The sequence below is a fragment of the Nomascus leucogenys genome, chromosome 1a, assembly GCF_006542625.1.
Source record: "Nomascus leucogenys isolate Asia chromosome 1a, Asia_NLE_v1, whole genome shotgun sequence".
NCBI lineage: Eukaryota > Metazoa > Chordata > Mammalia > Primates > Hylobatidae > Nomascus > Nomascus leucogenys.
Genome location: NC_044381.1, coordinates 43,578,235 through 43,650,323, shown reverse-complemented (window position 1 = coordinate 43,650,323; position 72,089 = coordinate 43,578,235). Strand labels below are relative to the sequence as shown.

The 72,089-nt window shown below is 41.6% G+C and overlaps 1 protein-coding gene across 3 annotated transcripts; it reads right to left on the bottom strand.

The window, feature by feature from the left end:
* Positions 1-31,308: 31,308 nt before the first annotated feature.
* Positions 31,309-64,438, bottom strand: DIRAS2 (DIRAS family GTPase 2). 3 transcript variants are annotated; one of them, XM_004087017.2, is made up of 3 exons: positions 64,085-64,405; positions 47,493-47,610; positions 31,309-35,339 (listed from the first exon to the last, which is right to left on the bottom strand). In XM_004087017.2, the coding sequence occupies exon 3, from the start codon at positions 35,301-35,303 to the stop codon at positions 34,704-34,706; it is 600 nt and encodes a 199-aa protein (XP_004087065.1). In that variant the 5' UTR covers positions 35,304-35,339; positions 47,493-47,610; positions 64,085-64,405; the 3' UTR covers positions 31,309-34,703. The 3 variants fall into 3 exon arrangements, with proteins under 3 accessions (XP_004087065.1, XP_003279559.1, XP_030662373.1); XM_003279511.2 differs by lacking the exon at positions 47,493-47,610 and having other exon boundaries at positions 64,085-64,438; XM_030806513.1 differs by lacking the exons at positions 47,493-47,610; positions 64,085-64,405 and adding an exon at positions 47,312-47,330.
* Between the last annotated feature and the right edge of the window lie 7,651 nt (positions 64,439-72,089).

Below are 72,089 nucleotides of genomic sequence, written 5' to 3'. Positions count from 1 at the left end.
CATAATTTTTTTGTATTCCCGGAAGGAACATACACTCTGTAGGAACCAAATTGAATAGTAAGTAATAAAGTTGTAACTAAATTGATAGTTGGTTATACCCCACTGTAAGCATTGGACATGATGCTTAGGTTTTCTACAATATTTTCTGTAGAGCCCTCATGGGGTCCAGGGGACATTTTGCAATATACAAGGTAGTTATTATCATGAAAAGCAAATCACTTAAGATTCCTAAACATTCTCACATAATGTCCCCTTTTGTTTGTAATTGGACTTTTGCTGTCAGAAGCAATTGTGTGTTTTAAGGGAAAGGCTCACTTAGCACTGCTAAGCTTATTCAAGGAGCTGGTCTTGGATTCTGAAGCTCAAGACCCCAGCACAAAATGAAAAATCATTTTGTCTAGACACACAGCTAAGGTGATCCCCTAAACAATAGCCCTGCCAAACCCAGCAGCCCAAGCCTGAGACAATTTTGAAGAGCAGCCGGTTTTCATTAAGGCGATTTCTTTACTCAACTCTCCTGCCCTTCTTTTCTGCCTCTTTTTCTAGAATCTAGAGCATCCACAGAGTCTCCTTCTACCACATTCATTCTCACAAATTTTCCGCTATCAATCATTTTTAGCTTGGAGTAATTTAAATTACTTGTTCTAGGGATAGTGGTTTTAGGCTCTATTTTTAAAGCCAGAGGGTACAGGGCCTTTCCTGCCACTTTTGTGACTACCGCACATGGCCTTTAACTACATTAATCTGACTAGGGCAACCAGAACTAAAAGTTCTCAGAATCACAGAGATAAACCACAGGCCTGTCTTTTCAAAGCTAATAATTGTATACAGAGCATCTCAAGTAGTAAAGCGCAAAGAGATGCTTTTGCATCTGTACCATTTTCCCCATGTCAAAAATACTGTCAGACCCAAATTGGACTTTCTTTTTTGACAAGAAAGAAAAAAAAAAGAAAAGAAAACAACTCTACTGTTTGGAAAAAGCACATGTGAACTAAAGAGAGATCTACACATTGTAGAATATGCAATCAGTGGACAATTAGCCAGTATTTAATTATCTGTTGCTACATAACCACGTTCTCCAAAATTGAGTGGATTATAATATTTATTATCTCCCAGTTTCTATGGGTCAAAAACCCAATCATGACTTGCTCTGTCTCAGGGCTCCTTGGGGAGCTGCAGCCAAGGTGTTGGTTGGGGCTGTGGCCATCTCAGGTTCTGTTTCTAAAATCTCTGGCCCAGTTGTTCACAGGATTCATGCCTTTCAGGCTGTTGGATTAATGGCCTTGGTTTCTCACTTGCTGTTGGCTAGAAGCATCCCTCAGTTCCTTGCCACATGGGCCTCTCTTTAGGACAGTCACACCAGCAGCCTGGGGCTCATCAGTGTGGGCAAGAGAAAAGAGCCATGGAGAGCATCTGAGCAAGACAGAGGTTAGAGTCTCCTGCTGCTGCTGTCAGAAGTGGCTTCCTATCATTTTGGCCATATTCTATGAGTCAGAAGCAAGTCACATGATCCAGTCCTCACTCGGGGTGAGGATCACACAGAGTGTGAGTACTGGGAAGTGGAGATCACTGGGAGCCATTCTAGAGGCTGCCAACTAGAGCTTAACATAATGAAAAACAGGCACATTATGAAGAAATAAAATTCTTAGGCTGGGTGTGGTGGCTCACACCTTTAATCCCAGTGCTTTGGGCAGCAAAGGTGAGAGGATCACATGAGGCCAGGAATTTGAGACCATCCTGGGCTACATAGTGGGACCCTATCTCCACAAAAAAAATTTAAAAATTAGCCAGGCATGGTGGCACATGCCTGGGAGGCTGAGGTGGGGGGATCCCTTGACCCCAGGAGTATGAGGCTGCAGTGAGCTATAGTGCGCTACTATCATACCACCACACTCCAGTCTGGGTGACAGAGCAACACTCTGTCTCTATAAAAGAAGAAAGAAAAGAAATAAAATTCTCAAATTGGGTGCCTTAGTTTGTTTTTGCTGCAATAACAAAATGCCTGTGACTGGGTAATTTATAATAAATAGAAATGTATTGACTCATAGTTTTGGAAGCTGGGAAGTTCAAGATTGAGGGGCTGGCATCTGGCAAGGACCTTTATGCTATGTCATCTCATGGCTGAGGCAAGAAAGGCCTGAATGCACCCTTTTACAATGGAATTAATTCCACCTGTGGGACTGCACCCCTCTTGACCTAATCACCTTTTAGGGGCATCATCTCTTAATACTATTAAAATGGCAATTAAATTTCAACATGAGTTTTGGAGGGAACAAACACTCAAGCCATAGCATTTAGTAAAAACTTCTTGAGGTTCCTTATACCAGTGTCCTCCTTACAGACCATCATCATCCTCACACTCAATCAAATACAGCAAAACTGACTTCTTTCTTTTCTGTTCCTGATGGAAAATAACAGTGAAGTACTGTTTAAAATAAGTCACTCAATGACAAAAGTCAATCATAAACATAGAGAGAACATCTCAATATTATGACTCAAAATAGCAATATTGATAAAATACTTTTCAGAATAACAACTTACATCATAAAATGAAATATACCAGCTGACCAAAGATCTCATTAAATTAGAGAAAGGCAATTTAAGATTTTAATGAATTACTGTTTTTTCTTTATCTCTTGTAAGACTGAAGAAAAATAGAGGCCGCAGGCCGTCTGCCCGCCTCAGGCCAGTAGGCTGCGGTTCCCCTCCCTGGGCCCTGTCCCCTGCAGGGCCAGAGAGGCCGCCGCCTCTGCCCGGTGGTACTTGGGGGGAAGGGAAGCCGCGAAGCGGGTCCTGGGGAAGAGCTCGCCTGCTCCTGAGCGAAGCGGCGACAAGATGGCGCTTTCAGGTGGAGCCGGAGGCCGACTCACTCTGCTTGCTGGGTCTCCGCCTTTCTAAGGCCACCTCCTGCTGGCACCACTCCGGGCCTACTGCCCACACAGACTGCGGGTCAGAGGGAGCGGGATGCTGGCCGGCCACGCCTGGCTTTTTGGAAAGAGCAGGAAGGAGCGTGATTCCCAGGCAGCCGCTCATCCCAACAGCTTTAGGCTTTGGTTGTGATTGTTTTTACACCTGTGACAAATGACATGGCCAGACACACCACAATGTCTGAACAAATTAGAGAGGAGCAGGACCCTGCGGACAGGCTGTGGTCCAAACAGTGGCTGCCAAGCAGACAGAGCCTGCACCAATGAAAATATGACCAGGCAAGGAAGTGAGTGCTCCCTCAGGCACTGACCGAACTCATAAGCACCCTCTCCATTTGGCCAAAGAAGCCCCCATACTCTCCGTGAAACAGATTTCCAGAAGCTGGTGTGCCAATAACGAAGTCTCAAAAACAAATAAACAAAAATAACACACAAAACCCACACAAAACCACCAATACTGAAGATCATTCTTGAGTCTGATTTGCAAACTATGGGTTTGCAATGGGTTTGCAAACTGTGTGTTGCAAGGGTCCGAGTCTGCAGAGGCATTCCAGTGACAAGATACTGCCTTCATAGCCAGATCCGTAGGTCCCATCCATCATGCCAGGCAAAATGCTCCATTCACCACGCCTCAGCTTCTGGTTCTGGTTTCAGAGTTCTCTCTGTATTGCAGGGGTTTTAAAGCTAGAGGGGCCTTTACCCACTTACTCCTATTCACGGATCTGAATATGGAGGTCAAGAGGGGAAAGTGACAAGTCCCAAGTCAGAGTAGATGAAGAAAACAGCCCCTTCTTCGAGGAGCTCCATCTAGCAGGGAGACAAACTCTTTGCAGGCAGGACCAGGCTTCCCTGCTGCAGAAGGAAACTTAAAATTGGGGTAATGAGCCCTACCAGGGATGGGCCACCACGCTGCCCTGAGAGGATCGTGTGTGGACTTAGGGCTAGATATGGCGCTGCTTTGATCCCTCAGCTGTGCTGTAGAGCCAGGTGGGGCCTGGAGTGGTCTGAGCTAGGGGCTGCCAGGAGCTCTTTTCACCCCCCTAAGGCCCTGCAAAAGTAATGCCACTTTCAATTTGCACACCGAAATCAGGGACACACTTTTCTAACACACGGGATGCCTCCCCTTTCCCCAGCCCAACTGAGGATCTGCCCTGTTGGTGGGCCGTTGTTTCTGTTAGGCACGGAATACTCCGCAGGGTTCCATGTGGTCAGTTGTGGCCCACAGGCCACTAGCAAGTGGAGGCAGTGCTGCGGAGCCCTTGGGAGCCACAGAGGGCCTGCTGCCCACCACACAATGCCTGTTCAGCTGCTGCTGGCCCCCCTGTGGGCGGCAGTGATAGTGTTGTACAGAATCCTGGGACTAGTGCCAGTGACCCTGTGGATACCCTGGGTGGTCCAGGCATGCACTGCTCTGGTGGCCTTTGTGGTCAGGAGAGGACACTCAGTGAGAATAAGGTAGGAGCCAGCACAAAGGGATTCAGCCCAGGGTGAGGTCCATGAAAAGACCAGAGCCAAGATGCAGCCAGCACCCGAGGCCAGCACTGGCCTCATGTCACCCGGGCTAGAAGCCAGTCGTTGATCACCCCAAACCCTCTGCTTGAGGGTTCTAAGGGAAATAAGCAGGTCTTCCCATCCCAATAAGATGATCTTCCCATCTAGGAGAGCTTCTGAAGAGAGCATGAAAAAGCAGGCCTCCTGAACTCCCATGCGCGACTGATGCAAGGCACATCCTACACCCTTCACCACACGGTGGAGATCTTTAGGAGCAAAGAACAAATGATCTGAATGACCACACTGACTGTCAGTAACCTGCAGAGCTGCTCAACCAAGAAATAGCGACACTGAAGCAACGCTTGCAGTCAAAGAAGGAGAAGGCGGAAAGGCCAGAGCAGGGCAAAGCAGGAATCAAACAGGCCACAAATGTTGCAGTAAGGTAACTGACTTCCCCAGCCCACACCCCGATGAGCGTCCTGCATCTGCTCCAGAGCAGAAGAGACCACATGGAGGATGAGGACTTAGCAGTGGAGGGGAACAGGAAAACAGGTTCCCCAGCATCCCGGCCACAAGTCCCTCTGAAGAGTGTGGATGACAATGGTGACTTAGGTGACTTAGGTGCATCCTTCAAATGTCCTGAAGGGGAGATTGGAACAGCAGACATGCAATTGTGGGAAGAATCTCCAAGGAGTAAAGAACGCCTAACACAAGCCCAAAGTCTGACCGGAGCAGGCCTCTCTACAGGACAAGGGCACAGCCACGGAGGGAGCTCCCGAAGCTGCAGCTGAGGCTTCCCGCTCTGCCTGAACTGCACTGAGAATGCATGATGGGGCCTCAGTGGGAGGACGCCTACTGCCTGGACCTCAAGCAAAGACTTCCCAAGGTGCGCGGGTACTTGAACTGCATATGTCAAGACTCACAACTGCTACAAGAAGATGGCCCAAAACCTGGCCCAGGTAATCAAAGAAAGACACTTGTAGTTTTCAGAAGGTGATCCTCTTCCAAGAGAAAAGGGCCCAGGAAGGATGGATGGTGCCCACATCCCCTGAAAGATCACTCCAGGTGCTCTAGAAAGAAAATTACCCCAACAGGCTGAAGCCAGCTGACTGTGAGGCCAAGTTCCAACCTTTCCTGAAAGGTCCTTTGGCTCCCAAGGTTCTGTCCACAGCCCGCAGGGGCCCAGAAGTGCCAGGGGGACTGTGGGCTGCCAGGAGCCCCAGGAACGAGGCAGGTCATGGTGGGAGGGCTTGGGTCCAGAGCACCTGTCTGTTTGATTCTCTTTTCCCTGCAGCCAGGTCCTGAACGCCCACAGACACTGCAGAACATCAGCTGGTGCTGCCCCCTTTAAAGCACTTTTGATTGACCTATTGTTAGTTTAGCTACTGTTCATTAGTTGACGCTGAAATTGCTCTTATTGAAGTTTGATAGATAGTGTTAGAATTGTACTATTTTAGGTACTATTTTTCAAATAAAGTTTATTGAATATAAAAAAATAAAGTAAAGCGAAAGGACCCTTGTGGTGCTGGAAACCTGATTCCTAAATGTCAAAGTTATTCACAAGTCCTCATTTGTTGCCTCATCATCATGTCCATTTCCCTTTCATTTTTTACCTTTTTTCTCTTTTCACTGTCTTTCTGGTCTACAAAGATAGTTTTGTCTACTTTCCACAATCAATATGGCTCAGCATTTACTAAAATGGGTTTCTGAAGGACTAGAGTATTTGTTAAGTGTTAAAAGTACTCAGTGGTCACACATTTGAGCATCACTAGCAAGCAAAGGTCACCAGTGGCTCCATAAGAGAACCTTTAGAAGCAAGATGCTGAGTAGCACTAAGGATCTTAAGTAGCAAAGCACAGATGAGAGAGGACAGAGGATAGCATTGAGAGGGACGCCCCTGTTTGGCCTGGCATCCACACACCCGTGACAGATGTACATGTGTACATCTCAGCAGGATGGCAGAACATGAGTAGTGTCCCATCACTCTCAGATCTTAGATGACTGCAGAGGCCCAGGACTGCCCCATACTGATCCAGGATGCAAGAGGTTGCTTGCTAGTATTGAAACCAACAACTTTCCTCTTCATGTTCCTGTATAATTTTGGATCAAACATATTTTCTTGTTTTTGTGCTAAACATTTCTAGCACAAAGATACTTTCTCATTTCTGTGCTAAATAATACGGGGTCTGGCAAAAATAACATGGCTACTTGCTGTACAAAATAGTTGCTTGACTGATGAAATAGTTAACTATCAATACCAGCCTCTTATAATATCAATACTTTCTTCTGGACCCTTACCTGGCTATGCACACCAATCCAAGTTATTGGTCATAACCTCTGTTCAACCCCAACCAGTTCCTCTTCTGAAATACTGCCTTTAAGTCACCCATCCCAGTCTGTAAAACTCGATAAACCTCTTTCCCCTACTTCCCCCTTCGGAGACACTGTGACTCTCGGGGTGGTGGTTTCCCATACTGCAATAAATCTGACAAAATTAGCTTTGCTTGATCAACAGGAATTTTGAGAGTGGTCTGTTCTGGGGACTGGACAGCTGACATTTGAGGACTGTGAACCCTACCATTAATATGACAGCACACAAATACGTGAATACTCACTTTGGTTTAATGGACTGACATATTAAAATGATCTTGAAATTGGTCATTAATATGACATTAGAGGGGTCGGTCGCGGTGGCTCACACCTGTAATCCCAGCACTTTGGGAGGCCGAGGCGGGTGGATCACGAGGTCAGGAGATTGAGACCATCCTGGTTAACACGGTGAAACCCCGTCTCTACTAAAAATACAAAAAATTAGCCGGGCGCAGTGGTGGGCGGGCGCCTGTAGTTCCAGCTACTCGGGGGGGCTGAGGCAGGAGAATGGCGTGAACCTGGGAGGCGGAGCTTGCCGTGAGCCAAGATTGCGCCACTGCACTCCGGGCTGGGCGAAAGAGCGAGACCCCGTCTCAAAAAAAAAAAAAAAAATGACATTAGAGGGACCATGAATCCTATATGCCCTACGTTTTTCAAGGCCCTCTCAAGACATGGAAGTCTTAGTCCCTAATTGAGCAAGATTTAGGAAAGAGTAAGTCAAGTACACTGGGCTCTAAATGAGTATGCAAAGACTAGTGACATGAACCATGACCTAGTCCTGTCCAGCCCACCCTCAGCAGGCCATTTTTGCACCATCCTTTTAAAATCACCTACAGGAGAAGTAATGATGGGTAGAGGACCCAGGACATTCCACGCAGCCTCCTCAGTTTCAGCAGAATGCTCTTCTCAGTAAAAGGCTCAAGTGGAGAATTAAGTTTTACAGCAGCATCTTCCATAAGGAAAAGCTAAAGGCTATTTCTAGTAACCTTAGTTAAGGTGTGAATGTCTGCGTGTGTGCATGGGTTTGTGGGTCTAGTGCACAACCACATGCACATAGGGAGCAGGTGTCAACAATCTCAACTCATGAAAGTTTTCTGAAGTTACCACAGTGGAGAGGAGACAATTTAATGACCACTAAAGTGATATAGTACTGTGATTACAGCAAGACTATGCCTGGCTTTGACCACAGTGTAATTTTCTTTATTGAAACCATAAATTTGTTGATTTTTCTCACATAATGGAACATGAATGTATGAGCTTGGAAGGCTTCTAATCATAAAAGAGAATAATTTAAAATAGCCATAATTAATGGATAGTCTGCTATATGCCATGAAACTTGCAAACATTATCTCAGGTCCTCTAAACTAGTGCTTCTTAGACTTGTTGTGCTTGAGAATCCCCTAGGGATCCTGTTAAGGCGCAGATTCTGGCAAAGTAGGTCCAGAGTGGGGCCTGGGAGATTTTGTGGGGATGGAACTATTCTGTGTCTCAATTGTTATGGGGATTACAGGAATCTATGCATGTGTTCAAATTCATAGAACTATATGCCAAAAAAGTCACTACATGATACATTTTGAAAAATAAAATGTAAAGTCACATACATAAAAAAGTATCAATGTCTCCTGAAGTAAGACCCTGAAAAGTTCATAATATCATTATGTAATAAACCTTCCAAAAAATGTTGAGCACAAATCTAGTCATGAGGAAACAGCCCAAATTGCAAGACATTCTACAAAACAACCAGTCCAGATTCTGCAAAATCATCAATACCATTGGAGGGAAATAAACAAATAGGCTGAGAACTATCCGATTTAGGAGACTAAATATGGAGACATGACACTGCATGCAATGTGAGATGCTTGATGGGTCTTGTATTTGGGGAAAAGCCTGGCAGTAAGAGACATTGTTGGCATAAAAAGGGAAATGTGGACATGAACTCTGTGTTAGGTAAAGTATACAGCAACTTTAAATCACCTGAATGTCATCAGTTTACTGTTTATAAAGGAGAGGTGATTGTTCTTCAATTCATGCTGAAATAGGGTCAACATGATGATGTCTACAACTCATGTCCAAATGATCCAGCAGAACGCACGTGTATGGAGGGGTTCAAACCCAGCAGGACGTTAATGCAGGGGAAGGGCCCATGGGTGTGCATTATACTATTCTTGCAGCTAATCAGGAGACTTGACATTTTTCAAAATAAAAGTTGGTATATTCACTTCCTATGACTACTGTAACACACTACCACAAACGAAGTGGCTTAAAACAACACATTCATTGTCTTACAGTTCTGGAGATCAGAAGTTCAAATGGGTTTTACGGGCTAAGACTAAGGTGTTGGCAGAGCTGCCCTCCTTCTGGAGGCTCAAGGAGAGATCCATCTTCTCGCAGTTTCCTGCTTCTCCTTGCTTGTCACCCCTTCCTCATCACAACTCCTGTTTGTCTGTCTCTTCCAACAACCCTGTGTTTACCCTGGGCCCGACTGGATAATCCAGGATAACCTCCGCATCTTAAGCACAACTGCAAAGTCCCTTTTACAATGTAAACTAACATTCACAGATTCCAGGGATTAGGATGTGGACCTCTTTGGGGGCCATTATTCAGCCTACCATGGTTGCCAAGTGAGTTTTCCAATCCTTATGAAAATGTTTAAAGGGAGAAATAAGATAATATTTTGAATAAAATGAATGTGAAAATACAACATCAAAATTTGTGAGATGTAGCAAGAGCAGTGTTTAGAAAGACATTTATAAACATAAGGCTTACGTTACAAAAGAAGAAACGCATCAAGTCAATAATAAGCTTCCACCTTATGAAACAGAAAAGCAAGAGAGAAATAAACCCAAATACCCCAGTGAAGAAGAAGGAAGAAATTAATGAAGATCAAAGCAGAAATCATTGAAAATCAAAATCAGATATAGGGAAAATTAATTGAACCAAACAGTGATCTTCGCAACTATAAAACTGGTAAATCTCTGGAAGAGCTGATGAGAAAGAGAGAGAGAAGACACAAATTACCAGCACAAGAAGGAACGAGTGGATATCACTACAGACCCCACAGACATTGAAAGAATAATAAACGAACACCATAACAACCCTACAGATGTAAATTAAACTTAGTCCAAATTGAACAGTTCCTCAAAAACACAACTACCAAAGACTTACCCAATATGAAATAAAGTTTTGCCCACTGTGATGTGCAAAGTAGAATGAAGGAAGGAAAATGTTTGGTACAAAGAGGCACTGGTAGCAAGAGAATAATGACGTGGCAGGAGGCTGAGTTACAGTGGGAAGGGAATGATGGTGCAGAAACTCATGTGCACAGTGTGGCACATCAAGATATCAACGAATAAATATTCATGAACATGGATTCAAAGCGTGGTCCTTAGACAAAAAGAAAATTTTTATCTAAAATAACATAGAGTCTCTTGTGCCTTTTCCTGATTTGTTACAGCTTTCTAAATTGCCTATATCATGCTAGAGGCATAATTCTTAATTTAGTGAATTCCACCAAAGTAACAGTTTTTAATGCTAAAATAGAGTAGGTCATTTGGGAACCAGTTCAGAATACAGAACAAATTTTAACTTCTTTCTGAGACAAGCATATCAATAAAATTCTGTTATATGATGAAAGCATATCCTTTTAATTAGTAAAATATAGTAATTTCCATTAAAGATGTCAAATATGAAAGACTATAAAAATAGAATGTAAAAAAAGAATTTGCCATTTTCCAAAGTCAAATGTAAATTTTTATATTTCTTCCTTTCTGTTCAACACTAAAGATAAATAGTCATGTTTTATATTTGCAGGAATAATACTTTTATTCTCATTTTTCTTTTGTATCTGGGATATATGGTGGTTCTTGAGAAATTTTGCTTCTGTCTCTAGCATTCTTAAAAAGTTATTGAATTCATTTCTCTCTCTTCAGTAGATTAACACCCAGAATATTTCGTGGACGTACACTGTGCTCTGGTATTGAAAGAGATGGCACCAACATCCTCAGAAAAACCTTAAACATGAAACTGCACCTGCTCCCCATTGCCCCCTGCAACACAGTCTGCACTTTTGGACCAAGCTGTATTGTCAAGTTCACTGGAGTGTTATGACTACTGTTCTTAAAGAATTAAGGTAAGAAACATTTCAGAAGGTTTACAATACATCACATCATGTCCTAAAGTCTTTATAATTATTTGAATCATAGATGTTCTTATTTTAATGTATACTGGGCACAATTTTTATTTCATTTTGAAGCTGAGTCTGTTGGACAAGGGCTAGTGGTTCACCAATAGTTTCAATAATAGTGATTGTTTAATATTTGAATATCTGTTAAATTTTCTATTGTAAATTTTAATGTTATTTATTCACATGGTGTTCTAAAATATTATCCCTATTACATTTTAAAATGACAGGAATTTGAGGCTCCTCAGATATCTTCATGGAAAAATAGCACCAAATGAGCAGCAGCAATTCGATTAGTTAGCTTCACACTGCCTTTAACATTTTTTAAAAACATAATTATAGTTACAAGGGAAGTTGCAAAGAAATATGCCAAGGCATTCTGAACACTCTTCACCCAGGCTCCCCCATCTTTTGCAATTATAATACAATACTAAAGCTGAGAAGTTGACATTGGTACAATCCTCGGCATTTATTCAGATTTCACAAAGTATACATGCACCACCACATGAGTCTGGGTGTGTGTGTAGCTTTGTGCAATGTTATCAACACATGTAGATTAACGTAACTACCACCACAAACAATATACTCAATCTGATAGCCACACCAACCCCTCCTCTCCATCTCTAATATCGGGCTGCCACCAATCTATTCTCAATGTCCAGGGTTATGTGATGAATGTTATCTAAAAGGAATCACCTCTGTATATCCTTTTGAGGTTGGCTTTCATCACTTAGCAGAATTTCCTCGAGGTCCATCTCAGCTGTTGTATCATTTACCTGTTTCTTTCTATTGCTGGGTAGTATTTATTGGTGTAGATATATTAGGTTGGTGCAAAAGTAATTGCAATTTTTGCCATTGCAAGTCATGAAAACAGCAATTACTTTTGCAGCAACTCAGTAGCACATTTTGTTTAACCATTTATCCCCTGAAGGACATTTGAGTAATTTTCGGTGTGGGGCTATTACAAATAGAGCTGTTTTGTATATTTGTGTACACGTGTCTGCATAAAAGTAAGTTTTCAATTCTCTGGGATAAATTCCCAAAAGTGCAATTGCTGGGTCTTAGGGGAAGTCTATTTCATATTCTTTAGCTATAAAAAATTTCATATATGTTGCTGGCACCAGGTCTTCACAAGGTAAACTTAAAAAGATGCAATAAAGAAATATCTTTGTTTTAGGATGCAAGTTGGCACCTCTGCATAAGGTATGAGGTTTTTATCCACATCCATAGACTTTACAGAGAGGGTCTTTCCCTCCCTTCTTTTTTTTTTTTTTTTTTTTTTTTTTTTGAGACGGAGTCTCCCTCTGCCGCCCAGGCTGGGGTGCAGTGGTGCAATCTTGGCTCACTGCAAGCTCCGCCTCCCGGGTTCACGCCATTCTCCTGCCTCAGCCTCTCTGAGTAGCTGGGATTACAGGCGCCCGCCACCATGCCCGGCTAATTTTTTTGTATTTTTAGTAGAGACGGGGTTTCACCATGGTCTTGATTTCCTGACCTCGTGATCCGCCCACCTCGGCCTCCCAAAGTGCTGGGATTACAAGCGTGAGCCACCACGCCCGGCCTCCCCTCCCTTCTAACAAGGTGTTTGGTGTTGGTGGGAGGTCAGGGAAAGAAAGAGAGGAAGGAGTCTTCTCCTTGTTGAAATAAGGATTGCTGCATATGTGCTTTCAGAAATAAGGCTGAAAAGCCCATCAGTCTCAGCTTGACACAAAGAAGATGCTCTCATATTTTGTGAGACTGTAAGCCTTCTTTCCTGCAGGTAACCTCAGGTCTGTGGAGGGTCCCATTACTCAATGCATCCTGACTCCATCAGGTTCAATCTGATGGATTTCCCCTGGGGAAATAAATGAGACTCATCTTTTTGCTCTTGTTTTTTAAAAATGGCTGGAAACAAAGTCTGGATGGCACCTATCTTTTTAAGCTGGGCTTCACCAGTGCTCATGGGGGAACCCTGTTTATAGGACCAGAAACTATGGTAATTCTTAGCCTTTACACCCTGGTTATGCCTCAGTGCCACCATCTCACCCAGCACCCTCTTTCATCCCCTCTAACCACAGGAGCCCAGACTCAGTCTTCTATTTTTTATTTTTATTTTTATTTTTTTTGAGACAGGGTCTCACTTTGTCACCCAGACTGTAGTGCAGTGGCATGAACACGGCTCACTGCAGCCTCAACCTCCCTGGCTCAAGCGATCCTCCCATCTCGGCCTCCTGAGTAGCTGGGACTACAGGCATGCATCAACACGCCCAGCTAAGTTTTGCATTTTTTGTAGAGATGGAGCGTCACTATGTTGCCCAGACTTATCTCAAACTCCTGAGCTCAAGCTATCCACCTGCCTCTGCCTCTCATAGTGTTGGCATTACACGGATGAGTCTCCATGCCCAACCAAGACTCAATCTTCTTGCCTTTCATTCATAACACAGGCATCATCCACTTTAACCCTGGGGGTTCCTCCATGTAAACTGTGCATAGAATGGGACAGATGCCCATAAGCTTCCCATTTCTTAACTAGTTCCACAGAATTTGGAGAGGCAAAGATTCAAAGTTCACAAACAACTCCTATTTTCTCTAGGTTCCTCTGTTGCTTACCTGTTATTGTTCCTTTATTATTATTATTATTTGTATTTACTAGTAACTTCTTAGAAACAGAAAGTGAAGAGACTCATTTTGAGTGATGTAAAAAGAAAAATTCATTTTCTATAAAACTCAAAGGTGGTTTTCACATGCCATTGAAACTTCCTAACTACTATAGCTGAAGCTTGCTTTTCACCTTTGCAGCCGTATCATATTTCTCAAGGAGCTCACCAACTCCTATCACATTTATTGACTACATTCTATAAGAAACTAATATTAATAGGGAATTTCCAGTCAGATAGTCCTGGTACTATCAGTCCACCATGTTAATATCTTTCAAACTGGGTGGATTATTTTGGTATTTTGGTGCACCTATCTACCTGTTTTTTCCACATAGGTGGAACTTGCGTTTATGAAGAAGTGTGAGTACTATCGCCATGGTTGAGCGTGTTTTTGCAGCTTGCAGAGCATGGCTGTATGCGATACAATGTATCACTAGTACCTTTCTCTTTTTAAATCAAGTTTCTTTTTCCCTGTACTTGATTTCTGACTGGTTTCCAGTTCCCACTTTTTATTTTTTTGTTTCCTTGTTTCGGAGGTTGCAAGAGGTAGAAATACAAGTATTGTCAAATTTTGCCAGGGTTTCCATGGCTGCTAACTGCATTCATGTCTTTTTCTTGATACTACATAATAAGGTATATGTGATGTACATAATTTCAAATGCCATCTAGTTATATTTCCCCATAGAATTAGACAATGTGGAGGCTAAGTGCATCTCTTTTCATTCAGATGATCTAGAATTCCTTTTCTTAAAAATGGTCCCACCTTTCACCAACCAATCACCATGGCAACAAGTTCCAATATCTAGAATTCACTCTCCGCCTGGATGCTGCTCCAGCCTTGGATGCACCCTGGGACCTCATTAAAACCACCTACCCTTGCCTCACCTTTCCCACCTTAGCTGGTGCTTTTATTAACAGGAAATTAAAATATCTTTCCTCTATCTAACTCATATAGAGATATTTCTGCCTCCAAAATCTTATGCAATGGGACTTCCTTCAGCAAGTTCTTCTGATGAGACTTTGATTATGATCTTATCTAAATACACAGCCAGTTGGATGTTGCATGAAATTGAACATAATTGAACAAAATAACTGGTGAATGTAGACCAAAATGGCAGGGGTGATTGGCTCTGCAGACAGCATCTTCCCCAAATGGTACATGGTCTCATTTCCTACTCTCAGTAGAGAGGTTTTTTGTCCTGCTTTGAAAGCGCATATTCTCAGTAAAAACTATGAATTCTATGAGGATAGAATCCACCAGTAGAAGGATTAATTCCAGTTTCCCATTGTATTTTCACTGCCTTTCAATGGAGACCCTGCACCCAGCTAGAATGCTGGATAGATGAGTGATCATTAGTGCTAATCACAGCTATTTCCTTCTTCACTGGCTTCGTTCCTCTAGAAACATGGTGGGACTGTATTTTCTGGCTCCTTTGAGCTTGGGCAAAGACATATGACTAATTCCGGCCAATTACTTACGTACAGAAATAGTGTGTGTCATTTCATTCCAGATAATAAAGGCTACATTAACATCTTAGATCCTGTGGGAGGAGTGCCCCAGCTAAGGAACAGAGGAAAAGCAGCAGGACAAGAAATGAAACTTTGTTGTTTTTAGGCACTGATATTTGGGGCTGTTTGTTATCACCATATAACATAGCCTATGCTGACTGGTATGGTTAGGAAGTTCAGTTCTTCAGAACTATTTCCAGACTTACTTCCAGAATTATTTTCTGACACTAGGCAGAGTTAGTTACATTTAATGAGCAGAGGGGAGGCCAGGAGAAGAAATTCATCCAAGTCACATTCAAAGGCAAGAGCAACTCCACATTACAGGGACATGAAGTGGGGCAGCCAAGGCCTAAACAATGCCTTGTGGCTCATGGCACTCATGGGTCCAGTGATCTTCAGCTAGGGTCTCATTTCTTCCTGGAGGATGAGAGAAGGTTGATTCCTATCAGAATTCAAATGGAATCTATTCAATTTGACCAAAAAATGGCACAGATAATTCTGAAACAACACCTACAACATTTCCCCTGCCTTCCCCTGTTGCTGCTTAACGGAGACTATAAACCCAGATAGAATGCTGGGATGCTGTGTGGCCATTATTTTCTCCACTTGAGTCAATAAATTTTGTTGTTAAATTATATAGCAAAATAGTAAAAATGTACTTCTACTAAGAGACTGATAAGTTCCTTACTGCCATACATAGGGTCAGATTTTCCAGCATGCTAAACTCTCCTAACCTCTCCTGAGACTTTGCTCTAGATAAGCAAATAGGCTTTTTTTTCCTTCTCAGATCACTTATGCCATGCTTTGCTCATACTTCATACACAATTAAGATGATGAATCAGTTAGGGTTTATAGAGGGACAGAACTAATGGAATATATATACATGTATGTATATAAAGGGGAGTTTATTAAGTGTTAAGTCACATAATCTCAAGGTCTTGCAATAGGCCATCTGCAGGCTGAGGAGCAAGGAAAGCCAGTCTGAGTTCCAAAACCGAAGAACTTGACATCCGATGTTCAAGTGCAGGAAGCACCCAGCACGGGAGAAAGATGCAGGCTGGGAGGCTAGGCCAGTCTCTCTTTTCAAGTTTTTCTGCCCACTTATATTCTAGCCTTGCTGGCAGCTGATTAGATGGTGCCCACCCAGATTAAGGGTGGGTCTGCCTTTCCCAGCCCACTAACTGAAATGTTAATCTCTTCTGGCAACACCCTCACAGACACACTCAGGATCAATACTTTGTATCTTTCAATCCAATGAAGTTGACTCTCAGTATTAACCATCACAGTGATAAATTAACGTCCAAGGCCCAAGGCACTGGGATACCCAAATTGAGTTGTTTTATTCTCAAAAATATGAGTGACATGTAGCTGCTAATCTCTAAGGCCTCCCCAACCCCCCTACTTCCCTACTTCATCCCCATTCTTGGTAGATGATGGGCTTAACTGAGAGCCTAATCAAATCAAGAGTTTTAAATTTTCCCAGGTTTTCATGTACTTAGGAAGTTTCTAATGTTGGTGGGTATTTGGAGGGAAGACAGGAGGCGTTGAGCACAGTTGGCCAGGACTGGAGGATCACCTAATGTGGCATCCCACCTTGAAGCTTCCTTGTGTCTATGATACCCTTGGAACCAAGGAAAACTAACTTTCTTTATCATGAGTGATAAAGGGATGGGGCCCAAATGGCATCTGATACACTTTGCAATAGTGTTTTTTGCAGTGACTTGCAGACAGAAATATGCTGGAATAATTGAGCTAGCACATAGCATAATCTGCTATAGCCACGGCCCAATTGCAGAATCAGACCCATCGGCGCTGTATTTGACCAAGAGCGGCCATGGAGGGAAAAAAATCTATTTCCCACTAGACTAATTATGCTAATTTGGTATTAATTGATTGAATGGTTTTACTTGAAGCTTCTGTGGAATTTTGTTTTTGTGTTAAAGTTGCATAAAACTATAAGCTTAAGAATTTCAGCAAGTGCTGCATTTGGACATGTTAAGTAACATTAAGTACACATAGTATAGATCTCCACCCAAGGTTCACAATCTTTTTTTTTTTTTTTCCAAAGTTACCAGTTCATTGCTCAAAGTAGAGAAGTGCTGTTTGGGAGGAAATATTTAAGATACTGGGCAGCCGCTGAGGGTAAGGGAATAAGGGGGTGAAATCCAGAGGCAAGCCCCCTTCTGTGGATGGGGTCGGGCTTCATAAAGAGTTGATGGAGACATTCTGACAAAGGCAGCAACCAAGCCAGGCTAGGAAATAAGGACTCTTTCTATGAAACAATCTCCTTTAGTTGCCCCAACTGTTCAATAATGTCTGATATGGAATCAAAACATGCAGTTGTGTCAGAGATGATGTCAACAATGAAGGGACAAGGCAGTGGTGGCCCCTTCCCCTTTCCTACCAGAATACCAATTTCACAAGCTGTGGCAACGTGCCCAGCTCACAGCTGACCTTCCTCTACTAATTAAGGCTACAAAGAGTATCTCTGAGTATAAGATTATTTATAGTCTTATAAATAGACCTGTAGGTGGGTGGCCCTGTGAGACAGTGCTGGGCAGTGAAGGATGAGTGGAGATTGTTAGGTGGGGCTTCCAGAAAGCTCCAGAAATCAGAGAAGTTTGACTTGGCTGGCAGGATCTCTTTTCCCCTTTGCATTTCCTCCCGCTGGCCACCTAGAATATGGCATAGCAATTGGTGCTGCTGCAGCCATTTGCAAGTAACCAGGATGGAGAAGCCTAGAGAAATCCTGAGGACCCCTGGATGCTTCCTGCAGACTTCCTTATGACTCAAGAGGAAAACTGTGCTCAAGCCACTGTCATTGGGGGTTTCTTTCAGATGCAACTGAGCACAAGCCTTCAGGAGAAGGGCACCCCAGCTTGTCACACATCACACTCATCAGGTGCTGCGTCATGGGGAGGACAGGCCCTATCATGAAGACCTTGGCCCAAAGCAAGGTGACCATGAGCCCCTGGCCAGTCCCACAGCAGAGAAGGAGGAAGGAGGGCCTCAGGAGGTGCCACCTGGGTCTCCATCAGGAAGAGTGAGCAGGAGCCCACCACAAACCTCTTTTCAAAGAACTCAGAAGGAAAGGGAACCTTAAAGGAAAGGGCAAAAATAGCTATTTCAAATTACCTATATTTAGCACCAGTTTGAGTTCTGGGTGAAAGAAAGTAACGGCAGATTTTAAAAGAGAATGTGAACAGAAACAATGAAAACGTAACCTAAAGAAGAAAAACTATAGCAAAGTCATTCTAAACTACATATTTCAATTCTCGTTGATTGTTAGAAAGCATGATGTTACAATCAGAAAAATAAATAAAGACATAAAGAAATAGTGCTCAGGTTAGAATCAGGTAAGGTGTTGGATACTATCTTGTGCATCCTGCCTGGGAACAGCTCTTACTGAGTGAATATAATCATGTTTGTTACACATGAGTGTTTACCATTGACCACAATGTGCTAAGTCTTTTACCTGTGTGTGGTTTCATTTAACCTTAAGAGATATTACCGTAATTCCCAGTTACAGTTGAGGAAACTGGGTTGTGGATCTGCCCCCAATCATAGGTCTCGATGACTTTCGACATTGCTATTTTTTATCTACCTAAAAAAGCTACATCGCCTGCAGCAGAAACAAACAGCCCTACTCTAAAGACACTACAAGGCTTTTTGTTTTAAATGCGATTGTAAAAATCTCAATTAGAGGAGTCTTCAATTAATTGAGTGTTCCGAGTAATGTAATTTCCTGGCTTAACTGAGCACTAACTGGAAAAAAAAATCCCATTAAAACACATTGTTTTAAAGTATATAAAACACACTTTCTTGACTTAGTGAACCCGATTTAAACTTTTTTTGATAATTAAGTCACTGACAATGCCTCAGGATGGCTATATTGACAATCACTTCTCACCACTCTGTGCTGTATCCGACTGTTAGGTTTTTTCCACTCTTCTACTAATTAAGGCTACAAAGAGCATCCTTGAGTATAAGATTATTTCTTTTATATTTCATATTAGTTTCAGATATGCCTAAGGTGGATGCTGGGCCAACAGGGTTATAATTTTTTTTAATGCTTCCAAAAATGTTCCCAAAATGCTGCACAAATTTTTACCACACTGCTTCCAGGTTATAATTCTTTAAAACTCTTCAAATGTAGTTCCTAAGGATGAATTTAACCATCAACTGGTAACTGACAAGCTGGGAGATCAGCAAGGAAGGTTCTGGTGAGAGGATGATGAAGACGGAGAGCACTGAACCAGGAGAGGAAGGATATGAAGAATGACGACATCTCAAAGGGGAGAAGTTACAAGCTTTGTTCATTGCAAGCAACGGTGTGCTGGTAAAATCTTAACAACCAGTTCTCCAGAGAAGAAAAGGGGAACCCTGATTTGTAGCGTTGGCCAAGGTGGAAATAGTCCTGCTACAGCCCATTTCAAGTCACTGGATGCAGTTGAAAAACTGCATACATTCGGGTTTGTGACCCAGTAGGAACTGTCCTCTAGAACACACTGACTGCAAGGGACCAGGAGACCACTGGGAGGGACAGTGAAATATGCATCCTTGGATGTGGTGTGCTGCCATCCTCCACTCGTACCATGCAACAGTCTGGACACTTAAAGGCCCCTAAACAGAGGTCTGGGGACCTGGATGCCCTTGTGGTCTCTCAACCATGGGACAATTGAACAGACCCCACAGGAAAATGTCGTATGCTTGGGGGAAGCAGTGTCCCCAGGCACCAGCATGCACTCTCATCTTTTCATAAGGTCGTCACATCTCACTGCCATGCACAGTCTTTTATTGGTCATATTAATATATGCCTACCAAATTAAAAACTCCTAAGTCAAAGGAATAATGGCTCATTATGCGTGACAGTCAGTGGTTGATTATTTTGGCAGGCAGTTCTGGGCACTATGATTAAAAATGGACCCAGAAAGGGGGAAAGACTTCTCAGTGGACCCTATTTTCAGTGTTTTACCTAATGGTAGCCAAAGAGCACGACATACCCAAAAGCTAGAGGTTAAAATTTCAACGAAAAGATGGCAGCAAATGGATTCTTACTGTAGTCACTTATTTCATTTCACTTTAGAAAGTGTCTTCTCATGCTCTTTTTCCCAGCATTTGGATACACTCTTAAATTATTCATAATATGGCATTGCTTTATTTCTCTAACAAATTTGGAAAAATCATAAAATATTAGGGAAATGCTGATGATTGGACCATTTTACCTTCTCGTGAAATCTTGATGTCCTATCCAAGACAGAGATTGGCAGTTTATTAATCATGCTTTTTTATTTTCTGTATTTCTGATGCTCTGATATCTGGATGACCCTGGAGGCAGCCTATCTGGATTAGCCAACTTTTAAAAGCAGTAAATGACTCCCTATGAGCACACCTCATGTATGCAAACCAACCAACCCAGCGCCCACCTCCTCCCCCACCTTCTCTCTCAGGTTCTCACCATCTAGGCCACCATCTTCCTTCCCTAATCATTCCAGGGCCAGGCACCAGATGTCGAGAGATAGCCCTCCTGTCCCAGAGCCTGCTGAAATTATCCAAGCTAGCCAATCCTAAACCTGCTTGCCCTGCCTTGCCTTGCCTTTCCTGCAGAAGCCACATGATAAAGGCCCTTGTGCAGGTTTCACCCCTCCTCTCTCAGCCTCCTCACTGAGCCTGGTACTTCCCCGTGTGGCTCCACTTGGCATTGCATGCCCCCTCCTCTTAAGAACTGTAACAGCTAACTTCTCAAAGGTAGCCCTCTCCTGATCTGGTGGTTTCACCATACCTGAATAATAATAAAACCTACATTTTAAAACAGCCAGTTCCTCTCAGTACCCATTTTTCTCTTCTTAATAAAAAATCCCCAACTTCTAGATAAGCATATGGCCTCCAAGATAAAAAAAGACTGAGCCTTTGCTGATTCTCCCTGGCTATTAGCAGTGGCTGTGTGAATCAGGTCAGCTGCTTGCTTAGAGGGCTCTCCAAAGTGCTGTGGAGGATGCATGCTTTCTTCTGAGTGCCTCCTCTAGCTGCAGAGGATTTGATGGCTGGGGTTCCAGTGGTCATCATGGGCCATTAGGATGCAGCCCACACTGACATCCTAGAATCATCTACGACGGGGAAGATGAATTATCTAAATAATCTGGATAACTCATGATTTCGTGGAGCCATTGACTCCTTTCATGGAACAAATAACGAAAATCTGTTTTTTAAGTAACTATTACTTGAGGTTTTTCTGTTGTACTCAGCTAGACTTCATCACAGATAATACACTATCCTTAATGGAAGGAAAACCCTAATATCTGTCAAGGTACTCACTGTGTCTCAAAAATATGTCATTTGATCATGCTACTGATATTATCAATATAAAAAAGAAAACAGTTTTACCCATCTGTAATGTCAAAACCATGGTAAGTGCCTTTCCCTTCAAGGGTCCCCATGCTCAGTGCTGAAAATCAGGGTCCTCAATCAATCCTCTGCCCCTCCCCCTGTTTTCCTAAACATAGCAGACCACAACATGCTGGCAGACATGATTTAATTATGTTCACAACTTTCACTATTTCCTTGAACAAGAAATAACACATCAGGAGCAGGAGGCATATTGTTAACCACCAATTGCTCTGCAAAATAAAGCAGCATGTGATCTGGCATTTAAGTAAAATCTTCCCTTTTCATGCCAGTCATCATGAGTCCCTGCTGAACCTGACCCCAGTGTACTTTCTACAGCCTATATCCTCTATTTGAAATAATCACTAATTAAACAAGTAACAATAACAGAACATCTTATGTGGCGTGGATTCTCTGTTGACTGCTCACATGTTCCAACAGCATATGACGAGCTGATCCAAGCGTGAAACAGAATCAGCTAACACCCTGTTTCTGTGCTTTTCCACATTGTGTGCTTTTAATGTTACGTGATATCCAACAATAAGTAAAGGAATTTTAACCAAAGACCAGTTGTTCTTTCTCTCTGAGAAATTTTGCAAAAAACTTTGAGTTTAGTTTTATAGGTCTCTGTTATATTACTTATGTCTCTTTCTGCTACAAAATATATAACTTTGGGTTATTTTTCTCTTTTAAAAACTCATTTATTTCACACTGCTACAAAATATATAACTTGGATTATTTATCTTCTTTCAAAAACTCATTTATTTCAAATTTTGCACAGTATTACTTTGCATTTGTTCTGTTAAAAAATAAGATCTTGATTGGTGTACCAGTGGTGGTAGAAGTTGAATGAATTGATAAACTTTCATAAAGATCAATGCATTGTCATGAGGAATCCAGACCCAAAATATCAAATCTTCAGATATTTTTGTCTTATCTCCTATACACACTTTTTTTTTGGCATGGGGGACATTTAAAATTTTTTTAAATTTTTATTTCAATAGGTTTTTTGGGGAACAGATGGTGTTTAGTTAGATGACTAAGTTCTTTAGTGGTAATTTCTGAAATTTTGGTATACCCATCACCCTAAGCAGTATATACTTTTATCCCTTAACCCCCTTCCACCCTTTCCCCCGAGTCCCCAAACTCTACTTTGTCATTCTTATGCTTTTGGGTCGTCATAGCTTAGCTGCCACTTATGAGTGAGAACATACAATGTCTGGTTTTCCATTCTTAAGTTACTTCACGTAGCGTAATGGTCTCCAATTCCATCCGGGTTGCTGCAGATGCCATTATTTTGTTCCTTTTTATGTCTGAGTAGTATTTCATGGTACATATATACACACACACACATACACATACCACATTTTCTTTATCGACTAATTGATTGATAAGCATTTGGGCTGGTTCCATATTTTTGCAATTGCAAATTGTGCTGCTATAAACATGCACGTGCAGGTATCTTTTTGGTATAATGACTTCTTTTCCTCTGGGTAGATACCCAGAAGTGGTATTGCTGGATGAAATGGTAGATCTACTCTTAGTTCTTTAGGGAATCTCCATGCTGTTTTCCACTGTGGTCGTACTAGTTTACATTTTTTTGACTTAGAAAATTATCATACTCACAGACTGACAGATGGACTGTAGGCACAGAAAGCTTCACGGTGCTTTATGACATTATAAGTTTAGTATTTTGCTACTATTTTATCTCGACCTTCATGCTTCACTGAACCATGAGTCAGGAATATAACGGAAAAATGCAATTTAACAAACATAAGAAAGTACATGCAACAAACATGAAAATACACTAGCCGTCATGTCAAACCCCTGCTCACTTCAGTAGGGATAGTACCAGGTTCAAGAGACCAAAGAGACCTAGAGCCAGCAAATGAGACATAGGATTTTATTTGGGGAATTTTAAATACAGGGACAGTCCAGTGGTGGAGGGCTGAACAGGAGAACCACCACCACCAGCAAAAAGCATGCAGTTGATTGAGCACCCTCACTGGGCACCTTCCCTCAGCAACCTCTGCATGGCAACCTTCATTTCTTAAGTTACTGCCATCAGGCTGGGTGCAGTGGCTCAGGCCTGTAATTCCAGCACTTTGGGAGGCTGAGGCAGGTGGATTATTTGAGGTCAGGAGTTCGAGCCCAGCCTGGCCAATATAGTGAAACCCTGTCTCTACTAAAAATACAAAAAATGACCAGGCATAGTGGCACATGCCTGTAATCCCAGCTACTTGGGAGGCTGAGGCAGGAGAATAGCTTGAACCTGGGAGATGGAGGCTGCAGTGAGCCGAGATTGTGCCACTGCACTCCAACCTGGGTGACAGAGTAAGACTCTATCTCAAAAAAAAAAAAAAGAAAAAGAAAAAAAATTATTTCTGTCAGGTAAGCCTACCGTGTACTAGCCAAGATGAAATGCACAATGTTAATAGAGTATCTGCCTCAATGACATGACAAAGGTCCCACTGTCTCTGCAACTGCTGTTGACAACACTACTGTTAGGAACTCAATGGAATTTTGATAAATGTCGGTTAGTTTTATATTTCACATCTTTAAATTTATAGGAAAAGAAACTTCACTACATTTTCCTTGGAAACTATGTAAATCCTTACAGACTACTCAATTGCCGAATATCTTGAACAATACTGAGTTACCAGGCAAAGACAAAAAGTGTAGAATACCTGAGTACTTTTTATCCAATTGACTTTGTTGCATAATTTCTGTAGTCTAATTTATTTCTTGCTAACACTAGTCAGCCTAAATTTGACAATATTCTTTTTTATAACCTGCTAAAAGGATTGGAAAAAAAACACTTTATGAGTTTCTGGCATTTCTTAAATTTCCTAAGAACTTCAACCTCCATTGTACTGTATTTATTTACATTGTACAGATTTTAGCAACTTCTCATTTGAATCTTAGAAGGAAAAGATTGACAAGAAGGAAATGCTAATACCTGAGACTATAAACAGAGGTAACACATTAGTCAAGATGGGTTAGGTTACACCCCAGTAACAAACAACTCCAAAATCTTGAAGGCTTAAAACAACAAAGGTTTATTTCTCCCGTAAACTTTAAATCTATCACAGGTCAGCAGGGACCTCTGCTCCCATCTCAGCCTTGCCCTTACTCTGAAAAGCAAGTCAGGAGAGCAACCCCTCTCTGGAACATTGCCTGTTCCTTTGGAGGAGGGCAATGAAATACTCCAGCCTAAGATCAGAGGCCTCCTTCACTCACAACTCCATGGCAGAAACAGTCAGATCTCACCAACAAGAGGGCCAGGAAGTGCAATCTTACTCTGTGCCCAGAAGGGGGAAGAATGGGAAGACCCAGAGAACTGCACAGGTGATTCTCACCGCCAGCAGTCAGGTGGGTTTTGCTGCTCAATCTAGCAAATGTGCATGGGATGCTTAACTGGTCCAAAGCATAGTTCAGGTTGTTGAGAGGGTTCAATAATGAACGTGGGGGCTGGGCACGGTGGCTCACGCCTGTAATCCCAGCACTTTGGGAGGCCGAGGCGGGCAGATCACGAGGTCAGGAGATCGAGACCATCCTGGCTAACACGGTGAAACCCCGTCTCCACTAAAAACACAAAAAATTAGCCGGGCATGGTGGTGGGCGCCTGTAGTCCCAGCTACTTGGGAGGCTGAGGCAGGAGAATGGCATGAACCCAGGAGGTGGAGCTTGCAGTGAGCCGAGATCGCGCCACTGCACTCCAGCCTGGGTGACAGAGTGAGACTCTGTCCCAAAAAAAAAAAAAAAAAAAAAAAAGAACTTGGGTTAAACTTCAAACAAGTCAGGATTATGAAGAAATCACTTCTGTATAACAAAAAGTCCTACAGGCCAGAAAGGTCAAAAAAGCAAGACCCAAGAAACATTTCAAAGAGAGAGAAAATCCTTTTTTTGACTTAAATGACTGAGAAAAGCATAGAGGGGGCCATTTGAGGGCAGCCTTAGAATAGGAAAGATGTTCATATGCAGGGATGGACAGGGAGACAGAAAGAAGGGATTTCCAAGCAGAGGAAATAACATAATCAAAGCAGTACGTTTTGACACATCCACTCTGTAATTGTGTTGCCAGTTTTATAGTGACAATGATATCTTAAAGCTCATTCTCCAGCCCACTCTGAGTTCTTGATACTTATGCTGAGATTGAAATGGGGATATTTGAGATATTTCGTAGTATCTAACTTTGGGGGCTGCTTTATTTCTGTTGGGGTGTGTGCGTGTAATGTGTGTGTGCGCATGTGCGCACGTGAACACTTGGAGAGGTACTTCTTGAAAGCTAATGTGTACTTTTTATTAAAAGGACTGCAAAAGATATAGTCTTGATTTTTGGCAAGGGCAAATAACACATTTCACATCTACTGTGTTGCCCCCTAACAAAGAAACTGCGTAACTTTCATCTTACATTCATGACGAACAGCTCTATCCCCACTAGGTTTTTTTTCTGAGCTCCCCGTCTCTCCTTATAGAAGTTAAGTTGGAGTATGGTGGTTTCCTCTGTTTTCCTACACCTAAGCTAACTCCATGTTGTTTGAGGCAGACTGTGAGGAGTTAAAAGAGCAAACAAATAATAGCAACAATAATGATAATTATTATCATTGTGACAATAGAATTTATGTTAAAATGTCTTAGGCAGATGCCTGCCTCTTTGGGCCCCTCAGTGACTTGTGATAGACTAGGATAGGCAAAGACCCCTTGTACTTAAGAAAGGTAAATGGAAATGGAAAAGTGAATGAGGACAATCCAGAGATGTGAAAAGATGAAGGCATGAGAGTTTATGCCCAGATCTGAAGCGGCAACCTTGGCAGGGCAGAGCCAGTGCCTTGGGTTAAAGGAATCCTGTGGATGTGGCCGCAGCAGCAGCCACGGAGTGCTGAATGCAAGGAACTGGGGCCATGGACCCCACATTCACAGTATCTGGGGCAACAGCAAGTCGGCAAAGCCAAGGCAGAATTGATGGGGGCATAACCTCCTGACAGGTTCATCTTGCCCTCTGCCCAGCGACGGCCAATTTATCAAGAGAGGGCAATTGCAATAGAGAAAGAGCTTAATACACATAGAGATGGCTAAGTGGTAGACTGGAGGTTTTATTATTCCTCAAATGAGCCTCCCTGAAAATTCAGAGGCTATGGTTTTTAAAAGGTAGTTTGGTGGACAGGGTGCTGGAGAATGGGAAGTACTCATGGGTTGGGTTAGGAATGGCATTATAGGGAGTCAAGGCTGTCCTCTTGCGCTGGGAGGGGGCCACAAGACCAGATGAGCCAGTTTACCAGTCTGGGTGGCACCAGCTGGTCCATGAGAATGCAGGGTCCGAAAAATATCTTGAACATCAATCTTAGGTTTTACAGTAGAATTGTTATATATAGGAAAAATTGGAGAGGTTAGAAATCTTGTGGCCTTTGGCTGCATGATTTCTAAGCCATAATAATTTCTTTTTTCTCTTTTTTTACCTTTAAAAAAATTTTTTTAATTTGAATGGGTACATAGTAGGTGTGTATATTTATAGGATATATGAGATATTTTGATATAGGCAGGCATTGTGTAATAATTACACTATGGAAAAAGGGGTAGTCATCCCCTCAAGCATTTCTCCTTTGTGTTACAAACAATTTAGTTATACTTTTTTAGTTATTTATTTTATTTTATTATTATACTTTAGGTTTTAGGGTACATGTGCACAATGTGCAGGTTTGTTACATATGTATACATGTGCCATGTTGGTGTGCTGCACCCATTAACTCGTCATTTAGCATTAGGTATATCTCCTAATGCAATCCCTCCCCCCTCCCCCCACCCCACAACAGTCCCCGGAGTGTGATGTTCCCCTTCCTGTGTCCATGTGTTCTCATTGTTCAATTCCCACCTATGAGTGAGACCATGCGGTGTTTGGTTTTTTGTCCTTATGATAGTTTACTGAGAATGATGATTTCCAGTTTCATCCATGTCCCTACAAAGGACATGAACTCATCATTTTTTATGGCTGCATAGTATTCCATGGTGTATATGTGCCACATTTTCTTAATCCAATCTATCGTTTTTGGACATTTGGGTTGGTTCCAAGTCTTTGCTATTGTGAATAGTGCTGCAATAAACATACGTGTGCATGTGTCTTTATAGCAGCATGATTTATAGTCCTTTGGGTATATACCCAATAATGGGATGGCTGGGTCAAATGGTATTTCTAGTTCTAGATCCCTGAGGAATCGCCACACTGACTTCCACAATGGTTGAACTAGTTTACAGTCCCACCAACTGTGTAAAAGTGTTCCTATTTCTTCACATCCTCTCCAGCACCTGTTGTTTCCTGACTTTTTAATGATCACCATTCTAACTGGTGTGAGATGGTATCTCACTGTGGTTTTGATTTGCATTTCTCTGATGGCCAGTGATGATGAGCATTTTTTCATGTGTTTTTTGTAAGCCATAATAATTTCTAATCTTCCGGCACTTTGGGAGGCTGAGATGGGTGGATCACCTGAGGTCAGGAGTTCAAGACCAGCCTGCCCAACATGGTGAAACCCTGTCTCTACTAAAAATACAAAAATTATCCAGGTGTGGTGGTGCATGCCTACAATCCCAGCTAATCAGTAGGCTGAGTCAGGAGAATTGCTTGAACCTGGGAGGCAGAGGTTGCAGTGAGCCATGATCGTGCCATTGCACTCCAGCCTGGGCAATAGAGAGAGACTCTGTCTCAAATAATAATAATAATAATAATAATTCCTAATCTTGTGGCTAATTTGTTAGTTTTGCAAAAGAGTCTGGTCTCCAGGCAAGGAGAAGTTTGCTCAAGGAGGGACTCTTATTATCTATGTTTCAAAGTTAAACTATAAATTCATCCCAAAGTTAATTTGGCCTAAGTGCAGGAATAGATAAGGGCAGCTTGGAGGTTAGAAGCAAGATGGAGTCTCTTAGGTCAGATTTCTTTCACTCATAATTTTCCTATGTCAGATTTTTCTCACTGTCATAATTTTTGCAAAGATGGTTTTAGGGGCACCTGTCTTCAGTATTTGCAGGCATTGAAGAAGCTTGAGGAGTTGTTAAGAATAGACAGGGTGCCATGCTTACATCAGGAGGGCAAGGAGGGGTGCTCCAGATGGCTGCTGGGGCTCAGACCCACAACCAGGGACATCACTGCCCACGTAGCCCTGATGGAACTCCCCAGGATGGAGCAGGTGGGCAGATGCTCTATACCTGAATTACAATTTTCTCTCAATGCTAACCTTGGAAAATGCTCTACACAGAGAAAGCCGAGACCCTCAATACCACTGATTGAAAAAAGTCACTAAAGGGGAACTTGATTTAACAAAGCCTGCTCCCATCTCCATCCCACCCCAAGACTTAGGGAGCTGGCAGGAATTCCCAATTAAACTTGCCTAACAGCAGTGATTCTTAAATTCGATTCCATATCAAAATTACCTACCAACACACAGTTTCTGTGAGGGGTAGGTGGTCTGGTTATCAATAGTTTGCAAAACTCCTTTACCAAGCGATTCTCATGTGCGACAGAACTAAAGAGCAAGTAGATTACAGCCTTGCATGTCAAAGTGTGGTCTCGGACCAGAAGCAGGGACATCACCTAGAAGCCTGATAGAAATGCAGACTCCCAGGCCCCACTCAGCCCCGCTGCCTCAGAGGCTATGGAATCACAAGACCCTGAAGTACTTCATTTGCACATTAAAGTTTGATAAGCACCAGAATACCCTTTAATGGTGCCTAATAGGGTCGGCTGATTGTCATTATCTCCGTAAATGGGAGCCCTGACTAATGTTGCAATAATGACCTGAAGCTGGGCAGAGGGTTGGAGTAGGGAGGGGCATGCAGACAGCAAGACCTGGAAAGCTGTTAATAAAGAGGCTGGAAGAAGCGGAAGTTTCTGGTGGTTTTTGTACTTGGGTACTTTGATTTTCACATTGCCGCCAACCTTCCAGATAGAATGCTACATAATCAGCAGATTTTTGTATGTTTCCTCTGAAAGCTCAATATGTGACAAGCCAGCTCTGTGCTTTGTGCTTATCATCAAATTAATCCTCAGGGCCACCACCCTGCAGATGTTAATCATTCCCATTTTGCAGAAGCACTAAGAGGGCAAGAACCTCCCCAGTGTCACTTAGTTATTCCGTTGCAGAGTGAGGATTTTGTTTTTAGTGTTTGATGGATTTTTCCTGCATCATCAAAATTAAGCTTTATTTTACAATTAGCGTGGAAAAAGAGAAATAAAGACCAAACAGAAGCAGTACTCAGCAACAACGCTAGGGCAGAAACTGTCCCCACAGGGTTGACAAGAATGGCATGCCAGGTTCTGGATAGAAATAGAGTCATAATTAAGCATTAATCAGGCTGCACTTTGGCCCACTTCCTTGTTGCTAAAAGTCATGTAGCACTAGATCCTGACCATTTGTATCTCTTTGTTCCTGTAGATAAGATTTCTGGCATTAAGGTTATAAGATGGTTTAAGAATTGATCTGCATCCCTGTTGTTCCCATAGACAGGACCTCTGACATTAGAATCATAAGGCTTTTGTTTAAGGATCACTTAAGATTTTTTCAGCCCCCAAATTCCAGCACCCAATTTGAAGACCCCACAGAAGGATGGGATCAGCATGAGACTGCAGCTTCTTCATCCTCATCCCACGACTTCACCCCGCACTCTTTGACCAATCAATGATTTCCACACTTCATGCTGTGGCCCCCTCCAAAACCCTTAAACTAACTAGCCCCATAGCCCTCTGGGAGATGGATTTGAGGTTTCCTCCTATCTCCTCATTGGGTGACCCTACAATTAAACCTCGTGCTCTGCTGCAACCCCATGTCTCAGGCATTGGCTTGTCCCAGACTTAACACTATCATTTTGTCAATGAAAAGAATCACTCTATAAAATTTTTGAAGACACTTATTCTGAGCCTAATACGAGTGACTAATGACCCTAGACACAACCCCAGGAGATCCTGAGAATATGTGCCCAAGGTGATCTGGCTACAGCTTCGTTTTATACATTTTAGCAAGACATAAGACATCGATGAATACATGTAAGATATACACTGGTTTGGTCCAGAAAGGTGGGATAACTCAAAGTGGGGGCTTGCAAGTCATAGGTAGATTCAAGAATTTTCTAATTGGCAATTGGTTGAAAGAGTTAGATTATTATCTAAAGACTGGAATCAATAGAAGGGAATGTCTGGATTAAGGTAAGGGCTTATGGAAACCAAGGTTCCTATTATGCAGAAAGAATCAGTAGAAGGAAATGCCTCTTACCAGACCCAAACAGTCTATCATTCTTCAGATGTTTTAATGTTAATGCTGGTCAGTTGTGCCTGAATTCCAAGAGGAGGAGGATATAATGAGCCATGTCTGATCCCCACTTCCCATCATGGCTTGAACTAGTTTTCGAGTTAACTTTGGAATGCCCTTGGCCAAGGGAAGCATCCATCAGTCAGTTGGGGGGCTTAGAATTTTATATTTGGTTTACAATTTAATAGCCTGGGGTTGTGGAGGAAAGCAGGATTAAAAAAAAGAGAAGGGAGTTTGTCTTCACTTCTTCTATTTTGACACAAGTAGGGCCCTGCCCTACTCCTTCCCTCTCACCTTAACATGTCTGGAGCTTCTGCTTCATTTCCACCCAATGACAGGGAGCAATGGGAAAGTTTCACGGGACACCCCAGGGTGAGCTACTGTTACCTATGCTAGTTCTGCACAGAGCCTGATATTCTCCTATTGTGGTCATAAGCACATAACAGCCACTGAGGGGTCACCAAGTCAAGGTCTTCCTAGACCAGCTAACCCCTTAAGAAATAGCACCACCTTCCAGCCAGGGTGTCATAACTGTAGCTTTATTGTAATATGTCCCATTATTTCCAGAACATCACTGGCAACTAGAAACTTGTATGCAAGGGTGATTTTTATAACCGCAGAGTAAATAAAATATAATAGAGAATAGACTTGTAACAATAAATACACTTTAAATATAAATATACACATTGGTATCCCACACATATAAAAGTCATGCTCTGCAAATACTTTGTATACACGCTGTCCTTGTGGGGTACTGAATTCCAGGATGTGTCTTCAAGGATTTACATGTGTCCTATTATTAGTTGTAGATATTTCCAGAGAACTTATGTAGAAGCAACACATTACAAATTTTGGGAAAAAAAATTATCACAGCGCAATTTTTAAAATATTTAATACATTTTTGTTCTACAAAGAATGCGCATTTCTTAAATATTACAAACAGTGAAACAAATATACTAGCTTACAGATATGTACAATTTATGACTTTATACTTCAAAAATGCAGGAAGATAAATTATATATTTTATATACATGTAATTTTAGATAGAATGAACAATTCAATATTGCTCTTGTGTTGGTCTTGCTGCATTGTATGCATGCCCATGGCTTGTTGCTGGATGGAGGAGGGGCTCGTGGGGACAGAAGGGAAGTCATGGAGCCCCATGCTCATGCCCAGAGCGCCATCTTCAAAGCAATATTTAATTAAATATTAACTTATTCTGGCTGGGTCAAAAACTGCTGTGCCCATATGCAATGTAGGATGTGTTTTCAAGAACCACAGCTACATATTTGGGAATGGAAACATACAAATGCTTTAAAAAAATCTGATTCTGTGATACTAACTCCTCAAACCCTGAGTCAATTGGGGAGCTCCTAAAAGATGATTTTGAGATAACCATCGATATCCTCAGTTCAGCTCATAGAAAATGATCTCAAAATGAAGACCCATAATTGAGGCTTCAATAGCCTTCCTAGCCTATAAATTCACAGGCAAAATATGAAGGAAAAAAACGTGTCCTGAATGAAATCAGATTTTCAGTAGTTACAAACTGCTCATGCTGATGAAGCCCTAAACACTTAAACATGTAGAAACTGATTTGAAAGGGATAAAAGAAATTCTGACTTACAATCAGTAGAAATGGGATGGTTTGCAGGAATATCTCACGTTAAAAGCCTTATTAACACTACAGTCAGTGGCAAAGATCGCATTCTACTGTTAGCAAAGAACCCACTCAAAATCTATACATCTGTTTTGGCCATGAAGTTCTGTTTCTTCTTCCATTTAACCTATACCCAAATTAAAACCTGATCATCTCTCTCTCAGAATAGAAACAGAAAAGAAAATGTCGGGACAAGTTGAAAAACAAATGTTCCAGAAAATCCGCCACTAAAGATCTCATTGCGAATGCTGTGCAACAGCTTTCTAGAACAGAACAATCCTGCTTGAGGAATTTGAAGGGGGCCACGGGACTGGCCCAAATGCTCTGCACCCCCAGCTGGCTCCCATGCCACTTTGCTTTCTCAGCTCAGCATGAGTGTTCCCCCTGTAAAGTCAGGGCAGTTTTGTTCTAGGAGATCATGGAGTCAAGCAGTTCTCAAAGGCACCTCCCACGCACTAAACACATCCCAAGGGTGAGTTATTGGGAGACCAGAGAGGATGAGATCAGGACAAGGGAACTGAACCAGAAAAGGCTAAAGAAAACTAGGACATATTGAGAGAGCAAGTGTGCTTTGGGGGATGGAGATGGCCACACTGCTGCTGCTGCAAGCCCTGCACAGGAGGGACAGGAGAAACAGCAGTTGCAGGAGGTGGCCCGGTCAAACATCCCCAACTTAAGCCCTACCTGTGCTGACACTGCCACCCAACAGCCAGGCAGCCCCCACCCCCAGGCAGGCCCACGTGAGAATGCAGCTTCTTCTGCCTGCCAGGCGGGTGACAGGAAGATTGCTGAGAGGATGATGCCACAGTTGGGGCCAGTAAATGTTCTGCCAACTGAAACAAACAGGAGATCTAACAGGCACTATCAGTGGGAGTTTTCAGGAAGCCAAGTCCAACCAGGCTCTACGATGGCAGAGCAATTAAGCTGATGGGCTCTTCCCAGGGCAGAGAAGCCTGCCTGTCTCCAGCCACCATCCTATCCCCAAGCTAACACAGGAAACCTGAAATGGCTGTAATTTGGCTTGAAAGATTAAAGATGCACACAAAATCATTAGGAGAAAAAGATAATTGTTTCTAGAGTGAATACTGTATTGAACAGCTCTTAGAAGACACATATAATGGAACATGCAAGAGAATTTACTATTACTTAAATGCATTTTTCAGGAATATATTTCCAATACAGATAGATCATCAAAAACACAGTGAATAACTTCTGTTTCAAAGTATTTCATTAAGGTGCAAAGTGTGGCATATACATGTTTGTGACACTACAAAAACAGATGTGCTTCTGGTTGTCTGATGGCCTTTGCTGGCTGCTACCCAGCTGGGTACAGATCGAGTTATTTAAGAGAAGAAAACCACCTTGGAGGAAAAAAAACGTCTAAAAATAGCGAGTTTATTTGCTTGTATTTAAAATCTGAGGGCTGAAAGAAGTTATACTCCTCACAAGTCAAAAGAAGAAAATCACATTTCTAAAACCCTCGATGTAAAACACACAGGAACATTATTGCGATGTTTTAATACTGTCACGATATCCTCACTTAAAAACTGAAGAACTTCTGACAGAGTAGCACACTATTAGTGCACTTATCCCTGCACATGAAGATAAATACTCTAATAGCTTAAAATGATACTTCCTAACTAGGTCTAGGTAAGGTGAACACATCCCCTCAGGGTAGCAAGGCTCCTAACAGGCCAGGTGGGAATTAAGAATGAACACCCTTTGGGGGAGAGGCTGTGTTTTTTAATCCCCTTTAACAAAAGTGTAAAATGGACCAAGTGTGGTCCACTTTGGACCATCTGATCTCACCTCTTCCTGCCCCTCCCCTCCCCCAAAGATGTAATTGGCTTCTGTCTGGGGTTGGTGCAGGTAGCTCTGGGTTAACACGCTCTCACATGCACGTAGATGACATTTAGTCCTCTCGGTAGATGTTGCTTTGTAGGTACCAGTTCTTCCTCCCTCCCACCTTCTGGTGTTCATCGCCACCTTCAGCAATTGCTGGCACCTCTCAGTTCCCGGGGATGCTGAGCGTGTTGGTTTTCACTTGAACCGCCTGGCAGATTCTGTGACTCCAGAGGGGGTGGCTTACTGTTGGTGGTGTGAAACGCCCTCTTAAGGACAATAGGACGCATCTCGATTAAATGCAATGTTTAACACGTGGGCATAATACATGCTACCCTGACGACGGTGGGTGTCATTTCGGGGGAGTGAGGTGCCGGGGACACACAGCTGCTCCTCCCGCAGGAAGGGCCTTCACATGATCACGCACTTGCCTTTGAGCTTCTCTTTCCTTTTCTGCTGCTTGCTCTTTTTCCCGTCGATCTGGAGACTCACGGTCCTGCGCTTCTCCAGGTTGAGCAGCTCCTGGAAAAGCTCCTTCACGTTATGGTTGAGCTTGGCTGAGGTCTCCATGAAGGCGCACTTCCATGTGCGGGCCAAGGCCTCCGCCTCGCTGCTCTGCACCTCGCGGCTGGGGCTCTCGTCACACTTGTTCCCCACCAGCATGATGGGGATGCTCTCCACGTCCCCTTTGATCTCACAGATTTGTTCATAGATGGGTTTGAGCTCCTCCAAGGACTGCCGGCTGGTAATGGAGTACACCAGGATGAAGGCGTGCCCTTTGGAGATGGACAACCGCTGCATGGCCGGGAACTGGTGGCTCCCCGTCGTGTCGGTGATCTGCAGTGTGCATATGCTCTTGTCGCAGCTGATCACTTGCCGGTAGGTGTCTTCCACCGTCGGGATGTAGCTCTCCCGGAATGTGCCTTTCACAAACCTCAACACCAGGGAGCTCTTGCCAACACCGCCAGCCCCAAACACGGCCACCCGGTAATCGTTACTCTGCTCGGGCATGTTGCTGGAGAGCTCCAACTCTCAGCCACGACGCACCTAGCAAAGGAACCAGATGTTTGAGAGAATTAATAATTAAAATATAAAAACACTAATAAGGATGGCTCTACCCTCTTTTTATAGCTTAAAAATGGGAGGTGATAACATTTAAAATAGCGACAATTCCAAATCCAATAAATTTGGTCAAGCCACCGTTTTCAAAAGGACAGACGACCTACTCAGGGGCTCACTGGAGCCCATCTGTTTCTCTTTATTGGACCATGACGATGAGCATCTTTGCTGCCACATAGGCCCTAAGCCCAGGGAAAAGATGCAAAGTGAGCCCAAGAGGCAGCACCAAGGAAAGGCAATGAGAAGATAAATTAACCAACCCCCAAAAAACACAGACACACATATGCACACACACATCACCATCATCAACAGCAGCATATCTTTGCTGTTTTACCTGAAGTATTGAGTACCCAATATATTGGTCATCATAATGTGTGTGTGTGTGTGTGTGTGTGTGTGTGTGTGTGTGAACAAATACTAGGAGAGGAAGATGAGTGAGGGAAAAGGATGTTCTTAATATTTATTCAGTGTTTATATTAACTCATGGAATCCTCACCACTCTGCAGAAGTTGGTGCCATTGGCTCTGTTGTACAATGATGAAACTGGAAACAAGGAAGAGATTGGGAATGGAATGTCTCTGATGTTACACAGCCAATAAGAGGGAAGGCTAGGATACAACCAAAGCATTGTGGATGTCAATACCCATCCCATAGGCTGTCTGTAGACAGAGCTGGTCCCAGTGACTTGGGCATTACTCAGGCCACAGTATAGATTGTCTCCATTAAGCATGAAGAGTTAACTAATAAGTGTGTATAGTCATTTCATTCATCAAAATTAAGATGAAATATAAGCTTTATTTTTAAGAAACATAAGGAATTGGGTATTACCAGGATAGTAGCATAAACTACTTATAAGCGTCATTAAAAATGAGGAGAACGCAGCAACTCTTCATCACAAACTTCACCCCTAGTCTTATATTTATTTTTATTCGGGGATGTGTAGATGTGCCTTCTTAATTTACAACCTATCAAATTTTTTTCATTTTATACCTTCTTTGGTAAAGAAGGACAGATAACACCAAGTAAAACAGAGAATTACACAAATTTGGAAAAATTTTTAAGACTGAAGTTGATGAGTAACATGGTAATGTGAAACATGGAACTCATTCTTTTCTGCAAGCAGGCATTGTGCTGACTTTTCACTTTTCCAGTTTTAGGGCAACTTCGGAAAAACAGTAAAAAGCTTTACTGAAGAAAATCAGTTTTAGAGTCCAGTAAAAGTATTACACATAACTACCAATGGAAGGAAATGTGTTTGTGCAGTGAATATGTTCTCCCGACAGACAGAACATCGGGTCAAAGCCCTGGACTGAGGCATCCCTCCTTCTCATTTTGCCTTGTGCATCTGCCTACAAATCTGCTCAATTCAATACTCGGCTGTTCTTACATGCACTTTGGAATCCCAAACCCTCCAAGAAACTAAGGAAACATCAGTGCTAACAGAGAATATAAAAGACTGTTAGGAAGTTCATTAACACCAAAAGATGGCAGAAGAGTCTGCTTAGGAATTTGATGAAGTTTATTAAATGCTTATGAGATAATTATGATTAATTCAAGGGTGAAGCTTTGTGATAAATTGTTCTACAATTTAAAAAAAAAAACTCAATCGTGTCTTAGTTTGTTTTCTGCCGCTATAACAGACTGCCTCAGATGAAATAATTTTAAAAGCAATCTATTTCTTACAGTTCTGGAGGATGGTAAGTCCAATATGAAGAAGCTGGATCTGGTGAGAGCCTTTTGCTGTGTCATAACATAGTGGAGGGCATGGCATGATGAGAGAGAGAAAGCATGTCAGCTAGGGTCTCTCTCCTCGTCTTATAAAGCCACTGATGCCATCACGGGCATTGCCTAGCCTCCTCATGACCTCATCTATTCCTAAAAGCCCCACTTCCAAATACCGTGAACATACACATTTGAGGATTACATTTCTAACACATGCACTTTTAGGGAACACATTTAAACCATAGAAAATGGCCAGTGGAATCTAATCTTAAGCTTCTTTCTACATCCTCAGAATGAAGCTCTCTTTTTGCTTAGAAGGGAGTTTCCTCACTCTGTTTTGCCTTGTAGTATGGTTATTTAGCTCCAGACTAGAGCATAAGCATCTAGCTGGAAGAGAACATATCTTAACAAGTTCTGCATCCCAATATATCTCAAACATCTCTTGGTTCACAGCACACATACTCTTTATGAGTTTGCTGAATATGTGGTCAGCTATGTTAAGGTGTCTCCATTATTAAACTGGCAACCAACTCATAGGAAGTAAATGCTAAACATAAAATAAAGTATTCATGGCTACAATTATTCATTTACCCAGAGAAATATCCACTGAGCTTCCACTAAACCAGGCTGTGGACAAGGGGCCAGGAAACAACTGTGCAGAGGGCAGACTTAAGGAAGGATCTCTATTCTCATGAAACTCAGAACCAAGTAAAGCAGACATCAATCCAAAAGATAACTTCACAAATATTTAATAAATTATATCATAGCAAGTGCTTCAAAAGAGAGGTCTGAAGGAATTTAATGAAATTTGAGATATCAGGAAGAATTTCACTAAGGAGGTGGCATGGAAGCATGAATCTGAAAGATGAACAGGAGTCAAAAAGTTGAAGGGGTATAAAGTTCAATGTGCATTTATGAGATAGGCTGGGGCAATAACTCCATAGTGATCTTCAACTCACTAACAAAAACCCAGACTGTAGAGAATCACTTGAACCTGGGAGGTGGAGGTGGCAGTGAGCTGAGATCACGCCACTGCACTCCAGCCTGGGTGACAGAGCAAGACTCTATCTCAAAAAAAAAAAATGTAAACTATTTTCTTCCATGTCAGAACCATTCATGTATTTCACAAGCATTTATAAAATGTCTTCTAGATACTCTGTAAACTCAATGCTTACCCAACAGCACTCATAGCATTAGAGGGGGGACAAGCATAGGAAAGTACACATTACACCCCTCTTCACAGATGCTGTGATCTAGTTATCAACAAAGGCAGGATAAGAACCTAGTAGGGAATCTAGCTCTGCCTGGAGCCCTCAGGAAGCATTTCACAGAGGGCTGGAACTTGCCAGATGGCGAAGTGATGAAAGGCATGTTAGTCAGAAGAAAGAACCTCATAGGAAGGAATAAATGAAGGAACTAGAGCTAATGCTCGTGCCATGTTAGACAGCTTGTGTAAACTGGCATCCAGGAGTGAATTTGTGGGAGCAAGTGAGTGGTGGCACTCACCATCAATCAAGATAAAAGGCGAAAGAGAGAAGCAGCTTTAGAGAAATGACAGCAAACAAGGAGAAAGGAGCTGTAATTGGGCCAGGTTTATGGGACAAATAGAGGGAGATATCTGGTAGGTGATTGGGGTTTAGTGTGAAAGCTCAGCAGAGAGGTCTCATCTAGTGATAAATATCTGGATACCATTCATACACAAACAGCGCTATAATAAACAAAAATTCTCCAGGGAGAGAGCATGTAGAATGAAAGGAGAATACCACACACCCAATCTGTTATATGCTATTGAGAGAACTTGGCAAGTTCCTTAAACTTTCTGCATTTGAGTTGCCTTAGCTAGGAAATGGATATAATAATGCCACGTTGTTTATGAGACTAATGTGGGGAGTGAGTAACACAATGCAATCAAGCACTTGAACAGCTCTCAGCACATAGTTTTTTGGCTATGTTCAAGAAGGACTATGCAGATAAGGGGTTCATAAAGGAGCAGTATGATGGACAAGGAGAAAAACTCGCAAGAGGGCAACTAGCTATTAAACTCATTTGACAAGATTTCAGAATACAACATTCATATAAAGAACCAACTGTATTTATATACACTTGCAATAAACAATCTGAAAATAAAATTTAAGAAAATAACTCAATTTATAACAGCATCAAAAAGAGTAAGATACTTAGGAATAAATTTGACAAAAGATGCAAAACATATCCGGAAATTACAAACATGGTTGAAAGAAATTGAAGACATGAATAAATGGAAAAACACCCCATGTCATGTATCAGAGGACTTACACTGCTAAGATAGCAATATTTCCAGGAATCACCTACAGATTGAATGCAATTCTTAAAAGCATCCCACTAGCTACTCTGCAGAAACTGACAAACCAATCCCAAAATTTATATAAAAATTCAAGAGACCCAGAATAGTCAAAACAATGTTGAAAAATTAAAAATGAAAAAGCTGGCAGACCCATACTTCCTGATTTCAAACTCATGACAAGGATATAATACATCAAGAAACTGTGGTACTAACACAGGATACACAGACAGATGAACAGAATAGAATTCCGAGTCCAGAAATAAACCCTCATATTTACGTCAATTGTTTTTTGACAAGAGTGCCAATAAAATTCAATTCAAGAGGGAGAAGGTATAGTCTTTTCAACAAATGATGCTAAAACAGGTAAAAGAATAAGGGGAGCACCTCTCCCTCACACCATACACAAAATTGACTCAAAATAGATCAAATACCTAAATATAAGAGCTAAAACTATAAAACTCTTAGAAGAAAACATAGGTATAAACCTTGATGACCTTGGAGTAAACAGTGTTTTCTTAGATGTGACACCAAAAGTATGAGCAACAAGATTAAAACTAGGTAAATCTGACTTCATCAAAACTAAAGGACACAATCAAGAAAGAAGTGACCCACAGAGTAAGTGAGTATTGTTATAAATCATCTATCTGATAAGGTACTAGTTCTAGTGTACACAAAGAACTTCTACGATTCAACAACAACAAAACAACTCAATTAGAAATGGGCAAAAGACTTAAAAAGACATTTCTCAAAAGAAGATATACGAATATATGGACTATATTTAATAGTCAATAAGAAGGTATACAAATAGTCAATAATAAGTCAATAACATGAAAAGATACTCAATACAATAGTCACCAGGGAAATGCAAATCAAAACTATAACAAGCCTGTAATCCCAGCACTTGGGAGACCGAGGCAGGAGGATCACAAGGTCAAGAGATCAAGACCATCCTGGCCAACATGATGAAACCTCGTCTCTAAAAATACAAAAATTAGCTGGGCATGGTGGCGCATGCTTGTAGTCCCAGCTACTCGGGAGGCTGAGGCAGGAAAATCACTTGAACCTGGGAGGCAGAGGTTGCAGTGAGCCAAGATCGCACCACTGCACTCCAGCCTAGCGACAGAGTGAGACTCTGACTCGTCTCAAAAAAGCAAAACAAAGGCTGGAGGCGGTGGCTCATGCCAGTAATCCCAGCATATTGGGAGGTCAAAGCAGGTGGATCACCCGAGGTCAGGAGTTCAAGACCAGCCTGGCCAACATGGTGAAACCCCGTCTCTACTGAAAATACAAAAAAATTAGCCAGGTGTGGTGGCGGGCACCTGTAATCCCAGTTACTCGGGAGGCTGAGGCAGGAGAATCCTTGAACCCAGGAGGCGGAGGTTGCAGTAAGCCAAGATTGTGCCATTTCACTCCAGCCTGGGCGACAAGATCGAAACTCCATCTCCAAAACAAAAAAAAACTATAAAGTACTACTTCATACCCACTTGGATGGTTATAATCAACAACAAATAAAAAACAAACCCAGAAAATAACAAATGTTGGCAAGGCTGTAGGAAAATTTGAACCCTTGTGCATTGTGCATTGCTGGCCAAAATGTAAAACGATATTGCTATTTTGGAAATAATTCTAGCAGTTCCTCAAAAGGTTAAACAGAATTATAATATGACCCAGCAATTCCCCTCCTTTGTATATACCCATGATAAATAAAAACACATAGCCACACAAAAATTTATACAATGATACTCATAGCAATATTAAGCATAATAGCCAAAAAGTGGAAACAGCACAAATGTTTGTAACTAATGAACGGATAAGTAAAATGTGATCTATCCATTCAATGAAATATTATTCATCAAGAAAAAGGAACTGGTACATACTGCAACATGGATGAATCCTGAAAATATTATGGTAAGTAAAAGAAGCCAGTAAAAAAAGACCACACATACTGTATGGTTCCATTATATGAAATATTCAGAATTGCAAATATATAAAAAGAGTATTTGTGGTTGCCTAGGGATGGGGTGGGGTAGGCACTGGGGGGAAACAAGAAGTAACTGATAATAGGTACAAGGTTTCTTTGGGGGAAATGAAGTGTTCTAAAACAGTGGTAATGGCTGTACTGTAAAACCCTGTGAATGTGCTAAAAACTGCTGAAATGTACACTTTAATAGGGGGAATTATATCTCAATAACACTTTTACTTAAAAATAGACATCAGGAGGGCCAGTAATCCACTGCATATAGTCCATTATCTACTGAAAATGATTCACACATATAGAGCATCAGGTCACAGACCCCAGTATGAGAAATAACCTGTTAAATGTAACAGACCTCAGCTTTATTCCTACTAGGCAAATAATTGAAATATCCCAACTATTCACAGTAGAAGATGAACAAACCCTGAAATATTCATACCATGAAAAACAGTACCCTAAATGAACACATTAATACCTTAAGAAAAAGCAATACTGGCCGGGCACGGTGGCTCATGCCTGTAATCCCAACACTTTGGGAGGCTGAGGCAGGTGGATCACTTGAGACCAGGAGTTCGAGAACAGCCTACACAACATGGTGAAACCTGTCTCTAGTAAAAATACAAAAAATTACCCAGGCCTGGTGGTGTGTGCCTGTAATCTCAGTTATTCGGGTGACTGAGGCACGAGGATTGCTTGAACCCAGGAGCAGAGATCACGCCACTGCACTCCAGCCTCTGTGACAGAGTGAGACTCTGCTGTCTCAAAAAAAAAAAAAAAGAAAGAAAGGAAAGAAGAAAAGAGAAAACAATACAAAAAATGATATATGCAACAATCTCTTTGAACCTGACGGTGGCCTGCTGGGTGCTGGAAATATTACATATCTTGATGTGGGTGGTGGTTACACAGATGTTAACATTGTTGTTATATGGCCATTATCTAGATTATCCTATCTTATTCATTTAAAATTATCATGAAAATAAAATATTTCAAATTTAAAAAATCTTTGAAAACTCAAAAATCCAATAGGATACATTTTCAGATCCCAGTTAGAGGAATAAGAGTGTTGTGAGATCAAGTATGATAGAAATAGAAAGTAAATCTTTGATTTCACAAAGCAGAGGTTAAATAAAGACTGAGAAAATTTTAGTTAAGTGACATTGTGGGGTGTGAAGAGAATAGAAGTTATGTTGCAATAGGCCTGGGAATAATGGAAATGGAAGAGATGGCTAGAAAGACAAGAAATGTAGATTTCTCGTGAAATAAATGTGGAGATTAAGGAAAGGAGAAAGAATGACTAGTATAAGGTAATGCAGAGTTAGAGCGGTAGGAAAGATTCTGTATAGATCTGGTGATGGATAACTGATAGAGCAGATCTTCAAGGAAGCAGGAGTCACTGGGGTCTAGGATGCACATGGCAGGTCTGTCTTCAAGGAGGGGAGGAAAGAGAGAAGAGAGGGCAGGTGTTAGTTCAGAAGCTCAAATTAAAGCTGCCCAGACCAAGCCAAATCACTCAACTCACAAACAGAGCAAGAGAAAGCCTGATTGCATTTTAATAATTTTTATAAAAGTATACTTTAAAACAAAAAAAATTGACATAATGCATGTATTTGGTTAAAAAATATAAGGAGATTATAAAATGTTCTTTTATGCATAGCCAGTCCCCTTCATTCAGGAGCACCTCAGTTTCTCTTTTGAAAAATAACAACTATTTAAAAGAATGAGAACTTAGTCATCATCTTCTGATGTCCATGATTATAATTTTAAATCAGGCATTTATTGTTTGAATAACAGATCTTCGCGTCTTGACTTACTGACTTTCGACCATATCTATCTACAAAATTAACACAATGACATTCCTTCCTCCACTACCCTGATTTTTGTTATAAGAAAAATAAAGTATGCATCAGCATTTAAGATTTCCAGCTATGTTATTTATAGTTTGTTCAAAATATATAAGTGTTCTGTGCTTTGCCACAGCCTGTTTCTAAATCCTACCAAAAGGCCAGGTGCAGTGGTTCATGCCTATAATTCCAGCATTTAGGAGGCTGAGGCAGGAGGATTGCTTGAGGTCAGGAGTTCGAGATCAGCCTGGGAAACATAGCAAGACACCATATGTACAAAAAATACAAAAGTAAGCTAGGCGTGATAGCACACACTTGTGATAGTAGCTACTCAGGAGGCTGAGGCAGGAGGATTTCTTCAGCCCAGGAGTGTGAGGTTGCAGTGAGCTGTGATCATACCACTGCACTCCAGCCTGGGCAGCAGAGCAAGACCCTGTCTCAAATACATACATACATACATACATACATACATACATACCCTATCGATAAAGAACATTAATAGGATTCTGTAACTATTTTTCACTGCAGGAGTAGGTAGTAGGACTGGACCCACTGAGAGAAGGATAATCTTCTTTCATCAAACTTTGCTAATTGAAGAATAATTTTCTGTCAGTAACATTTGGATCTTACTTTTTTCTGGAGTGCTTTTTCTTTTTCCTCTAACTCTTAGCTGCCAATTTTGGTATTTCAATTTGTCTCCTTTCAGCTATTTCAAGTGCTGGTATAAACAATACTAATAAATTATTTTAGATGGCATTAAAATTTCTGAATTCATGGCCTCTCGATTGATAGAGTCCTGAATGCAGCCCAAGTTCAAATTCTTTCTTCTTCAGACGTTATTTCATTTTTAAGTTTAGTATCCAGGCTTGTTAATGTAAAATCCAAAGCCAGTATGATTATCTTTCCTTTGTGAGAAATTTGTGTTTTTCCTTTCTCTTTGGAAGAGTTAGAGTTTTCTCTTTAACTTTGGAGTTATGAAGATTCACAAGAATCCATTCGAAATTGCTTTTTGAGGGCTGGAGGGGGAGAGAAGGGATAAAAACCCAATTTTTCCCAAAGCCTGGGGACATTTTCTTCTATTTTTAAAAATTACAACATTCCAACCCCTATATCTTTTCTGTTTCTGAAGCTTCTATTAGATGATGGATTGATTGTACCTATTCTTGATTTCTCCAGCATCTTCTATTTTTAATAACCTTTCTTGCACTCTGATTTTCCCTTTTTCATAGTAGTTTCTTATCTTAGGAAATGTGATACCATGCTGAATTTCAATGAGAATGCTCATTGTCATTGGTTGTGGCTGTTCTCCTCGCTTATCTGAGCTCTCTGTGTCTTTGTTTGTTCATTTTAATCCTTCTTTTTCATCTGCTCGTTTCCCCAAATGTCTGCTGGTCTCTGGTTTTCCATTTGATTTATGAAAGAATCATCACATTGGCTGGGAGAGGTAGCTGGAGTGTGAGTACTCTTGAAGATATGCAGTTCTGTTTATCGATAGGCCATCCCCTGAATGGGAAGGCTGGGATGACTTAATACACACCCCTGTTATTTTCCTTTTCTTGACCTTGGTTGAGCTAAACTGTCTCAACACTCCCTTATACTCCGAAAAAGCTTATACATAGACAGAGGAAGGAAAGGATTAAGAAAATAAAAAAAAAATCCATCCCAAAGTGCATAAAATACAAAACTGTAGGTCAAGAATTCAAAATGAGACCTCCTAGGCAGTGAAAATCAGTATTAGGCCTATAGGGCCTAGATTCAGGGAAGATGCATTTTGATTTGCTGAGTGACACAAGTTTCCCATTCAATAATATTTTAGAAGAAACTCGAATTCTTGTGCATGAGATAGAAGCATGATCTCAGGCAAAACAAACCCACAGCCTTTATCTGTATTTTACCCTAAATTAATCCTGCTTCAAAACACAGTTATGGAGCTGGGCATGGTGACACACATCTGTAACTCCAGCTACTTGGGAGGCTGAGGCAGGAGGATTGCTTGAACCCAGGTGTTCAAGACCAACCTGGGTGATACAATGAGACCCCGTCTAAACAAACAGTCAAAACTAGAGGGAAAATTATAGATTGGAAGAATTCAGATCTTTAAGAGTAAATGTTTAGAAAAGGTTGATAATTTAGTGTACTATTCTGTGCTAAATGTTCTATCTACAGCCTAAGCTAAAAAAAAGGTTTACGAAGCTAAAAGGTTTATACAGATTGCCTCTGCTCAATTACTGACTTGGTTTCCATGAAATGTTATTAGCTTTAAACAAATCTTATATTTGAAGTTGGTACGTGAGAGCACCTTAAAACTCTTAATAATACAAGGTAAATAATGGTCATTAAGAAACAACAATCAACAAAATGTAAATTCTTTAGGTAGGAAAGTGTACTTTTATGTATTTTTAGAATCTTGATTTAAATAAATGTTTACTTTATATTCCTTCTTAGCTGAATCTAAAAAATGATATATTTGTTAGTGGGAAATGTTTGATCATAAAAGAGACTTAAACATCCATGGCTCAACTTTATCCAGAAAAGCAGAATGCTTTTCCAGGAATCTTGTGTTGTAGTGTTATAAAGACATCTTCACTGGCAGTGGGGCAGGTACGGAAGCAAGAGACACATCCAGAGGGTCTCAGCTGCTCATTTCAAGATGCATACTACCTACAAGAATGAAGTCAGTGGAGATAAATGGGGCACTTCTTGGGATGGCGGGGATAGCATAAATTATTATTAAGGTTTCATATCCAAGAGGCCAATAAGCCCACAGCTTAAGTATACAAATAAGTTTCACTTATATTTGTCTAGAACAATTTCATTTGGGGAACAGATGATGGCCAAAAATTCCAAAGAGCCAAATAAAACATACTTAATGACACTTTTTTTTTTTTTTTTTTTGAGACGGAGTCTCACTCTGTCACCAAGCTGGAGTGCAATGGCACGATCTCGGCTCACTGCAACCTCTTCGACCTCCCGGGTTCAAGCGAATCTCCTGCCTCAGCCTCCTGAGTAGCTGGGACTACAGGAGGGCACCACCACCTGCCTCGGCCTCCCAAAGTGTTGGGATTACAGGCGTGAGCCACCACTCCCGGCCGCTTCATGACTCTTTTAAGACTGCCCAGAGCCTAACTACATTTTGGGCATTTTCTGATTTATTCATTTTCTATGTGAATAAGGAAAACAAAAAGGAAAATCATGTGAATAACAAACAAGATTGTTGTCTTGGTCAAGGGACTGGTGACCAATGACCAATGCAGCATGCTAACCTCTGCAGGGAAATAGTTACCCAAAGATAAAGTCAACTGGAGCACACGAATCTGGGTGTATGGAAAATAAAGTATTTGATGCCACTTATGAGGGCTTGATGCGCTGCTGTGTGCAGCTCAGACTATTTAATTCACTGTCAGCCCGTGGCTACCTATGTATTCTTGGTTAGGTGAATTTCTAGTGTTAGCCACCTAAAAGTTTACAAAATTGGCAAGGTACAAAAAATGATTCTTCCAAACAATCATGAATTATTTTGTTTCTCATGCTTTTGGTGTCATTTGAGAATCCATTACTGAATCCAAGGTCATGAAGATTTACTCCTATGTTTCTCTTAACAGTTTTATGGTTTCAATTCTTATGTTTAGGTCATTGATCTATTTGAGTTAATTCTTATACATGGTGAGAGGTAGGTGTCCAACTTCATTATTTTACATGTAGATATCCATTCATCCCACCACCATTTGTTGAAGAGATAATTCTTCCCCCATTGAATGGTCTAAGCCCCCTTGTCAAAAATAAATCAACTATAAACGTGAGTTTTTTCTGGAGTCTCAATTCTATCCTATTGCTCTATATGTCTGTGCATATGCCAGCACCACCCAATTTTGTTTACTGTAACTTTGTAGTAGATTTTGAAATTGAGAAGTATGAGTCTTCAACTTTGTACTTCTTTTTCAAGATCTTTTTATCTATATGAGGCCCCTTGTAATTCCATACAAATAGATAAATTAGGCTTCATCAAAATTTTAAAAATTTGTACAACGAAGGGCATTACCAAGAAAATTAAAAGAGATCCTTCTTTGCCGGGCACGGTGACTCACGTCTGTAATCCCAGCACTTTGGAAGACTGGGGTAGGCGGATCATGAAGTCAGGAGATCGAGACCATCCTGGCTAACATGGTGAAACCCCATCTCTACTGAAAATACAAAAAATTAGCCAGTGCGGTGGTACGTGCCTGTAATCCCAGCTACTCAGGAGGCTGAGGCAGGAGAATTGCTTGAACCCAGGAGGCAGAGGTTGCAGTGAGCTGAGATTGTGCCACTATACTCCAGCCTGGGTAACAGCACGAGACTCTGTCAAAAAGAAAAAAAAAAAAAAGAGAGCTCCTATGGAATGGGAGGGAACATATATCTGAAGAGGATGTAATATACAGAATATATATAAAGAAACTCTTACAACTGAACAACAAAAATACAAACAAGCCAACTAAAAATCGAACAAAGAAGTTGGGTGCAGTGGAACATGCCTATAGTCCAAACTACCAGAGAGACTGAGGCAGTTTGGGCCAGGAGTTCATGTCCAGCCTGGGCACCATAGCAAGACCCCATTTCTTAAGAAAAAAAAAAGACAAGGAACTTGAATAGATATTTCTCTACAGAATACATACAAATGGCCAACAAGCACATAAAAAGATGTCAACATCATTAGTCATTAGGGAAATGTAAATTAATGAAGTACCACAATGAAGTACCACTTCACACCCACTAGAATGGCTATTTTTAAAAAGCAGAAAATAAAAAGTGTTAGCAAAGATAGAGAGAAACTGAAACCCTTGTGCATTGCTGGTGGTAATCTAAAATGGTACAAAATCTGCGGAAGAAATCAAAGATAGAATTACTGTATGATCCAGCAATTCCACTTTTGGTGGAAAAGAAATGAAAGTGGGGACTCTAATAGATATTTGTGTGCCTGTGTTCACACAGCAGTATTACTCACAATAGCCCAAAGGTGGAAGCAACCCAAATGTCCATAGAAAAGATGAATGAATAAACAAAACGCAGTGTACATAGACAGGTGATATAGTTTGGATATTTGTCCCTGCCCACATTTTGTGTTGAATTGTAAGCCCCAATGCTGGAGGTGGGGCCCGGTGGGAGGTGTTTGGATCATGGGGGGAGATCCCTTATGGCTTGGTGCTGTCTTTTGCAAAGGTGAGTAAGTTCTCGCAAGATCTGGTCATTTAAAATTGTGTGGCATTCCTCCTCCCCACACCCCCAGCCTGCAACTCTCTATTCCTTTTGCTTTCACCATGTGAAGTGCCTGCTCCCTTTTTGTCTTCTGCCATGATTGTATGCCTCCTGAGGCCTCCCCAGAAGCAGACGCCACTATGGCTCCTGTACAGCCTGCAGAACCATGAACCAATTAAGCCTCTTTTCTTATAAATTACGAAGTCTCCGGGATTTCTTTATAGCAATGCAAGAACGGACTATGGCAACAGAAATATTATTCAGCCTTAAATGGGAAGGAAACTCTAACACATGCTACAACATGGATGAACCTTGAGGACATTATGCTAAGTGAAAAAAGCCAGTCAAAAAAGACAAATACTGTATGACTCCACTTATAGCAGGTACATAGTGCAGTCAAATTCACAGAGAGAAATAAGAATGGGAGTTGCCAGGGGCTAAGGGAATGGAAGAAGGAGAGTTGTTGTTTTATGAGTATGGAGTTTGAGTTTTGCGAGATGAAAAGATCCTTAGAGATGGATGGTGGTGATGGTTGCATAACAGTGTCAATTTACTTATTGCCACTGAATTAATTACATGCTTGAAAATGATTTAAATGGAAAATTGTACGTTATATATATTTTACCATAATAAAAATAGATAGGACTGTATGTATAAACATTTTTAGCAATAACCGAACCATGAATTAAAGATAATGTCCATAACGAACATAATTGGCAGTGTTTGCTAGGCAGACAGCTCCTCCTTATTCATCCACACTATATAGTAAAAACAGCAAGGATCGGGGGTTGTGGGGCAAGGGGAGGGAGAGCATTAGGACAAATACCTAATGCATGCCGGGCTTAACACCCAGATGGCAGGTTGATGGGTGCAGCAAACCACCATGGCACGTGTATACCTATGTAGCAAACCTGCACATTCTGCATATGTAGCCCAGAACTTAAAGTAAAATTAAAAAAAAAAAAAGAAAAAGAAAAAAAAAACAGCAAGGGTCTCACCTAATCTGACAAGATGAACAAAACAAAACTAATATCTTGAGAAGACCAACTAAAATGCACACCTTCATGCTGGCCTTAAGTTCCTACTGTGTTACTGACTGTGTGAAGCCATCACTATTAGCCATGGCATCTAACACTCAGCCCCTAGACCTGTGCTGCCCACACAGTGCCATCGGCCCCTTGAAATGCAGCTGGCTGAACTGAAATGTGCTGCTGTGGATTTTGAAAACTCAGGATAAAAAAATTTTTTTAACCTCGTTCATAAATTCTGATACTGATTACAAGTTGAAATGATCATCTTTCATAGATTTGTGAGTGTATCAGTACTTTACTGTCAGCCACAGCTGTGATCATCTTGCCATTTCAGATTTGGGAGACTAGGTGGCCATTGTCATTGCTGATCCTGTGAGAATGTAAAACTGAATAATATATGAAATGCAAAATAAAACAAAATTAAAAATATCTATATATATTTTATATATACACACACACATATGTATATTTTTTTGAGACAAGGTCTCACTCAGTTGCCTAGGCTGGAGTGCAGTATCTCACTCATGGCTCACTATAGCCTCAATCTTCCAGGCTCAGGTGATCCTCCCACCTTAGCATCCCTAGTAGCTGGGACTACAGGCTCATGCCACCACACCTGGCTAACTTTTTGTATTTTTTGTAGAGACAGGGTTTCATCATGTTGCCCAGTCTGGTCTCGAACTCCTGGGCTCAAGCAGTCCACTTCCCTTGTCCTCCCAAAGTGGTGGGATTACAAGCGTGAGCCACCTTGCCCAGCCTAAAAACATATTACTTTTTTTTTTTTTTTTTGAGATGGAGTCTCGCTCTGTCGCCCAGGCTGGAGTGCAGTGGCATGATCTCGGCTCACTGCAAGCTCTGCCTCCCAGGTTCACGCCATTCTCCTGCCTCAGCCTCCCGAGTAGCTGGGACTACAGGTGCCCGCCACCACGCCCAGCTAATTTTTTGTATTTTTAGTAGAGACGGGGTTTCACCATGTAAGCCAGGATGGTCTCGATCTCCTGACCTCGTGATCTGCCCGCCTCGGCCCCCCAAAGTGCTGGGATTACAGGCGTGAGCCACAGCGCCCAGCCAAAAATATATTACTTAAAATTAATTTCATCTTTTTACTTTTTAAAATGTAGTTACTACAAATACAAAATTACATATGTGGCTCACACGGTCTGCACTGCGGGAGAACATAAAAACAGATCTCCATACTTTTTCCAGCACAGTTTAGTAACACATAATAGTTAATCCAATGTGTTACAAAATTCAAATAAGCTTGATTTTTAAAAAATGCTTAGAATCCGCTTTTGAGGTTTTCTATTAATAGTGAAAGGCAAAAAGCCACGAGCCACTGGAAAAACATTTATTTTCCCGCTGTGGTAAAATATATACAATAATCCACCGGAATGTATGGTACAAACTAAAATTCACTTCTTTCTCAAAATCTCATGGGAAGACATATAGAAAAAAAATGCTGACAGTGTGAAAAAAACCAATACAGTTGTTACTTTGTATCTGCGAGGGATCATTTCCAGGACACCTGTGAATACCAAACTTTGTGACATTCAAGTCTCTTATATATAATGGAGTACTACTTGCCTATAACCTATGCACATCCTCTTGGATACTTTAAATCATTTCTAGGTTACTTATCATACCTAATACAACTTAAATGCTATGTAAATAGCTGTTATGCTGCATCATTTAGGAAATAATGACATGAGAAAGAAAGTCTACATGTTCAGCACGGGCACAACCATCTTTTATTCCCAATTTTTTTTCAATTGATTGAATCTGCAGATGCGGGTGCCACAGATACAGAGGGACCAAACCTATTAGAAGTTACACACAGAGCTTTGCTAAACAGTTGGGCCAAAGTACAAACGTTCCCAATAAACCTCAGCTCATTTATTATTTGCTAGAATGATTCTCTTTCAACAATAAGATACTTTGATACATATATTCTTCTTTCAGTGCTTATTTGTGCACTTATCTCTGTTCTTTTTCTCTCTCTCTCTCCTACTCTCTACTCGAATATCAATATCTTTGTCTCAGTCAATAGCAACAGGAAGGCAGGGACTTTTGGTTCATTCTCCAGCACTTCCATGCCTCTAGCCCAATGTCAGGTACATCAGAAACACTCAGCACATACTGATTATTTGCTGTGGAAATACATTTTTGTGTGTGTGATCCAACAAAGGAAAGTTGTAGCAGTGAAGAGAATTCAACAATAAAAAAGTAAATAAAGTGTTTTGAAAAACTCTACTTAAAACCACTCAAAGGTTGGCAATGGCAATTGAAATAAAAACTTACGCAAAGATATGTGATAACATGATAGAAGCAGAACGAGAGGTGAGTTTACTGCATCATTTATCACTACACTATTGCAGAAAAGATCTTGAAGCCAAAAGTAGGCGGGAGCTACTGGATAGCATGCACTTGGATATGTTATTTTTCATTTATAAAAATCAGACTTTGAAAATACAATAGAATCTTTCCAATACTTTACATGGAGATGTGCAGCAACCATGAAAATATTTTCTATCACACAATGGTTCGCTAGTTACTCTGAAGCAAAAAAAAAAAAAAAAGTTGCAGAACTAATATCAAAGTGCATATTTTTCTTTTATACAAAAAGCACTGTTCTAAGTTTATTGATGTTTTCTACTAGGTAGGTCTTCAGTAGCATGCCATATAGCAGAGCAGGTATTTTCCAAAAATATGCATACTTTCTTCATCCCTGTAATTTAAAGGTGAGAGACACAGTACCTGCTTTGGAAACCTAATCATCCTATAGAGACAGCATTTTGGAAAGGGACATATAAAAATGATTCCACACTTACATGAGATAGCCCAAAGCAATGTAAATGTGTCCTTAAAATTAACTCTCCAATCAGCACAATTAAGAACCTGAAAATCAAATTTAAAAATTAATTTTAAAGGCCGTCCAAATGCAGGATTTCTTTGAGTGTGGAACCATTTGACAAAAATACATGAATAAAATATATTTTTATTACATATCAAAAATATGTAGTGAGCATCAAAGATGATGAGAGACCAGGGAAGGACTCCCTGAAAAGTTGATATGTTAGCAAAAATTTGAGACAGGTAATGGCATGAACTCTGTGGAAACCTGTGCTGTGGGTGGTGGGGTTCTTCTGGCAGAGAGAGCAGCAGGTGCAAACACAGACGCTTGTCCAACATGCTCAAGACACATGGATAAATTCTTGAATGGAGAGAGAAAAGCAGATGAGGTCAGCAAAGTAAAGGGGCCGGGACAGGCAGGTCATGTAGAGGGAAAGGTAAGCACAGGGAAAGGTCAACTTTTATTCTAAGAAGAACAGGAGACAGCTGGAGGGTTTTGAGCAGAGAAGCGATAGGGTGGAACCTCCATTGCAAAAGTACCCCTTTGAGGGCCTGCAGGCCAAGGTCGGGAGTAGAGGCAGGATTCCAGTCAGAAGCCTCCAGCAACAATCTTGATATGTGCCAAGGGTGGCTTGTACCAGGGTAGAGGCAGCAGGAGAGGTAGATCAGTGCCATCACTGCAACTAGCTCGTCTGTGAGAGAGCCCACACCCTATCTTTGCTACTCTTCCTTCACTGCTACTCTACTCACTCAGTCAGTGGGGGCATCTGAGATGCCATATCATTCATATACCAGCACCCCCAACTGCACACCCATGGCCAGGACCTCTCCCTAAAACTGCCAGCTCATATACCCCTCTCCTGCCTCAACATCTCCACCTGGGTGCCATGCACACATCCCAAATAGAACATGTGCAAGTCTAAACACCCTGTTACACCTGAAACTGCTCCCCTATAGTTTTATTTGCCTCAGTCAGTAGCAACATTATCCCTCCAGTCACCCAGGCCAAGAACCCTGGAGTCCTCCTTACCTCCTCTTGTTCTCTTATTCTTCAAGTCCACTCCATCAGCAAGGTTTGTCAGTGATATCTTCCAAACTCTTCCAGACCCCACCATAAATCACCTTCTCCATTGTTAGCAGGCTCTCCAGGCATTATCATCACTTACCTGGATGACTACAGCAGCCTGCTGGGTGATCAGTTTGCCTCAGGCCCTGAGCCACTCCAGTCAATTCTCCACTCAAGCTGCAGGACATGTCATTCCTATGCTCAAAACCCTCCATCATCGGCCCTATCTCCCTGAGAGTAACAGCTAAGGGGCTCTGCTCCACACCTTACCCTCATTCCCACCATTATCCCCCAGCTCACTCAATTCCAGCCACGTTAGCCTCTTTGCTCCTGGACTCACCTGGCATGCTTCTGCCTCAGGACCTTTGCCCTGGCTGCTCCCACTACCCAGACCCTCTTCCCCCAGGTAATCAAAGGCCTCACTTTCTTGCCTCCCACAGGCCTGTGTTAAAATATCACCGGCTCAGTGAGAATTTCCCTGACCACCCTATCTCAATTTTCAACCCTATCTTCAACCCAGTAGTCTGTGGCATCTTCCCACTTTATCTTCTCCAGCGCACATTTGCTTTAGAACATAGTATGTAATTTCCTTTTTTAAAAATGTGTGTTTACTTCCACTATATTAAAAGCTCCTTAAGGGCTTTTTGTCTGTTCCATTCATTCCTGTCTCCCGGTGCTTGAACACTGCCTGGCCCATAAGAAGTGTGCAAGAAGCATTTGTTCAGTGCATGCATGAATCTGTATTTTGCTTCTAATGAGCACACTGGGAAGGGCAGGCTAAGCAACTTGCCTCGGGCAAGAACAACGTAAGCAAAGATCTCTGGCTTCACCTCTACTTTGCTGTGACATATGTTTCTGTGGGCTGGGCAGGATCTCAGATGGGGCTTCCAGGCTGCAACCACAGAGCACTAGTGCAGAACATGTGCTATTTCACTGACAGGGCAATGCTGCTACTTGGTGATATCCATGGCTCTCTGTTGTAGATGGATTAATGAGGCCAGACCCAGACCATGTGCCCCAGGCAGGCCCTGGGGAGGGAGACAGCACGGAGCCTTTCACTTCCTGGAAGGAGAGTGCCACCGTGGGTCGCCAGGGGAAAGCCATGTGAGGCAAGTCTGGAAAAGAGGCCATGCTGACATCACATGCGGCTTGTAGAGGGCAGAGGGCAGCCACTGAAGGGGCCCTGGCTTCCCTGTCAAGTGGACAATTTGGTCAAAAACAAAGGCAGCTTAGGCTAAGGTGAGAGCAGAGGAGGCAGAAAACAATTATGGTGACATCAACAGCAACTAGTGATGGGTCTGTGGGAAAAAGTGTTGAGGTAGAGTGGAGGAGAAGGAAGCATCAGAGAAAACTCAAGATTTCCAACTTACAGAACTGCATAGCTAGGATGAGATGATTTGCTGAGAGAATCCTGGACAAAAGACAGGTTTTAGGGGAGGAATCATTGGCTTAATTTTCAGGATGCAGCCCTCCAAGTGCCTTTGGGACAGTCAGGGGCTCACATCAGGTAGACAGGTGGATACATGCCCAGGGCTAGCTATAGCATCTGGGATAGGAATGCACATTTGGGAGCTACCTGCATTGAGGAAGGGATGGAAGCCAAGTGTGTGGATGAGATGGTTTGCAAGAACAAAGAGAAAGGAGTTGATGACTTGGACACGGCCTCAAGAGACTCCATAATTTGATGTTTGGTAAAAGCAGTGGATCTGCTTTTGTGAAATGGCACTAAGAAGTGAAGTCAAATGAGAACTGGCGAGTGCCCACTGGATGCAAAGCAATGCAAGTCACTGGTGAATCTGGCAAGAGGCATTTCAGTGGCACCACAGGGTAGAAGAAGATTGCAGTGGATTGAGAAGTGAGCATAAAATGTAGAAACTGAGATAGGCAGCTCAGAAACACTTCCTGAGACTTTGGTTGTGAATCAGAGGAAAGATTGTGAATTGGTGGCTACACAGTACACAGTTTTGATTTGTTAAGTTTTTAAAAATTAATTTTCAAATACAGATATATAGACATGTACACATTTTAAAGAGAAGGTAACGGCTGAATTTACTAGCAAGATCAAATGTTAGTTCCTGCTGAGGGCCAAAAGGAAGTGCTATGGTCAGAGTGAGGAGGCTCCCTCTGGTCCCCCTAGAAATGCAAGAGTGTCCAGTCCTGAAAAGGTCCTCCTGTGCCTGTGGAGCATAAGAAGAGTGATGGAAAAAGAGTGAAGTGACCCTGGATGAGATCTGAACATGAGGTCAGAAGGAAGACAATGAACCAGGGGCCAACACCCTTGCTGAGTGAAGAACAATTTCCAGGAGGTCAGAAGAGAGCAAGGGCATATAGTAAGGACCTAGGAGCCATTAATCAATGAAAATTTATTTGTGTCTGCTCCATGGTGACCAGGCAGGTTAGCAATAGGAGGGAATAGTTACCAGTGTGTCTAGAATCCAATGATCAATAACCTCATACAGTCCTAATTCCTGAGGAGCTCTTGGCAGGCTTCCAGTCAAGGCCAGGATGCCCAGGATCTTTACACAGATGAACAGCTCAAGGCTAGAAAAACAAGAATATCAACCAAGACATGTTCTTTCATATTCAAAACCGTATGAATTCAGAGTCAGGAACTCCTATGGGGAGATGAGTGCAGTCAACAGAGGAAAGGAACATTGGCAAAAGGAGGAAAGTGGATTTAACCAGATAAAAAATAGAGTCCCAGTTGGTCCAATGAAAACAGAAAGATGTATAGGAGAAAAGGGAACATTTTAACATTCATTTGAGAATGTGAGCTCTGGTAAATCAGAAAGGGCTGAAGCTGAAGCCAGAATTCCATCCAGAAATAAAGTACAACTCTAAGACAATGGGCTTCGTGCCAAGTTGTAAAAGAGAGGAATAAACCTGAGACACTGAGAAAGGGAACCACTCAAATATTCATCACCCAAATACAGCAACCACCCAAACAGCCTGAATCCTTATTACCTAGCTAGAATCCAGAGGTTCTAGGCAAGCTTCATCTTTAAGACACCTTTTGACTTACTTAGCTCTTAGTAGCCCCGTTTTACAGATAAGAGAACTGAGGATCTGGATGGTTAAAGTCACAGAGAATTGTTGCACAACTAGTGACAGAATCCACATTTGAACTCAAGTTTAGGTAAGCCCAAACACACATGGAAGAGGAGCAGACAATCACAAGAGCCTAGGGGACCAGAAAAATGGTCTAGGCTTCAGTTAAAACAAGGAAGCTCTGGATGAACATTTCACGCCATGCAGGTATCTGGGGACAGAATCTTCATATACATTTTAGTGCACCTAGGCATAGTAATCATAGCTAATCTGAGAAGGCACTCAAACCAACCCAAATTAGTAACAAATGAACAAGGAGCGCTGGATTCTAAACTGTTGCAGAAGGAAGCCTTTCAGACTAACCTAAAATATTGCCAAGCAACTTTGAAACTTATAAAATATTCATTTAAAAAATGCAATGATGATGTTAGGCAGCTTATAATGGATAACTGTGTATGTTTTCTGACACATCAAAAATGTTATACATGCTTCATATAAGGTCCACACCAAAAGCTGAACTCTGAACATCTACACCACGAGGTCAGGAAAACACATGTTTGGAGGAAAATGTGGGTTATACTTACATCATGGGATATTTAATTCATGATTTGAATGTAGCCTTAACAGTAGGGCCAAAAGCGTCCTCATAAGCCTGACCAGAGAAGGCCCAGGCCATGGGAGAATAGAGTCAGAATAAGGAGTCTCATTTGTCAGTCTTTGCCAGTCTTAAGAGAAGGTAATGGAAGATAAGATGATATTTAGTATTTACATGTCTTTCAATGCTGGGGTAAAAGACTCACAGTTTCTAATTAGTATAAGTTTCCTATTTAGTACAAGCGCCACAACCAAGAGGTCTGGGTTCCATCTGCAGTCTCAGGATTGCAGGGCAAGACCCTTCTGCCCTGAACATAGCTTCTGTTTCCATAATGGAAGTGGAACAACTTCAGTGGAATCTGGAATTGTCCTAAAGGATAGAGAATACAACTGAATATTCTTTTTGTTGTTGTTGTTTTTTGAGACGGAGTCTCGCTCTGTCGCCCAGGCTGGAGTGCAGTGGTGAGATCTTGGCTCACTGCAAGCTCCACCTCCCAGGTTCATGGCATTCTCCTGCCTCAGCCTACCGAGTAGCTGGGACTACAGGCGCCTGCCACCATGCCCGGCTAATATTCTGTAATTTTTTAGTAGAGACAGGGTTTCATGGTGTTAGCCAGGATGGTCTCGATCTCCTGACCTCGTGATCCACCGGCCTCGGCCTCCCAAAGTGCTGGGATTACAGGCGTGAGCTACCTGCATTGAGGTAGGGATGGAAGGCAAGTGTGTGGATAAGATGGTTTGCAATTATGGTGCCCAGCCCTGAATATTCTTACAGAATGTGTTAACTTAATTGGCTCATTGTTTCACATTAACTCACAATGGCAACTTACTCAACATGATTTTTTTCTCAATCACCAGAAATGGTCTCTTGTCAAAAGCATAAATTGAATGGTAGTGGAACATTTAGCATGTGACTAAATGATTTGAGTGGTCATTGGTAAGGAAGCAGCATTGTGATCAAGTGTTAACAAAATGGTACATAGTCAAAGAGAGGTAGATATCAATTGATAGCTATTTAGTCAGAGAGATAGACAAATACATGGAAGTATGGTATACACAGTGTTTCATGTACAGTTGCTCCTCAACTTACCATGTGGCTACGTCCTGATAAACCCCTCATAAGTTGAAAATATCATGTCAAAAATGCATTTAATACAACTAACCTGCTGTATACCATAGCTTACCTTAAATGTGCACAGAACACCTTCATTAGCCTACAGTTGGGCAAAGTCTTCTGGCAACATAGTCAATTATACAGTATCAGTTGTTTCCCTTGGTGATCATGGGGATAACTAACAGCTATGGCTCACTGCCACTGCCCAGCATAGTGAGAGAATATCATAAAATATATCATTGCATATCGCCAGCCCAGGAAAATACCAAAAATTGAAATACACTTTCTACTGAATGTATATAGTAGTCCCACCATTGTAAAGTCAAAACATCATATATTGAAGCATTGCAAGTTAGGAGCCATCTACAGATTTGTTCATATTAGTATATATAGAGACAGACTGTGTTTTTTAACAGCTTCAGAAGACTCTGCTGAGGGATAAGCTATCATTTATTAACCACTTTCTTGCTATTTTCAGTCTTTTGCTCAATGAATAGCCTTATACATAAATATTTCATGTTTCTGAGTCTATCTGTAGAGAAAACTCCTATAAATGGAACTGCAGAATCAAAGGGTAGGTATACTTCAAATTTGGTAGAGATTGCCTGTTGCTGTTGAAAATTACTACCAAGTTCTCCACCACCTGTCCCATGATGGTGTATGAGTGCTATTTCCCCAAACCTTGCATAGTATGGTGTATTATCAAACTCTTTGATCCCTTCAATTGAAACAAGATGTCTGTTTCTCATTACTGAATTAATTGCATTTACTTAATTTGGGTGGCATTGAGCATCTTTTCTGTTAAAAGTAATTGGTATTTGTATCTTTGAAACCGGTGTGTTCTTGTTCTTTGCTCAGTTTTTAGTAGTTTGCAGGGATGGTATTATCTTAGATCAAGGCCATGGCTCTCCAGCTGCGCTTGAAAGATCAGCACTATCCCCTTCACTGGGACCTTGTTAGAAATGCCTGGTCCCCATTGAGTCAGATCAGCTGAATCAGAGTCGCATGGGTTTGAAGTCAGCAATCTCAGGCTTAGCAAGGCCATCAGGTGATTCTGATGCTTACAAAAGTTGAGAACCACTGTATTTTAAAAAATTAGGCCTCATCTGAAATATGTTGCAAATGTCTTTCCTTTGATGTTATCTATTTTTTATTGTCTTCTAGACAGAAATATAAAATTTCTGTGTATCCAATTTAACAAACTTTTCCTTTTTAGTATTTCAGTTTGAGTTCATCCTTAAAAAGTCCTCCCCTACTCTGAAACTACTAAAAATTCTCCCATATTTGCCTCTTCATTTTTTATGTTTAAATATTTGTTACAACAACTTGATTTATTTCTGCATCTTGAAACTATTGTGTATGTGGAGGAATTTAAACTAGCATTTAAAGAATGGAAGAACAAAAAAGAGAGGCACAAAGCATTATATGTAAATCTGGCAAAATTAAAAAAATAGATAAACACATGGTTTTCATGATATTCAGAGAAATTCAAGTTCTTTTCAAAATCTAGGTTACCCAGCCATTTCTATTATCCAGTAGTTCTATCTCTTCATGGCTTGCAAACATTTACACAGACCTTACTCAAAAGCTAATGTCAGTTTTACATTTTGTGGTCTGCTCCCATTCATTCTGTAATAAGAACCCGGTGAAGGCCAAAGAGGTCCCAAGAGAGAAGCACAAAGATAAAGAGAAGGAAGCAAAAGGCTTAGTCAATCCCTTTTTAAGTGTCAGATGATTGTTTTATAGGCAAGGAGGCAACGAAATACTCCATTGATCGTGTGTGTGTGTGTGTGTGTGTGTGTGTGTATGTGTGTAATTGGGGTAGTAGGTAGCTGGGTGATAAGGCTGGGGAGATGAGTCTAAGTTTGTACAAAAATGGCACTGAGCTGGATTTTTTGTGCAAATAGAGAGCTGAGTGGACTCCACCTGGATTTGCCCTCGATGCAGAAACCTGGATTCTGATCACTTTTTCTTTTTGTTCAGCATCTTCTAGAGAGAATCTCCCAAACTCAAAAGGCACAAAAGTGCTCCAATAAAACAATCAGAATGTAAGGATGACAGAGGAAGGAAAGCTTCCTCCTTCGGGCTCCTTTGTCTGAGCTCTGATGATTATCTAAAGATGGTAAAGGAGTAAGGACGTGTGTGTGTTTATTATGGGAAAGCCTAATGGAAAGTTCTTGCGTTCTTATTTTCTCAGAAAAAATAATCACTTTGCAGACATTAATTAGCTTTAGAAAAATATTGCCCCAGATCCTTTTATACAAAACGCTGCCCTCTTTAAGTCTCCTATCATAATTTCTGAGACAGAGAACCATGTGATGGAAATTGTACCCACCCCACGAGCACTCACTGATCATGGAAGTATTCAGGGACTAGATAAAGAAACGGACATATTTTCATTAAGGTCATTAATTTCTGTATTTCAAGAATCCGGTATTCATGGGTCAATTATAAAGCATGAGATTTCACCCTAAACTTTATCTAATGGTGTCAAATAGACACAAACATTGAAAATACTCATACCAGTAAAGCATAATACTAAAAGATCTGTGAAATATATTTTATTGCATAGTGCAGAATAGCCCACTAGCTGTTCATTAGTTTTATAATGGGTTTACTGCTGCTTGTTCAGTAAAAGAAATTATATGAAAATTGAATGACCCATAATGGGACTTGCGGACTAATTGCTGAACTCTGTAATCAAGAATAACGTTGAAGCAAACCCAGGGGGGCAGTACTTCTTGGGATAGAAGTTAGTAGTGGTGCAAAATGATGACGCCCTTCAGGCATGCCTGTTTCCTTTGTTTCTGCCACAATAAACCCCTAGGCTGCATGCAGGTTGGATCCCCCGTATCTACTCACTGGTTATTTTTCATAGAATCATAGGAATTATTTGATCTAATCCTTTTGTCTTTCTGATAAATAACTAAGTAATAGGTTCAAGACAGCACCACAGTTAATGGCAGGAAAGAGAAGGACACATAACTCACAGCAGTCTGAGATCATTTGTATATTTATTTTTGATAGCGCTTAGTTGGTGATGGTGCCGAACATTTTAGCTTTTAAATTACTGTCAATTGAGTAATGATATATAGCTGTGCTGGACAATACAGTAGCCATCAGCTACATGGGCTATTGAGCACTGGAAGCACAGCTAATCCAAACTGAGATGTCTTGTAAGTCCTCAGCAGGCATTTAAAAAGATCTTATTAGGATTTTGTATGGATTATATCTAAATGGTCATTTTTTATATGCTGGCTTAAATATATCATTAAAATTAATTTCAGCTGTTTCTCTTTACCTTTCCATTAGGACATTTTAAACTGTGCACGTGACTCACACATTTCAATTCTATTGTACAGTACTGATTTATAAGAAAACACTTCACTGCATTTAGGAGACAGCTATAAGGAATCTCTTTCCTAAATTTGCCAGTGGCTGAGAGCAAAGAAGGAGAGAATGGGGGAGCATTTGTTTTTAGTACTTCAAAGAGCCCTTCCCCGTCAGTGAGGAGAGAGTTGCAAGCCATGTCATATAATGAAAACTAAAGCACTATTTGACACCAGTTAAATAACTTCAAGTTCATGTTTAAATATGTATGCATGAATTAGTAAATTTAACTCTTAAAAAGCCATCAGCAATTTTGACAACATAACAACCATCATATTCCCTTTTGATTGAGCAGCTGTTTTCCTGGAAAAATCATAACCAAAATCAGTGTCCCACAAATCAGTTCTGCTCTTAAAAAGACATCTGTCCACTGTCAATACTCATACCAGGTAGATAGACTGATGATAGATAGAGCCAATCCACCATATGAGTGAGAACTGGGGATGATTCTTATCTGAATTGAAAGTTGCAGATCAACACCAAACACTTTTTTTTACTTAAAACAGCTGGCAGGCAACCACTCCACCCCAGACAACCGAATGCTCCTCTCACAAAGAAATTCTCTGGTGGAAAAATGTACGGCATTTGTCATAGGGAAATGATGATTTTGCATAAATAAATAGGTTAATTTTCAACATATCAACTCTGGTCTCCAAATTAGAAGAAGAATGAACAATACTTTCTATTATCACAGGCACACTCTCTTTTTGACAAAAGCACCGCAGTTGTTTCTTAAAAGGTTTTAATTTTTCAGTAAGATATGCAGTATTTACCACTGAAATAACACATTTCCAATAGAGTAAAAGTCATGTGTGGTGTATAGGATACGAACAACATACAATAAATACTTTTTCTAGAAAAAGGTCTCCTCCACTCTTCTCATGAGGAAACTGCTTTGCTAAGAATGCTGGGTTGTTAGACACAAGCTGAAAAGTGACTTCCACAACTTGGCATTTAATCTGTATGTTTTCTGAGTTGCCTCTTAGGAACAACTCTATTAAAGCTGTAACAAAGAAAGATTCTGGAGGTTTCTACAATAACCATGAACACATACTTCCCATCTGCAGGGATCACTGAAGTGTGAGCAGCAGTTCTGTGCCTTGGTATAGACAGCAATTCCCTCTCCTTTCTCCTTCCTTTCCCTGTGCTTGCCCAGGACTATTACCAAATTAAATGCCATATGTTAAATGGGATGAAAATGTTTCCTGTATCTTTTATTTCTATAAAATGAACTATGTGTCTTCCTGTCCCCAGCCCACAAAGCCTCCTGCGTTTCCAGAGATAGATAAAATTGTGGACAATTTGCAACTTCAGGCAACAACCAAGAAGAAAAAAAAGTATGATTCCCCTACAAATTAGTTAAATTTATTCTAATTTTATCCTCCCCTTTTCTCTCCCTCCCACTCCACCTCCTCAAATCCAAATCCACTGGAAATGGAGCACATTATGACTGATTTGAAATGTAAAATGCTCCAGACTTTTAGCATTACCTAGAAAATCTTCCTTAAAAATAATATTTTTGAAAATTTTTAGTTTGAAGCAGAAAAGTTCTGATATGCTAGACTAGCTTCTCACATCTGAAGGGATCCATTTAAAAGATAACAAGGGCAAATATGTAAAATAAATTCCTAGGGAAGGCAAGCTGTGTCTCTGCACAGTAGGAAGAAACTGAATTCCACCACAATGTTGTATTCCAACATTCAATGGATGTAACAGATGATTCACAGAGTTTCTAGTTTAAAAGTCTCCCAAACCCACATAGAATGTGAATTGGAGTTTTAAAGAGGAAAAACAGCATTTTTCAAGAGAGAAGGAGAGAGGCAGGTTCCCACACTGCCAGAAGCCAGCAGTGCTTTTCAGGCGAGCCTAGGAGCTGTCAGCAGACATTGTCATCTGATGGGAAAACACAGTCTTACAACTAAGGACTGGATGCAGCCCCTTGCCCATCTTCTGCTCTTACAACAAGGGAGTGGAAAGGAGCACATGTAGATATCATGAAACATATTCTTTAAGAAGACAAACAAAAGATTTAGACAGGTCTCAGCCAAGCACATGAAGTGAAGCAGTCGAGGATGAAAGCATGCCGAACCAAACGGCAGTCTCTAGTGTGCTTGGCTTTTTTCTTACTTTAGACCACATCTTCTTACTCTTTTCCTAAATCCATTAAACTTCCACATTAACAGAAACACCTGCACCGTAGAATTTTCCAAAATGGTAAATCCTGTTTTGGAAGGAATCCCTAATAATACGTAAGATACAGATTTTTAAAAAAGAACATGTTTTAGACAAGGGTAGCATGATGCTCATCCTCCCTAACAAGGATACAGAAATGCAGGTTTCTTCCCTCTTACCAACTCCAGTACATGCTGACTCGCCCTCCCTGAGAGGGGTAATCCCTTTCCAGGGGCTGGCAAACAATCATGCCAAAGCCGCCCGTGCCCCAGTGCGGACGCAGCGAAGCCAAGGCAGAAGGGGGAAATCGGTTACCTGGGGAAGAACACAACTCCGCTCAGAGCTTCTTCAGAGCTCCGCTCGCGCAGGACAGGGCAGCGCAGGGTGTGTGGATGCGGCTCCTCCCAGAGGCAGGCGCAGCGCACTCCCTCCCGCCGCCGTGACGATGCTGTCAGCTGCTCGCCCGCCGTGCGCCCTGCACCGCCCGCCGGCCGTGCGCCCCGCGCCCAGCGCCCTCGCGCTCCACCCGCTCGCAGCCGCTGCACCTGCGCTGGCCTGAGCCGCGCCGGCCTGGCACTGTCACCGCGGCTGCACGCTCCTCCTACTCTCTTCAATCTCTGCCTTCTCAGATGTGCCAACTGCTGCAGAGGCTGCTGCTCTTGCTTAAATGGCGCCTGCTCGCCTCCAAAGAGCTTTTAGGTGCCACCTACTGCATGCTCTTGGAATAGATGGCGAGGACTGGAATTTTCTGATAATTTAATGAATTAAAATAATTCCATTGAAAGGGAACCAGATTCTTTTGTTCGCATTGCCAACTATAATCGCTACTAACCATATAGACTTTTTTTCCATTTCCAGATTTTAACTTTTAAAAACCGACTCATTTAAAGGCAGACGAAATGCCCTGCCCCATACCATAGCTAAGCACACAGCATAGATTAATATATTCTAATTTAATAGGATCCTATGACAACACCGCCATTGGCAAGCTTGGATTAGAATTGCTTTTTCCCTGAGTGGTTTCACATTAGCATTTCAAGGAAATAACCACGTTTATTTCCTGACATTGATAAACAATTTTGTCAAAGACGCATTGATTAAAAAACAGGTGAATAAGCAAGAAAAAAGATTAATGGCTAACAATTCTGTGCAGGCATTTTTAAAGTGCTTGAGTATAACATTGATCCATGTTAAATTTAAACTACAGACTGAAGGAAGATTTCTTCTCTTGGTTATATTACTCATTCTTTTGTAATACCAAATATGCTAAAAGACGAGCAAAATTAATATTCTGTAGTTCTTTACATTTGATTTGTGTTGTAGAATCCTATTTATCTATTTTAATCCCGTCTTCACTTTCTAAATAATTAAAACAAGTTAACCTTTGAAGTTCATTTCCAAAGTAAAATTCTGCCCTGCTATTCACAGGAAATATGCGTTTTTAAAATCATACTTAAAAACTACACATTTTACAACTTACAGTCAAGAAAACTTATTCCCCAGTTCATCCTAATTCTGGCCTTGATCCTATGGCCATTGGAATATAAAAATAAAAATACACTGTTTTTACTAAAGTCATTTAAGGCTACTATCAACAGTCCTGCCCCTACACTAATGATGTCTAAAAGCAGAGTGGTCACCCTGTCCTCCACAGTCTCCTCTTCATTACAAAGCAATATATGGCCACTCAGAAACCTATCCCAGAGGAGACTCCAAATATGATGACAGTGGATTCTGAGCACTGCCTGATGCAGTTTCTGGGTCCTGAAACAACCTTCCAGTTTTACAAGTCAGGATGTTGTTTTCCATGACAACCAAAATGTAGGTTATCAGGTTAAATGACAAAATGGAATTTAATAACTAAACAAAGGAGGGTAAAAAGATTAAAGAAGCAAAAATCCAGTGCTAGCGTGCAAGCAGGGAGAGCAAATCAGGAGCTGATAAAGAGAGCCAGTTCTATGCTGAATATCCCACAATGCAGAAGAATCCTGCCTTTTGCCAAATGCCATCATTATTTTTTCTGAGAATGTGAAGCAGAGGCCCAAAGGCCTCATTTAAACAAGGAGCAACTCACTTAAAATGATGTCTCTGGCCTCTTTGGCATTCCCCACAATCCCTAGCCTTTCATCAGCCAGAAGGAGCAGATTGCTCCCAAATTCCTCCTTTAACTTCCCCTTAACTTGTATCCTTCTAAAAGCCTGACCCATTTGCTTCTAGGCTAGGGGCTCCTGACATCTGCCTGCACATTAGAATCAGCAGGGGAGCTATAAATACATTTTAAAACAAGGTCCAATTTCCAGTCCAGCTCATGCCACAACTGGCACAGGACCTCCGTGGATGGGACTCAAACATCCATATATTTCAACGTGTTATGTGAAGTTGCTGTTTGTGTCCCCCAAAAATTCATATGCTGACATTTTAGTTACCAATGTGAAGAGGTGGCACCTCTGCACAGAGCTCTCATGAATGGGATTAGTGCCCTTATAAAAGATGGCCCAGAGAGCTAAGGTATTATCTATGAACCAGGAAGCAGACCCTCATTAGACACCAAATCTGCCTTGATCTTGGACTTTCCAGCCTCCAGAACTGTAAGCTATAAATTTTGGTTGTTTATAGGCTACCCCGTCTATGTTTGTTTGTTTTTTAATAACAGCCAAGAGTAAAACAGAGGTTAAGGTCAAGAACCATTAATCTAATATAAACCTTTGTTACTCAATGTGAATTCGCGGATCTGCAGCATCCACATTACCAAGCAACTTATTAAGAATACAGACTTTTAATCCCCACTCCAGAACTTCAATCTCAGATTCTGACTTTGATAAAATCTCCAGGAGATTCCCAAGTTTGTTAGAAGTGGAAAAGCTCCAAGCCAGAGTACCTCAAATGCTTCAGTATATCAGAATCACCTTGGAGGAGGAGGCTTGTTAAAACACTTCCAGCTGGGCCACGCCCTGGTTTTCTGATTCTGTAGGTCCGGGATGGGCTCCCTGGTAATGCTGATGCTGCTTAGAGCAGGAATCTAGATGAGCTATGCCACTCAGGTCATGCAGAGACCAGCAGCAAATGGTGGTGGGCTGTTCAATGCTCAGGTGGGAGGAACATAACAGTCCTCCATTTTCTAAAGTAAATCAATCCAGTGTCACTCCTTTCGGGGAAGCCCCATCCTTCTTTACAGTCTCACAGGTGCACTTTCCCCAGGGTCTTTGGGTGGCTGTGAAAACAGCCTCTTCAACTGAGTTCCTGCTTTGCTCTCACAGCTTAGGACTCTGCAGGCTTACACTTGGCCCTTGTGCAAATGAGAAGACGGCCCCTCTCTGGGTGGACACAACCCTTCCCTCTGCTCAGACAGTGCGTGGCTTGAGGGGCAGAAGACTCTTTGTGCAAAGAACTTCCTGGACAGGCGCAGACACTCTGGATACCCAGCTGGGTGAGGGATGCACCTGCTGAGCCCCAGGCCACTCTCACCCTCTGCTGGTCACCTTGTACATTACACAAACTGCACATTCCTCAAGGTACACATCAGCTCTGCTCCCCTACCAGGCCAGCATGGTCTGTGTGATGGCTCGTAGCTCCATTTATGACCTTGGTCCACAGAGTGCCAGACACTGCCAACAAAGAGGAAGAGCCAAATTCTGACACTGGGGACACAAACTAAGGGAGAAGGCAGTAGATGCACAGATCAGGTGCTGAGCAAGCAAGCATGCAGTGAATGAAAACACACGCCTTTGGACTATGTTCTCCATGGGTCTCTTTGTCTTACTTTTATCCTGTTCTCTCTAAGACAGTGGTTCTGGGGACCAGCAGTATCAGCAACTCTAGGAAGTTGTTATAAATACACATGTCAGCTCCACCCTGGACCTATTGATTCAGAAACTCTGAAGGTGGAGCCCAGCTATCCGCTTTTCAGCAAACATTCCAGGTGATTCTGGTGCACAACAGAGTTTGAAACTCATTGCACCACAATTTGTTTTTTTTTTTAATTATACATTTAGCAAATGCCCTATCAACATATCTCCTCTAAAATTCTTGAAAAGTTACCATGCTGGTAGAATGTGCTCAAGGGAACAATGCACTCCATCTTCTGTGAAGTTTCTGATAGTGAAGACTCAGCAGATTTTCCTGACATCACAATATTTGTTTCTTCCCAGCTGTCCCTTCTGAAGTTCTACCATGCGAGGGTGGGGCACAGGCCTCTGCTGCCCAGAGAACACTCCATTTCCCAGCAGTCTTGTCACCAGCCAGGATGTCCACCTCCAGGACTGGCCCAGGTCTCTCTGTACCTCAAGCCCCACTCACCATGCCCTCCTCAACAGGGTCACTCCATCCTAATCTCTGGAGGAGCCAAATCCTGGAAACTAAGGTCACAGCCCTGAAGTGCAAAACGCCCTGCAGATCTTGGAGAAAGGAAGCACATAAAGGCTTCCCCCCAAAATGGAAGAAGAAAATAAAATTTTCCTTTCATTCTTGTCCATGAGTTTACCGGTCCAAACATAAGAGCTCTGAAGTTGGGGTGGTCCTTCAAAGATAGCCCACATTGAGGCAAGAAAGCCACCCTGGATCAGTCATTGTCTGTGTGCTGTCTCTCCTCACTCCTTAGGAATGTAATCGTGGGCAAGTTGGCTGTCTTTGGTAGAAGGTAATGTCAAGGACGGGAGTCACCTGAGAGCCTTCAGCAGTGATACTCCAAAATTATAGACGTGTGATATTTTTAAAAACTAATTTTAGCACAATGAGTTTCAAACTCTTCTGTGCATCAGAATCACCTGGATTGTTTGCTAAAAAGCAGATTGCTGAGCTGCACCTTCAGAGTTTCTGAATCAGTAGGTCCAGAGTGAGACTGAAATGTGTATTTCTATTGTATTGCCACTGGTGCAATAAAAACTTCAGTCCTGCGTGATGGATAAGGTGGTGCCCTATGGCATCCCCCACAGTCCCCAAGAGTGACTTTTAGAGGATGGTGTCATTTTGTTGCAAATAAAGAATCTCAGAGGTAGGTCTTCTTTGCAGCACATAAAGCTAGTGTTATTCCATTGGTTTCAATCCTGATTCTCTATTTTTAATCATCCCTTCAGGCTATACCATCCAACTGTACTAGATGCTCTTAAGTTTAACAAAGTTTCACCATTCTTCTTCCTTCCTTCCTTTGATACTATGTGTGCTCCATTAAGAATGAGGCACCATGCTTTCTATGTGTTCTTAATCTTTTCAGCTTACCCGAGCTACACAGATGCTAAAGCTGACATCTGTTCTCTGTAATCTCAGAGAGTTTCTCATCCCTGCCTTATATGAGGTTGACCTAGTTTTCTTGGCCTACTCAAAATATTAGTGAACACGAACAGATGATTATATGCATAAAATGTAACTCTTTGCACTAACATTGCTCTATGCATTCCTGGATCCAACCCATCACACTCCTCTCCTTCCCTCCTCCCCAAACCTTCCACTATATCCTCTGGAATGCCTGTGTTCTATTCATCAAATTCCTTGGAAATTTAAACTTTTTTGTGGAAGGACTGTTCTCCAGGTCCCTGCTTCTGGTCACATCTCAAGCAGAAGTTCTTCTTCCTCTGGATATATGATCTTTTCTGGTCCATATCTTCCACTCTCAGCTGCAAAATCTTGCCTCTTTTTGGATGATGTCATTCTCTTCCCTTCATCCTGTCAGCATCTGCCATCCTTTTGGCCTGGCGCTCTTCCTCTCTACCTGGCTGCCTGAAAGATTTGCCCCATCTCTGGCCTCTATTGTCATGGTTCTCCTTTTCCTAATTGACATTTCCTGCACCATACTCCAGCTGTCCCGCCAATAGTCATATCCTGCTCCCTGGCATCACAATAGAGTATGGGTTTCAAGCATCCTAATTCCAGTTCAGTCCCATAGCTATGCCTCCTCTTCAGCAGGCCTATGTCTCCCCTGTGCTCAGGATCTCTTCTAAGTGTCTGTCTCTTCCACACCCTCACTTCTCGCTGTCTGTTAGATCGTCTCCATTTGTATAAGAGGTAGCAAAAAACATTTTCTGTCTCTCTCACTCATTTGTCTCCTCTGAAAAATCAAAAAGATTGAAGGAATTACCAGGTAAGTATCAGTTTCCTAAGTGGTCTCCCCGACCTATGTGATCTCCAGTCTGTTCCCGCAGCAGCCAGGATGAGCAGAGCAGGATATTCTAGAGCTTTGAGAATCAAGTCCAAACCTTCATCTGGCTTATAAAGCTCTCATGATCCAGCTGCTTGCTACATCTCCAGTTTTATCTCAGGTCATCTCCCCTACTCACAGGTGCCAACGAGCCTGGCTTTCTTTCAATTCTCAAAATTCACCCTGACCCCTCCTCCCACTGGGGCTGCTGCACATACCATTACTTGGCTCTGTGTGCTGTTATGGCCATGGCTGTTTCACTGGATTCCTTGCCTCCAATATACCCCTAAAAATCCTGTCCACAGAGAGGCATTCTTTGATCACCTTGTTTAAAGTTGCATTACCTTCTGCTTTGGATTGAATTGTGTTCTCCAAAAAAAGATATGTAAAATACTAACCCCCAGTAACTCAAAATGTGACATTATTTGGAAACAGGGCTGTTACAGATAGAATAGGTTAAAAAGAGGTTATATTAGAGTAGGATGGGCCGCTATAGGGAACACCCCTTATAGAACACATGACTGATGTCCTTATAAGAAGAGAGAAAGAGACAGAGAGAAAACCATTACGTGACAATGGAGGTAAAGGCTGGAGCAATGCATCTAACAAGCCAAAGAATGCCAAAAATTGCCAGCAAACACCAGGAGCTGGGAGAAGTGAGGAACGATTTTCCCCCAAGGCTTTAAAAGGAACAAGGCTGAAACCTTGGTTTTAGACTTCAACCTTCTAGAACTGTGAGACAATACCTCTATATTTTTTAAACCATCCAGTTTTGGTACTTTGCTACAGATGCCCTAGCAAATTAATACACTTCCTGATATGAACTAAATATTTGTAACCCTCCCCCAAATTCATATATTTGAAGCCTAAATGCCCAGTGTGATAGTATTTAGAGATAGGGACTTTGGAAGGGAATTAGATAATGATTGGAGAGCCTCATATCAGGAGAGACACCAGCACACTCTCTTTCCACCACGTGAGGACACAGCAGGAAAGTGGCTACGTGCAAACCTAGAAGACAGCCCTCACCAGACACCAGATCTCATGGCAAATTGATCTTGGAGTTTCATGCTTCCAGAAATGTGAGAATTAAATTTCTGTTGTTTAATCCACAGTCTATAGTATTCTGTTATAGCAGCCTGGACTGCCCAGGACACTTTCAATCATTCAGTCCCTAGTTTCTGCTTCCTTTATAGTCTAGGTTATGATATCTTTATTTTTGTATATTAGTCATTTATATGCTTATTTTTGTCTTCCCCTTTATTCTATAAGCTATATGAAGTTAGACACCATGAGTCTCTCTCATCATTTCTTCAGCATGTCAGGTTGAAAAAAAAAATTGAGGATGTACATAATTGCTACCTCCCTCACTACCTAGATTCTAAAGCAATAAAGAATATACATAAGAACATACAGGAATCAAAATACTTGAGCAAGATGGCAAACTAGGAACTCCAGGTTCTTGTTCCCTGTAGAAATATCAAGCAATAACAGACTGAACAGCTCAGTGAAAGTTCTAGAAACCAGTCAAGGATCTGTAGCAACCAAGTGAATGCCCAATCAAGAAAAAGCAAACTCTAAATAGTAGAAAATGGCATTGTGTTTGTGCTCACCTTGCCTCATTCCCTGCCTAGCAGTGTGCCAAAAGAAGCCACTCAATTCCTGGTATCTTTCTTGGGAAAGAAGTAAAAGAATAGAACTTGTTTGCAGTGTTCTAGCTTGTCTGGGGACCATCCAAGGAAGGGGTTTCTGACTTTCCTGACTCAGCAATCACACAAGAATGATGGAAGTTTGGATAGTAGGTCAGGGGATATTGAAAGCAGCGGTGGGTGTTGGAATGCCTGAAAACTACAGGGGAACTTCAGACCCATAGATATCTCTGGAAGGAAGATATTACAGGCAGAGGACCACAATAGGATATCTAAGGCCAGGGAAGAAGGGGTGAAACCCCTAGGAAAATTAAGACATGTAAAAATAGTCATGTATATAGGGGTACTGGGAAAATGGTACATACACAGTCCTAGGGAAGATGCATCCCCAGAAGAGCCACAGAACACCTTAAACCTCCATGCCAAGCTGATTAATAAGGATCTATCGTGCACAGAGGCAGTGTGCAAAGTCTGCAGTGTGGCTGTTTTTATTCAAATGCCCAATTTGCAACAAAAGTTCACAAAGGATACAATGAAACAG

Excerpts from the sequence above, each read along its gene's own strand:
- DIRAS2 (XM_003279511.2), bottom strand. The coding sequence starts at position 35,303 with ATGCCCGAGCAGAGTAACGATTACCGGGTGGCCGTGTTTGGGGCTGGC.